The 71039-nt window shown below is 39.8% G+C and overlaps 5 protein-coding genes across 6 annotated transcripts; 3 read left to right on the top strand and 2 right to left on the bottom strand.

Annotated features, from left to right (window-relative positions):
- Positions 1-3363: 3363 nt before the first annotated feature.
- Positions 3364-23078, top strand: PRLR (prolactin receptor; the record flags this gene model as incomplete). The annotated part of the gene is made up of 12 exons (XM_084305080.1): positions 3364-3433; positions 4454-4586; positions 6718-6887; positions 10039-10208; positions 11468-11609; positions 13127-13259; positions 15339-15508; positions 16800-16969; positions 17993-18137; positions 18965-19064; positions 21347-21416; positions 22053-23078. 12 exons carry the CDS (start codon positions 3364-3366, stop codon positions 23076-23078), a joined length of 2499 nt encoding a protein of 832 aa, XP_084161206.1.
- Positions 23079-33635: 10557 nt separating this feature from the next.
- Positions 33636-44926, top strand: AGXT2 (alanine--glyoxylate aminotransferase 2; the record flags this gene model as incomplete). The annotated part of the gene is made up of 14 exons (XM_084305125.1): positions 33636-33690; positions 34831-34916; positions 35288-35472; positions 35779-35902; positions 37003-37097; positions 38213-38306; positions 38845-38938; positions 39996-40096; positions 41203-41295; positions 42123-42255; positions 42887-42975; positions 43939-44088; positions 44416-44514; positions 44816-44926. 14 exons carry the CDS (start codon positions 33636-33638, stop codon positions 44924-44926), a joined length of 1509 nt encoding a protein of 502 aa, XP_084161251.1.
- Positions 44927-46835: 1909 nt separating this feature from the next.
- DNAJC21 (DnaJ heat shock protein family (Hsp40) member C21) lies at positions 46836-59953 on the bottom strand. 2 transcript variants are annotated; one of them, XM_084305728.1, is made up of 12 exons: positions 59801-59953; positions 59413-59506; positions 56595-56718; positions 55600-55722; positions 52163-52467; positions 51466-51617; positions 51021-51108; positions 50611-50769; positions 49985-50024; positions 48535-48719; positions 48049-48124; positions 46836-47340 (listed from the first exon to the last, which is right to left on the bottom strand). In XM_084305728.1, the coding sequence occupies exons 1-12, from the start codon at positions 59895-59897 to the stop codon at positions 47176-47178; spliced, it is 1608 nt and encodes a 535-aa protein (XP_084161854.1). In that variant the 5' UTR covers positions 59898-59953; the 3' UTR covers positions 46836-47175. The 2 variants fall into 2 exon arrangements, with proteins under 2 accessions (XP_084161854.1, XP_084161855.1); XM_084305729.1 differs by having other exon boundaries at positions 48049-48121.
- Positions 59954-60860: 907 nt separating this feature from the next.
- On the bottom strand, positions 60861-65721 carry BRIX1 (biogenesis of ribosomes BRX1). The gene is made up of 10 exons (XM_084304671.1): positions 65546-65721; positions 64690-64801; positions 64263-64306; positions 63551-63621; positions 63123-63172; positions 62952-63025; positions 62805-62855; positions 62452-62553; positions 61784-61912; positions 60861-61485 (listed from the first exon to the last, which is right to left on the bottom strand). The coding sequence occupies exons 1-10, from the start codon at positions 65687-65689 to the stop codon at positions 61216-61218; spliced, it is 1047 nt and encodes a 348-aa protein (XP_084160797.1). The 5' UTR covers positions 65690-65721; the 3' UTR covers positions 60861-61215.
- Positions 65722-65727: 6 nt separating this feature from the next.
- Positions 65728-70734, top strand: RAD1 (RAD1 checkpoint DNA exonuclease). The gene is made up of 5 exons (XM_084304672.1): positions 65728-66034; positions 67486-67594; positions 69452-69710; positions 70075-70173; positions 70472-70734. The coding sequence occupies exons 1-5, from the start codon at positions 65840-65842 to the stop codon at positions 70653-70655; spliced, it is 846 nt and encodes a 281-aa protein (XP_084160798.1). The 5' UTR covers positions 65728-65839; the 3' UTR covers positions 70656-70734.
- Positions 70735-71039: the final 305 nt, after the last annotated feature.

Below are 71039 nucleotides of genomic sequence, written 5' to 3'. Positions count from 1 at the left end.
GCCTTTCATAAAGCCATGCTGACTGGGCCTGATCGCCTGCTTCCCCTGCAATTGCTGCATGATGACTCTCAGGAGGATCTGCTCCATGAGCTTTCCTGGCACTGAGGTCAAACTGACAGGCCTGTAGTTTCCCGGGTTTGCCCTCCGGCCCTTCTTGTAGATGGGCGTCACGTTTGCTAGCCGCCAGTCGATTGGAACCTCCCCTGATAGCCAGGACTGTTGATAAATGATGGACAGTGGCTTGGCCAGCTCCTCTGCCAGTTCTCTCAGTACCCTTGGGTGGATCCCATCCAGCCCCATCGACTTGTGCACATCTAAGTGCCGTAGCAGGTCACCAACCAGTTCTTCATGGATAATGAGGGCCACATCCTGCTCCCCATCCCCTTCCACCAGCTCAGGGTACTGAGTATCCAGAGAACATCCGGTATTGCCGCTAAAGACTGAGGCAAAGAAGGCATTGAGCACCTCCGCCTTTTCCTCATCTCTTGTAACTAAGTTTCCCCCCGCATCCAGTAAAGGATGGAGATTCTCCTTAGTCCTCCTTTTTGTGTTGATGTATTTATAGAAACATTTTTTGTTATCTTTAACGGCAGTAGCCAGATTGAGCTCCAGATGAGCTTTGGCCTTCCTAATTTTGTCCCTGCACAGCCTCGCTACTTCTTTAAAGTCCTCCTTAGTGGCCTGCCCACTTTTCCAAAGCTTATAAACCCTCTTTTTCCTCCTAAGATCAAGCCACAATTCTCTGTTGAGCCAGGCCGGTCTTCTTCCCCGCCAGCTCGTCTTTGGGCACGTGGGGACAGACCGTTCCTGCGCCATTAAGACTTCCCTCCTGAAGAGCGCCCAGCCTTCCTGGACCCCTCTGCCCTTCAGAACCACCTCCCAAGGGACTCCACCAACTAGTGTCCTGAGCAGCTCAAAGTCAGCCCTTCGAAAGTCCAATACAGCGGTTTTACTGGTCCCCTTCCTGGCCTCGCCAAGAATAGTGAACTCCACCATTGCGTGGTCACTCTGCCCAAGACAGCTCCCGACGATCACGTCCTCCACCAGTCCTTCTCTGTTTGTGAAGAGAAGGTCTAGCGGGGCACCACCCCTGGTAGGTTCACTAACCAGCTGCGTCAGGAAGCTATCTTCCACGCTCTCCAGAAACCTCCTAGACTGCTTTCTCAGGGCTGTGTTGTGCTTCCAGGATATGTCAGGGAAGTTGAAGTCCCCCACGAGTACAAGAGCTGATGATTTTGCAACCTCTGTCAGCTGCCTGTAGAATTCCTCATCCGTCTCCTCATCCTGGTTCGGCGGTCTATAGCAGACCCCGACCAGGACACTAGCCTTGTTGTCCCTGCCGATCCTAACCCAAAGGGACTCGACCTTGTCATTCCTAACCTCGAGTTCTACAACCTCGAAAGACTCTCTAATATAGAGAGCCACACCACCACCCCTTCTATGCTGCCTGTCCCTTCTATAGAGCTTATAGCCAGGCATTGTAGCACTCCAGTCATGAGACTGGTCCCACCACGTCTCCGTGATGGCATAATTTACCTATAGGGAAGCATAGTATTAGTCTCAGTTTGAAAGTGCTGTATTTTGCAAAGATTCAACTCTTGTTTGTTTGTTTGTTTTTACAATGATGAAATATTGTGTTATCATATGTACATGAAATGGTTATTGTTTATAGTTCAGTATTTCACCTTGAGAAGAACATGCTTCTTCCTTGCGTGAACTCAGTGGTCAGCATTCTGCATTACATAACACCAAGTTTTCAGCTCATTTCAGAAGTTAAACACTAACAGTTGGGCCTGCAGTTTGTTTACAGACATAAAATTTGCATGTGATTACACAATACTGGCGTTTATATTTAAATGGTGCGCTCCACATTGACACTCTATGCACAAATTGCTGTAAGGAAGTTTAAAATTAACACAGATTCAATTCTGCAGTGTAGCTCAGTTGCGTAAATGAAGTGTGCCTGGATATTCAGACAAAGCCTATGAAAGTGTAGCTGACTGTGGTTCTTTAGCACTTCATCCACAATAAACACATTTTAGAATCAGTTAAATTGACTGATACTTCATTTGGCTGTGCGCTTGAGAAACATTTATGTGCTGATGGGTTGTAGTTTCTTGATACAGAAAATGAATTGCATAATGAAAATTGAGTCATCTGATAAACCACAAAGAATTTTTCCTCTGCAAAGAGACAGCTTGTTCTCACGCTGTTCTACACTGAACAGGTTTCAAGCACAAAATACCTGTTGGATGTGCTTGGTAGGAGTGGAAAGATGAGGTAAGGAGTTTCCTTTTCAGACAGTAAATCGTTATTCTTTAGTTTCATAGAGTGAGGTTGGCTACAGAGAATCTGATAGCAGACTCCAGTCACCGGCTCCACGCAGGAAGTTTGTTGGTGGGACAAGCAGGAGGTTTGCTTCAAGTCATACTCTGCCTTTTCTTCAGGCTAAACAGATTCAGCAGCAGCAGGGGCTCCCGATTACCCTGAGCTGTAACCTGAATGCTGAGGACACCTAGTGGTGTCAGCCCTCTGCAGGCACTGGGGCTCCGCAGCTGGTGCCCTCCCATTGTATTTCAGCTGAGTTCTGCAACACTGCCTCGGGCCTTTACAGGCTGAAGAAAGAGGGATAATTGCATCTTGTACTGGGTTTCCACCTGGTAAATTAACTGTGAAGTTAAACTACTTTTCCCTTGGTTTCTTTTCTCTGTTCTTGGCATTTTCGCTTTCCTGCAAAATTAAATGCAGTAAGAACAATGAGCTGAATATACAGAATGAGTAGCACTCTTAAGCTCAGGTGATCTGAATTCAACATTGCCAGTCCCAAATATTCAGAAGTCATGAAATTGGCTCAAAAATCCTAAGCATATGTATAAATTGTGGATATTTTCTAGTTATCTTCTGTTTTCAGGACCTCCAGAGTTCAAAAATGTTGAGATCTTCTTTATCTTAACAGAGATAAACATATATTTTTCATTATTAAGAGTCTGATTTCTCAGGCAAATTAATAAGTCAGATGTTAAAACTTAAAGAAAATCATCCTGTGTCCCAAGATGCCAAATAAATATGCAAGATTAGTTAATGCTGTGAAAGCCTAATCCCAGCACTGCTAACCATTCAAAAACCTTAAACAAGATCTACTTACTACTCTTCAGTTCAGGTTTTCTTCTTCTGAAGTGGAAATGTAACTCATGCTGCACCTCTTTGAGAAACAACAAGAATCAATTAGCTGCAAGTCAAAAAGAACTTTGATCAAGCCAATGGATACATATTACGTTACATATTTTTATTGACTTTTGCATGATGGTATATTTTTCAGTGATCCCTTGATCTGATACTCCCACCTTGGGGGAAGTGGACACCATGAAGCAGAAATTGATGTCATCAATTCAAATTATATTGTTACTTCCTCTTACTGCAATGGGACTGACTGGTAAGTACAAAACTTCCTGAAACGCTTGTTTTTCTTAAAACACTTTCTTTAGAAGTCTGAGGCTTTACCTGATCTATCCTGACCATCACTGGAACCTGTACATATTTAAATTGAATTCTTTTAAAGTTTTGTATGGAGATTTTGAAAATGGCTTGAGTCCTCTTTTCTTTTTATAGTATTAATTTAATGATAAAGTGGTGGTGATGATGAAAGGCATTCACTCCGTCCCTGCACTCACTCCGTCCTTGTCACCTTCTTGGGAATTAGCATCATTTGAATAGTAACACAATTAGAGATATGGTATGGAACTTTAATGAAGTAAAGGTAAGCTTAGGTTGAAAAGCCACATGCTCTTCATATCAAAAAATATGTAAATTTATGGTCTATTTTCTTGTTGGAAGTTAATGACAAGTAATTTTAACAGGTATTTTAAAATGTATCTAGATTACAATGGAATATTCAAATAATTAATGAATACATACAGGTCTCCAGCACACAAAATATTCCATCCATCCCATTGATTCCTTCTTTCTCTAATTTGTCATATCTATAATCTACCCCAAATATGTGATAATTTTAGAGTTGTGCAAATAATGGAATTTTGGTTCTGTTGCAAAGTTGGAGGTGAAATTTAATTCTAAGATGACCCAAAGGTAAAGATTTGGGATATTTTAGGAAAAAAAAAAAAAAAAAAAGTCATGCATTTGACTCCATACTTTTTAATTCATTTTGGAGATTACTGAACATTTTCAAAGTTTAGGTTAAAATGACATTTTTATTTTCAAAGAGAAGTAACAAAGTATTAGAAGCTGTTTCAGAAATTTGAGATAATATATATTTACTTTTCTGAAAGTTTCAGCCCTTTTCCCAGGCAGATTTATTTACCAAATTCAGTTCATAGGTTCAAACAATATTATTTTTTTTCAAGCATTTCTTGTTGAATTTGCCGTTCAGCAGCAACTACAACAAAAAACATTGTCCAACCCTAATGTAACTAGCTGGATTTCTGCACTTCTCTAGGTCAATCATATCCTGGAAAACCTAAGATAATAAGATGTCGTTCTCTAGAAAAGGAAACCTTTTCTTGTTGGTGGAAGCCTGGTTCAGATGGAGGACTTCCTACCAATTACACCCTGTTCTACAGCAAGGACAGGTAAAAAGCGATGAATAAGTAAGTTGTCAAGTCATGATTATGACAGAATGAGGGAATGATAACATTAATTTGTGAAAGCCAGTTTTATGAATCCATGTTACACCTCAAATAGCCAACAAGGGCTATACAGTTGAATGGCTTTCCCTTGGTGGAAAAGAACATGGCTACAACCAATACCAAACTTTCAGCCTGTCCCTACTGAAACTCATCTGAGCTAATTTCCCTGCTCTAAACACATACTGGGAAAGACGTAATCTGTCCCTTTTTCAGAAGGCACACAGCTTTTATCTGAACAGCATCCTTCTCTGAGGAGGGGAGTATCAGGGCACCATGAGGGCCAGAGGCCACCTGGGGGTTGCAGGGGCTTCCCTGTGGCAGAAAAAGCAAGGCCACCAGCTAGGGCTCATCCCAACCCTGAGCAGGGTAGCCCAGGTGCAGACCCAGGCACAGGTCACCACCATGGGGACAGGGACAGGACAAGGTGGGGCTGGGCCGAGGTGTCAGCCTGCAGGCCAAGGCTGTCTTGGTGGGACCCATGGCATGGTGGGGGGGAGATGGAGACCGGCCCTAGTGCGGTGGGACGAAGTAGGGTCTTGGCCACAGGCAGGGTCAGGGGAGGCCCCAGGGGAGGCTGGACAGTGACAGTAAGGGCTGGTGGTGCCCTCAGGGCTCTGTCATGGAACTTTCCCATTAATATGCACAGCAAATCCACATCTGGACAAAATCTGAGAGACTTTACATCCCCTTCTGTATTCGTAGCCAGCCTGGTTGTTCACAAAATGGAATAAAACCAGGTGTGGGTATTGCATCTCAAAACTTGCTGTTTTGGTAAATCTGTGACTCCCTCATACTGTTTACAAATAAAATGTGTACGTGTTTATCTACTTTGCTTAGCCTGTGCTTCTTTGTATAAATGCCCATTCTTCCTGAAAAAAAAAGAGGTCTAAGAACACATCCAAGCAAGCATGGAGGCTCAGATATTGAATCTTTTTGAATAAATCCAGTGAGGTTCAGAATAGATAAGGTAAAGCCTCAGACTTCCCTGCTTAAATTAAACCAGCTCCAGATCGTATGTATTAATTGATCAAGAAAGTTACAATTTTTAATAAAGTTACCACAATCAACAGTAACCAGAAAGAGATGATGCTCCCCTCATCTGTAGTGAGCATATCTGTGGAGCTTTTATTTTATGAAAATCCATATGTTTCAGTTTCAATCAGAACAGAACTTATTTTGAGCCTCTTAAGTCACACGTCACAGCCCAGAACTGCCCCACCTGGAGATAGTGATAGATGCTTGTCAGTTTTGTTAGATCTGCTGAAAACTAGGCATTGCCATGCACTCCGGATCTGAGCCGTAGTTACCTTTATTGTCTCTCAGATATACTTACATCTTTGCTTTGTGAACCCAGACAAAACTACCTGGATACTGAAAGGCCTTGTTATTAGTGATGCATAGAGCATAACAATGGGACTAAGACCTACCTTGGAGCCATCTCAACTAGTACTTTGGGTTTGTACAGTTCTTCACACCTAGAAAATGCTGAGTACCTCACCTAGTTCAGCTTTAATTGAGTACAAAACAATCCCTCTGCTAAAAAATCTGAAGACTCAAAGGTAATGGGTAAGAGACATGATGATCATCACATTCAAAAGCAGATAGAAGAATACATTGCTGAAAGCAAAATAATCAATAAAACAGTCCTTGGCCTTAGGGCCCACCAGGTTACTTTCCAGAGAATGTAAAGGAGGTATTTAGCAACTTTTCTTCTTTAGTCAAAGTGAATGTGTTTAATTTGCCTTTTAACTTGCTTTTAAACATTTTGAAAATTGCCTTGTGCTGTCTCTGAAAATTTCACTTTCCATTCTTTTGTCAACATATTCCTATGTATAAAAAAGCAGACAAAAGCTTTCATCCTGAACAACTGAAGTAAAAATAGCTTATGATTCAAAGGAACATTTGTGGTAATAGCATTTGACACTCACTGAAATGTTTCTCAGAGGGTGGGATTATATATAAACTTAATGTTAAACATTTTAAACTTCTTCACTGAACGTAGGCCATTACTAGAAAATTATCTACTTTGATTCATTTTCTAAACTTTTGAACTTTTTAAATCATTTTATTTCAGTGAAGAAAAAATTTATGAATGCCCAGACTACAGAACGTCTGGTCCCAATTCCTGCTACTTCAATAAAAACCACACTAATCCGTGGACAACATATAATATCACTGTAACAGCAACGAATGAGATTGGAAGTAACAGCTCGGATCCTCAGTATGTGGATGTGACCTCAATAGGTAAAAAGGAAAGAATGAAATGGAAAAAAACTAGTTGGAGATGTATCTGTTCTTTAATTTCAGGACAAGTAGTGGTGAAAGTTTTCTTTCCTCATGATGTGAAGCTTGCAATGGAGAAGTGTTTATCTACAGATGATCTAAAATATGTGCCTGTAATTTATGTGGAAAATGTATTTTACTTACAAATTAAGTAACTGCATATTCTATTGTCATTTTTATCTTGTCTGAAAAATTGTCACCAGTTTCTAGTAAACTCCAGTATGTCAATTAGTCTTAATTGAGTTTAGACAGTTTTGTAGGTTCCTTGCAGAGCAGATTATAAAACTTTCAAATTAGGTCAAACTACCTGAAATGTTCCAGACTAAATTTTCCAAATATAAACATCTTTCTGGCTGCTGGCATTGCAATCTTGGGAGGGTAAAAATAACTGCCCAAGCACTTCACTTCTTTTTTTGTTTGTTTCCAAATATTTCATGTTCTTAATTCCATCTTTTTTTTTGCATACATATATTCTAGAATGTACTCCGTTTTTTACCTATGAAATATCTGACTTTTTCATTTTACAAGAGTAACCTGATGAAATTATGATACGTATTTCCTTAGCCTGACAAATTCAGAATGATGTGTAAGATCTGCTGATACTGTGGTAAATTGGTATCCACTTAAACATTAGGGAGAAAGAAAAAAAAAAATGTTATTGTACTATGCTCTCATAGAAGGGGATATTTATCTGACATTAATATAATGAAATACAAAACAAATCACAGAAATAACATATTGATTGAGGTTGGAAGGGGCCTCCGGAGGTCATCTGGACTACCCTGCTCAAGCAGGTACATCTAGAGCAAGTTGCTCATGACCACATCCAGGCAGATTTTTAACTTCGCCAGGGAGGGAGAACACCACAACCTCTCTGGGTAATCTGTCCAGTACTCCATCACCCACACAGCACAGAAGTGCTTCCCAATGTTCAGACAAAACCTGCTGTGTTCCAGTTTGTGCCCATTGCCTCTTGTCCTGGCAGTAGGAAACAGTGAAAACAGTCTGGCTCCATCCTCTTTGCACCTTCCCTGCAGGTATTTATACACACTGATGAGATCCCCCCCCAAGCTTCCTCTTCTCCAGGCTGAACAGTCCCAGCTCCCTCAGCCTCTCCTCACAGGAGAGGTTCTCCAGTCTCTTTGTCATCTTGGTGGCCCTCCATTGGACTCTTCCCAGTATGTCCATGTCTCTCTTGTACTGGGAGACGCAGAAGTAGACTCAGAACTCAAGGTGCAGCCACACCAGCACCAAGTATATCATCCCTCTTGACCTGCTGGTGATGCTTTGACTAATATAGCCAAGAATACCACTAGCCTTTTTAGTGACAAGGGCACATTGCTGACTAATATTCAACTTGGTGTCCATTAGGACCCCTAGGTCTTTTTCTACCAAGCTGCTCTACAGCCGGGTGGCCCCCAGCACATACTGGTGCCTGGGGCTGTTCCTCCCCAGGTGCAGGACTTTGTGCTTCTCCTTGATAACTCCATGAGATTCTTGTCAGCCCACCTCTCCAGCCTGTTGAGGTCCCCCTGGATGGCTGCGTGATCCTCTGGTGAGTTAGCCAATCCCCCAGTTCTGTGTCACCTGCAAATTTACTGTGAGTGCACTCTACCCCATTGTTCAGATAGTTAATGAAGAAGTTAAACTGAACTGGAGCCAGTACTGACACTTAGGATACTCCACTTGCTACTGGACTTCAATCTGACTTTGCACCATTGACCCCCTCTGGGCCCACCTGTTCAGCCTACACTTCAACAGCTTCTCTGTGAGAATCTTATTGGGGACAGAGTCAAAGGCCTTACTGAATTCAAGGAAGACAATATTCACTGCTCTCCCCTCATCCATCAGGCTGGTCATTTCATTATAGATATTTATCAGGTTGGTGAGGTGTGACTTCCCCTTGGTGAATCCATGCTGACTACCTCGGATGATTTTCTTCTCCTTTATGTGCTTGGAAATGGTTTCCAGAATTAACTGTTCTATCACCTTCTCAGGGATCAAGGTGAGGCTGACCAGCCTGGAGTTCCCTGGGCTTCTTGCCCTTCTTAGAGTTAAGAGTGCTTGCTTTCCTCCAGTATTTGGGCAGTTCTCTTGAATTTCTGGGATTGACCAAAGATGATAGAGGGTAGCCTCGCAGTCGTATCTGCTACCTCCCTCAGCACTTGTGGGTGCATCCCATCAGGGCCATGAACTTGCGCATGTCCACTTTGCTCAGAAGTTCCCTGACATGATCCTCTTCCGCTAAGGATACCTCTTCCTTGCTCTAGTCTTTCAGCCTGCACCCTGGGACCTTGGATTCCTGAATGCTGGTCTTTTTGGTAAAGACTGACTTAAAGAAGCATTCAGTACTTCAGGCTTTTCACTGTCCTGTGTAGCTAGGCCTTTAAGGGCACACATTTTCACTAGTCTTCCTTTTTTCACTGATTTATTGGTAGAAGCCCTTCTTGTTGTCTTTGTTGTCCCTGTCCAGATTAAATTCCATTTGGGTTTTAGTTTTCCTAACTCCATCCCTGGATGCTCTGACAATCTCTCTGTATTCCACCCAGGTTACCTGTCCTTGCATACGTTCACTGTAGATCACCTAGCCATGTCTTCCCATAAACTCGCTGTCAGCTCCTCATCCATCCCCAGGCACTCCAGCTGATCATTGACATAGAGAGCAATGCCCCTTCCTCATCTCCCCAGTCTGCATCTTTCCACTGCAACACTCCAGTCATGGCAGCCATACCCCCATGTCTCTGTGATTTAAATGAGAACAGAGCCATATAACCATATATATGTGTCTAACTCCTCTCTATTCCCCATACTGCATGCATTAGTGTATAGGCACTGAAGATGGAACACCCCAATATGCTGTGTTCCTATGAAGTGTTTGGGGGATTTCTCCATAATGCAGGCATTTCTTTGCTAACCTGCAAGCACTGGGGGCGACCCTGCTTAATCCTCATTTTGTGATCTTTTGTGATTTTGTGATCCCTCCCTATCACATCACCTCATGCCCTTTGCTCAGCAGCCTTGTTTGTCATTCCTTCACAGGGCTACTGTTTAAAGAAGGTAGCTTTTCTGACAGAAAATTAAATCATTAATGACAAACTTTTTATTTATACAGTTCAGCCAGGTTCTCCTGTGAATCTCACTCTAGAAGCAAAAACATCTGCTAGTATAACGTACCTTTGGGCAAAATGGTCTCCACCTCCATTAGCTGATGCCAGCTCTAATTCACACCTGTATCACTATGAACTACGACTGAAACCTGAGGAAAAGGAAGAGTGGCAAGAGGTAAGGGAAGAAAAATGTTGTATAAATGCTTTTCAATAAGTTCTCTTATCAGAATTTATTTGGTACTATAAAAATTTTAGTTTCTATAGGGATACAAAAATACTGTAACCAAACTGATTAAAAAAAAGAAGTACTGTCAGAACTTACAGAGACAGTGAAATTCATGGTATTTGTATAATGGTCCTTGATATGTAATATACTAAGAAGTAAGATAAATAGATCTATTTAGCCCACTGATGGAATATTTAATTGTACATTTTCATCAAAGTGTCTGTTGCCATCACAGTAAGACACTGCTAAGTTTGCATAGTTCAAGCCAAATCATGATCAAAGCAGTTTAATGATTCATTAAAATATAATTAATGAGCAATCAGTTAACTATGCAGTCAAAAATCAGTGTCAGCAATACAACAGATAAATCATAATATCCACACTGCCTGGAGTGCAGATACCCACAGCACCAGAGAGAGAGGCTGTGCTGCTCTGTCTGGCTCAGGCAGAGGTCATGATACTAGCAGAGCAGCTTCTGATAGCGTCACACTGAATTTCAACTACAGCTGCTGTTTCCAGTTTCCCCTCACCAAATTTCCATGCTTCTTTAGTGCTGTTTTTCAAGCTGACTGTGTTTCAGATGTCAGTAATTCCCTAGTTACTATTTAATTGGGCCGAGAGTTGTCATCCTCAACATGATTAATTGGAGCAAACCTCCATTGTCTGAAAGCTTGGGGTGTTCTACTCACACTATTTACATTGAAATTCCCAATTGTTGTCATTTTGCTAGGAGTGGGCCACAGTACTCCCACAGCTGGGATACCAGGATAAAATGTCTTTCTTAAAGTTATATTCAGATGGCCTCAATGCTACCTAAATTGCTGATTCCTTACAAATGGAGAAAGCTATGTATCTTGAAAGACTTCTGAAGAGATGTTTAAAGGGCCTAAGTAAAGCACTTAATAGTAAGACCTAAAACTAACCACTAAGAGGCATTAAACAGATTGTCTGAGTCAAACTACCTATAATGTTCCTTTCAGTGTTGATCTGATGAAGTACTTATTAGAAAGTCTACAACACTTGAGCATCAGAACCTCAATGTCACTGAAGTGGGTTTTTCTGTTCATTCAACCACTACCTTTACTACTTCGTAATTAACATCTTAAAAACTATCTGATTGAAATCCTTACCTTTCAAAAGTCAGTGACACAAGCATACTTCTTTATGTCTTATTCGTTAAAATGGACCAATTCTATGTTATTTTCCAGACAATACCTGTTGGAATGCAGACACAATATAAAGTGAGCAGGTTAAATCCTGGGATGAGGTACGTTGTTCAGGTCCGTTGCATGTTAGACCTTGGAGAACGGAGTGAATGGAGCGCTGAAAAACACATTCAGATCCCCAGTGGTGAGTTGATGATTACTGTTCTGTTAATTGTGTTTACGCTCTAGCCAGTTCAGTGTTGTGAAAGGTACCTAAAGGGCAGCCCTGAAAACCTGATTCCTTACACAGATGCTTCATAGTGTCAGAGGAACAACTTAGCACATCCTGCCATATTTTGTGTGTAATTATATGTTTAGTCTTGCTGACCCACTTAGTACTTGGCCTCTGCCAAAACTGGCTATGACAAACAGACTGGGATTTACTAGGAAGTCACTTTGGATACAAATGTGTTTGCATAATTTTTGGTCTTGTCCTGCCATTTAAAATCATGTTGATTTCACCTAACTAAAGATATCAGGTAGAAGTACTAGTGTAACAGTCACTCATCTGTTCGTTAGCAACTGGACTGAAATCACTGCCAGGAGCATAACAGAGCATAGCACTGCAGCTGCTATCACATGGGAATAATTATCCGTGTTCTGCTGGGACATTAAATATGTATGACTTCATATCTTGTTATCAGACACTTTAGCCAGGTTGTCTCAAATCTTCTTTTTCTGTCACTAACTGCATTATTCATTATTTGACATGGAGATTGCTGAATTACTGATAATAGAAAAAATATTTTGTAAATGTCCCATTTTCAGACCTGCCTGAGGCAATTATAAATTTGGAAAATCAATGGCACCATTCTAAATAGTAAAAAATATATATTATTAATATGATGAGAACATATTTTGCCACAAATACATAACTGCAAAGGTTTCAAGCACATCGTGGTTTTGACAACCATCAAAGTATTCAGAATTTAAGCATCTTCTTCACCCCAATTCTAATTGCTTTGCTTGAGTCTGTAACAACCATCAGGAATCCAGATAATTATAAATTGCTTGGCAGCAATTAGGCAAATAGAGTGAGTACTGGGCATATCACTGTAGGAGGAAATACAAAAACTACTTCTTTGTATCTTTTGAGTCAGCCCAGCATAGGCACTTCAGGAGAGAATTACTGGCAGGGACATAAAGACATGGGCAAACATGTTCTTATTCATTTTTTTCTTTTCTTGTAAAAGCCAAAGCAACTGGCAGCATATTTATTTATTTATTTATTTTGAATAATCAACTGCATCTTAAAACACATTTTTGAAGAAAAAAAAACAACCGTGTATGTAGGTAATAGATCAAATAGCAGCGTGTATTTTAAATAATCTTACAGAACCTGCTGACAGCATTTGAGCAAATTTGAGCAAATCTTTGTCAGATTTGGGAAGCTGAAAAAAGTTACAGCCAGGGAAATAAAACGTAGTTCTTCAGTGTAGCTGCAGTGGAAAAGGATTTTGAATCCAAGTCAAAGTAAAAGGCTGCTGCTCTGATCACTGAATACCCTTTCTTTCCTGTGTAAATAATGAAGCAAAACATTTTCTTTCTTTGTAGAAAAAGAAAAAAATATATTTTCCCTCCTCCACTTAAATTTGTTTTATAAATTCAGAGTTGATCTGATGCATTAAACTTACTAATTAGTTCATTTATGAACTCTTGCAGAAGAGTTACCTCCTGAAAAGCCTACAATAATAAAATGCCGTTCTCCAGAAAAGGAAACATTTACCTGTTGGTGGAAACCTGGTTCAGATGGAGGACGTCCTACCAACTACACTTTACTTTACAGCAAAGAAGGGTAATAAGTTGTATACAATTATTCAGTATTGTATCAGAAGGAAATGGAAAATCAAGATTAAGTTTTGCATTTAGGAGATTTTTTTCTATAGTTTACTATAGGGTTTTGTGCAAATGACATATTCTGGAATAGCACTAGTAATGACATATTTAAGGTTAAAAAAGGATCTTTTTATAATGTTGGGTTTTTAAAATTACTGTGAATTCTACTGGCATGGATAGATTGCCTTGATTGTTGCCATGGTGCTGCAACAGCATAATAGTGTTCACAATAAAAAGGCATGGTCCTGTAACTCCTGTAGCTCCTTGGCACCATAGACAGAAGCTTTCCCAAATGACCAGAATTATCCACTTGAGGGGTAACTAAAAGTTAAAGCACATTATTGAGGGCATTATCCAAATGCATTTTCAACAATGACAGGCACGGGGCATCAACCACCTCGCTAGGAAGCCCATTCCAGTGGTTGACCACCCACATGGTAAAGAAATTGCTCCTAATGTGCAGTCTGAACCTCCCCTGGTGCAGCTTTTTGCCATTCCCACACACCCTGTGATCAGTTTCAAGGAAGCAGAGACCAGCACTTCCATCTCCTTTTCCCCTGCTCAGGAAGATGCAGACAGCAATGAGGCCACCTCTGAGCCTCCTTTACTCCAATTAGACAACCCAAGTGTCCTCAGCCTCTCTTCACTCACAGGACATGCTTTCCAACCCTTTCACCAGCTTTGGTGCCCTCCTCTGGATTCTTTCTTAAATGCTTTATATATACATATATATATATATATATATATATATGTATATATATATTGGACCTTAACATTCTCTTTATATTGTGGAGCCCAGAACTGCACCTGATATTCAAGGTGAGACCGCACCAGTGCGAAGTACAGTGGGAGAATCACCTCTTTTGTCTGGCTACCCATGCTGTGTTTAATGCACCCCAAAATGCTCTTTGCCCTCTTGGCTGCCAGGGCATGCTGCTGGCTCACGTTGAGCCTGCTGTGGAGCAGCACCCCCAGACCCCATCCTGCGGCTCCCCAGCCACTCATCTCCCAGGTTGTACTTGTGTTTGGCATTGCTTCATCTCCAGTCAGCTGGCATTTTCCTTGGCTGAACTTCATGCCATTGATCTCCCAATATTTCAGTCTATGCAGATCCCTCTGCAAGGCCTCACATCCCTCCAGGCCATCAGCAGCAGCTCCCAGTTTAGTACCACTGGCAAACTTGCTGTAAATGCGTTCCACCTGGGCATCCAATCACTGATAAAAATGTGGAACAGGACTGGCCCTGGAACTGAGCCCTGGTGAACACCACTAGTGATCAGCCACCAGCCAGACGTAGCCCCATTCCCTTTTTTCCCTGCAACTCATTGAGCTCTGCTGTTGAGCCAGTCCATTAGCCAGCATAGCATCAACCTGTTCATCTCACAGTTGGACGGTCTGTCCAGAAGGGTGCCATGAGGGACGGTATCAAAGGCCTTACTTTAGTCATACTGTGTCTCAGAGGATCCTGAAAACAAGTGCTACATATTCTTCATCAACTTTGTCTGCTATACCTGCTCACTTTGGGAAGTTTGTGAATGGATTTGGAGGACATGTACAAATTTTATTTTATTTTTTTTTTTTTTGTAGGAACATTTGGTAAAAGACCAAATAGATTCTGAAAGCATATGATGTGGGCAAAAATTCATGTAAATGTGAAATGAACATTGAAAATACTCATTTTTTAACAGATAGGTTAGAAGACTGTAGCAATTATGTCTACTGGTGCTCTGAAACCTGTGGAGGCTAGGTAGTAGACAAGGGTGTTCAGAAAATATTTGTACTCTACTAGCCACAACAACATGTACCACAGCCTAAACTCTTCAGGCTTTTTAGTCTTTGTTTTGCAAGGGAAAAGCTTAATACAGTCCCTGAAATTGTTCAATTACTCTTTAGTCTGAAAGCAATATTCTGATTTTCCTCACATTGCCAGGCATAAAGATTCTGATCCAGCTCTAAATGTGCAGGATCCAAATGCAACTACTAGTTATCAAAGTCAGGTGTTTCAGTCTGTGTAATCACTATGATTCTTTCATTTCAGAGAAGAACAAGTTTATGAATGTCCAGATTACAGAACTGCAGGCCCTAATTCCTGCTACTTTGATAAAAAACACACCTCTTTCTGGACCATATACAATATTACTGTCAGGGCAACTAATGAAATAGGAAGTAACAGCTCTGATCCTCATTATGTGGATGTGACTTACATAGGTAAGAGATAATAAGTGTTTTCTGTGGAAACAAATAATTCAAAATTATGGGTTTTGACACAATAATTTTCATTGCAGCTCTTCTCATATATAGTAGTATATCCAAGTTAAAAATATGTGAGAACAAAAAAGATCTTCTCTGGTATAATAATAAGTCAGTATTCATCCTTTTAGCATTTTATTTTTAAAGGAATCATTAAAATGCTGAAAGCTTTAAAACTGTATTCAGAAAATCATTTATTGACTTTACGTATTTCCTTCAGTCAAGCCCTAAGAAACACCAGCCAGCTAAAATCCTTTTCTACTCTACCACCAGCTGAATTCAGATTGATCTTTTAACTAAAAATACTTGAATTTGACTACCTATAAGTCTGAAATTTGCTTTTTTCTCAGATTCAAGAGAAGTTGAATCAGTGCTTTTTATGGCAATGTGCTGATACTCTCTTCTCTCAGACTTTTTACACAGAGTAACTGTGCACAAGTATGTAGGTTATTTTCTAAGGGAAAGGAACATTATCACCAATAATTACTTTGCTATCAAGGATGTGGCTGCCGGGAGCTTGATATCTGGAAAAGGGCTCATGGAGAAAAGGCTTTACATTTTACCTCTAGGCCCTGACTACTTACCTGGTGAAGCTTTGCATCATACAGTGGTAAAAATCATGCACTATATGTGGGAGCTCTACCTTTGAACTGAGGTAGCTGCAAGCCTGACTATGGCAGAAACCTACATTCCATTTTGTTTTATTTTTGTTATAGACGTGTCTGTCTATAAATATCTGTTTTGCTTTGCTGTTAAGTATTTCTATCTATGCATGTTGGGATTATACTGCTGTGTTTTCTGAATGTTAAAGATTGAAGGGGGCAATTTTTATCAGTTAAATCTGTTTGTACAGCATTTCTAATGGTATATGCCAACTTTGATAAGTTTATGATATACCACAACTTCTATAACACAGCGTTAAAGATGTTAACTGGTTCTGTTAACTTTGAAACATAGCTGTGGGGAACAGCAACAATAAATAGTAATGTAAGAAAAAAATATTTCAGGTAATAAATGATTAAGGCAAATCTCAATATGAACTCCACATATCTGATGTTCTCCAGTTTCTCCAAATTCATAAATCCATGCTTACTTTATCAGGAAATCTTGGTCCCTGTATTTCAGCACCCATTCCAATTTAATGATATAATGGAGATGGCAACTCACCACTCACAACATTTCATATCTTCTTCTAAGATGCAAAGAAAAATCATTCAGACTCTTACTGTCAGTTCTTTTATTTTACCAGTCCAGCCTGATCCTCCTGTGAATGTAACTCTAGAATTAAAAAAGCCAATGAATAGAAAACCATATCTGGTCTTGACATGGTCTCCACCCCCACTGGCTGATGTTAGATCTGGATGGCTTACCCTTGAATACGAGTTGCGACTAAAGCCTGAAGAAGGAGAGGAATGGGAGGTAAGAATGTCACAAATTTTTGCTAGATGATCAATTACTGTTTGTCAGTCAGGTCCCATGCCTGACTGTAATGAAGCAGGCACACAGGATTAAATATATCCTTTTTCAAAAGTAGTGCTTGTGTGATCTACAGATTCCTACTGACAAATTAGTATCTCAGATGCTGCTGTGTGATAGCAGGTGATGAAGTACTTATTTTTAATTGTGACCGTATATTAACCGTATTGGCATTTTAGTTTAAATTGTTAGTTCTCATTTAGTCGGGTTTCTTTTCTGATCATTTGTTCTCAACCACAAGCACTTCTTAGGTAACAGAAAGCTCAATGGCATTATGTAAAATCATTTAAATTTGTACAAATGACCATTAGATACTAGTTGTCATGGTCACCTAGTAATTATTGACCATATCCAGGATGTGCAACTCAAACAACTGGGGGACAAATAAAGACTTTAGCTATCAGTATATGGTTGCATTACCTCCTTGTCTTCTGTAATACTTCCCAGTATTACAGTATTCTCTGTATTGCTTTCTGCCTTCCCTCACCACTGTACTTTCCAGCTCCCTGGTCATTGCATGATCCACTCTTTACTACTTTACTCTTTACTTTACTAGAACTATGCAGTTCTACCAGCTCCACATTCCTTCTTTCCTCTTAGCATTTTTCTTCCCCAGTCACTATTTCTTGCATCAGTCTTCTCTTCTCACCACTGCAGTTCCCACCATTACTACAGTTCCTTCATACCTGCCATACCTGCCACATTATGTGTCCTTGCAGTAGTTTAATTTGCACAGTATAGCAGGGCCAGATATCATTCCTACTGCACTGTTAGATGAATTTAAAAATAAAATAAATGTACTATTACTTCAATGACTTGCATAACGATTATTAGGAAGCGATCCAGGTTATTTCTATATTCCCAACTTGGTTATCAAGACTAAACTAGCTATGATTTTCCTAGGGGAAAAAAAAAAAAAAAAGTCTTAATTATATATGGATTTTATGATTTTTAATTCATTTCCAGACTATTTTTGTTGGACAGCAAACACAATATAAAATGTTTAGTTTAAATCCAGGAAAGAAGTACATTGTACAGATTCACTGCAAACCAGATCACCATGGATCATGGAGTGAATGGAGCTCAGAAAACTATATTCAGATCCCTAATGGTGAGTGGCCAGGCATCCTTTCAGTAATTGTTATTAAGTGCAAGTTTGTGTAATACTTCTGTTAGCTGTCAGTTGCACTCGTGCTGATTGACACCCCATTGTTTCCCTAGGACGGGTAGCAACATCATTGCTAAGGTAATTTATTTCTCAGCTTCTCTGCACTATACTGACAGCTATTTCATTAGTTACTTTTAGGAGTTAAGCAAGTGAATGAATTTCCTTACTTATTTAAACAACATCCTTTCTGTTTATTGCCTCATCTGTTCTCATGATGGTAGTTTCTAATTAGGAGAGTTCTGGTAGCTACATTAGAACTGCTATCAGAACAACAAAGGATCACTGCCTTCAGACAGTAACATCTCTTCATTACACATTATCTCGAATGAATTCAAAATAAACATCTCAATGTAAAAAGTGTCATGTTACAATTGAAATCATCAGAAATCATCATCCTAAATTATTTTACCCACCATTTAATTAATTATATGATATCCATTTGATAATGAAATAACTATGTTGGTATAAGTGGATTTGAAATGTTACTATAACAGACATTGGCAAAAATTTCCTTCTTCATACATTTTTCTGTATTTTTTTCCTGCATAGTGCTATTAATACTAAGTATATTAATTACCACATATTGCAATGAATATTGAGATCTGTGTGTGCTAGTAGAGGCCTCCAGATTCAGTACTAAATTTGGCAGCTTAGAACAGTTTTTCAAATAAAAGTCATTTGAGATTTTTTTTCTTTTCTTTTTTTTTTTTTTATCATTCTGATTGTATATATGCTAGGTGAATCCTCAAATAATTACATTTCTTTCATAGATTTCAGAGTAAAAGATATGATTGTGTGGATCATCGTGGGTGTCTTGTCATCTCTTATATGTTTAATCATGAGCTGGACAATGATTTTAAAAGGGTACAGGTAAGTCACAAATTTCACAATCCTATGGAGTTAAAAATCTCAGTAGACTTTTCCAAAACTATGTTATTAACATTTGATTTAATTTCATATAGGTTTTGTGTTTTCTTGTAAAAGTGTTATGTAGTATAAATTGCAGGTATTTGATTTTAAATTCACAAATGATAAAGAGGTACTTCTGTTCTTTAGAGAAAACAGACTAAAAATGAAAAACTAAATTCTTAATTGGTAAAGACATGTCTCTATTATATCTGGCAATCTTGGTTAGCCATTAAGTATTCAGCAAATATCATTTGGAGTATCCCTGCTGCTATTGAAGACACATGTTTTGGGTTTGGACTAATTTTCTAAATGAAACAAGGTTATGTTATGAAGTTATCTTTCTACATACCTGTCAGTCAATTTCCCAAATAATTTATTAATTTTTTGTCTGATTTCACTCAAAGATGAAGGTGTTGCAAAGTTTATCTCTTCTGTGGAAGTATTGCAAAAAATAGTGTATGAGTAGAGGAAACAGAGAAACTGCTGATGGAAAAGCATTCAGAAGTCATTCATCGTAAATCCTGTTTAGTATCAGTCAAATAACAGTCAAGTATGCACACAGAGGCCCACTAGTCCTCCAGGACTGTGCCCTACATCACTGTGTCCTGGTCAGTGATGAAGTTACAGTGGTTTGAGAGAGCTGGAGTTTAAGGGACAAAGAATAATGAAAGGACATTAGTAGTATTACATTTCCAGTTCAATAACTTTTATGCTGTTCTGTTTCTTATGAATATATCTAAGGACAATTTATGAACTATACCTGGCTTAGTAAACTACCTGGCTACAGAAGGCAGGCAGGAGACAGATATCCAACAGGGAGGCAAAAGACAGGGGAGGAGTATTTAAAATTTCAGTAACTTTTGGAGGAAATGGGAGAACAAATACAGAGAGAGAACACAGAATTTAGAATAGCCCAGTTTCAAGGGTCTTACAAAGGCTGTTGAGTCCAACTGCCTGACCACTTCAGGGCTAACCAAACATTAAAGCATATTATTGAGGGCATTATCCAAATGCCTCTTCAACACTGACAGAAATGGTGCATCAACCACCCTGCTAGGAAGCCTCTTCTAGTGGTTGGCTACCCCCACGGTAAAGAAATTGCTCCTAATGTCCAGTCTGAACCTCCCCTGGTGCAGCTTTGTGCCATTCCCACACAGCCTCTCATCAGCTCCCAGGGAGCAGAGACCGGCACCCACCTCTCCTTTTCCCCTGCTCAGGAAGATGCAGACAGCAATGAGGCCACCTCTGAGCCTCCTTTACTCCAAGTAGACAAGCCGAGTGTCCTCAGCCTCTCCTCATAGGACATGCCTTCCAGCCATTTACCAACTTTGGTGTGATCCTCTGGCTTCTTTTTATTATTATTATTATTAATTATTATTATTATTATTATGTATTGTGGACCTTAACATGCAGCATTAATACAGTGGTAGACTCACCTCTTTTGGCTGGCTACCCATGCTGTGTTTAATGCACCCCAAAATGTTCTTTGCCCTCTTGGCTGCCAGGGAACACTGCTGGATCACATTGAGCCTGCTCTGGACCAGCACCCCCGATACCGTTCTTGCCTGCTGCTGGTCTTTTAAAAGGTGGTTCTTGAACAGTGACTGGCTCTCATGTACCCTAAACCCTCTAGAGTCAATTCCCAGGGGATGCTGCTAGCTAACGGCCTGAGAAGCTTAAAGTTTGCTCTCTCAGGTCCAGATTGGCAACTCCGCTGACCTTTTTGCTCCCTACACCAAAAATGTTGAACTATTTCCACAAAATGTTCCACTATTTCATCAGTATCACTGTGGCCAAGACAGCCACCTGCCATCACCTCTCCCTGAAGGCCTTCCCTACTCTCAAACAACAGATCCAGGAGAGCTGGCTGGCTCACTCGGTGCATGTGACAGAAAGTTATCTTCAACATGCTGTAGGGATTTCCCAGGCTTGCTTGTCCTGTCAATATGATATTCCCAGTGTGTGCCTGGGAAGTTTAAGTCTCCCAGATGGATTGGAGACTTCAACTTTTCTTCAGTCATCTCCTTCCTTTACTTGTCTTCCTGGGGCCCAGAAACCTCTTTTGATAGCACTCAAACTTCCTGTTGCTACACCATTGGCACCCACATGAAAGAGTGGGAGGGGGTAAGAGAGGGCCCATATTTATATCATTTGTATTTGTTCTGTTGTTTTTTTTTGTCCGTTTGTTTGTTTTCTTTGCTTTCTGTTTGTTTTGTTAATTTCTGTTTGTTTGTTTGTTTTAGAATGATAGCCTTTATCTTACCACCAGTTCCGGGACCGAAAATAAAAGGCATTGATACACATCTGTTAGAGGTGAGTACTGCTGATAACAGCATAAGAATTTGCCATTACTTACTTTTTTAAATTCAGTACTATCAAAAACAACTACCATAATTAAGTATAAAACATATTTAATTAATGTAATCAATGTTAAAAATAAGCAAAACTTTCAGGTTGATCATGTGGAACGTATGTATGAGACACAGTTTTGACTGGCACTAATAGGAGGGCATATATCTACAGGGTTTGTAACTTCAGTTGCTACCTGGGACACAGTAAGAGCTTAATTCCTAGGTGTTCTAAGTTGTTCTTAGATAAGTCACTCTCCACAGTTTCTTGCCGTGTTGAGGAGACAAGGACATGGCTGTTCTGTCAATTCTCCTCCATTACGTTCTTGCCAAACCCTTGAGACTGTTATCTGCCAGAAGCTCTCTAGCCCTTCCATTTTAGAAACATGAACTGTGGGATCTCCCCACTAATGGAACTCAGAGGAAGTTCTACTGTTATTACACTATTTTTTGCAGTAGTAGAAATCCAGGTTACATCTAGAGATGTAGCTATTATAGTATTTGCCTAATAAATATGTAGACTGTTCACAATTGTTCTAGTTATATAAGCCCTAATGTTAACAGTGGAAAAATATCAATGTCTTATTTGTTATGCCTTCAGACAGGGAAATCTGAAGAATTATTGAGTGCTCTTGGTTGCCATGGTTTTCCTCCAACATCAGACTGTGAGGAACTACTGATAGAATACCTAGAGGTAGAGGACAGCGAGGATCAGCAACTCATGCCAAGTCACAGCAATGGTAACCCAAGTAAAAAGGGAAAAACAACACCCAAGGAAACAGACAGTGATTCAGGACGAGGAAGCTGCGATAGCCCTTCACTGCTTTCTGAAAAGTGCAGGGAGTCCCGTGCCCTTCCATCAACGCTTCAAACACAAGATGTAAGAGATGTTCAAGAAAATAAAGCTGTGAAAAGGAGCTGGGAAACTCAGTGTGTAGCCTCAGAACGGAAAACACTCCTTTCTAACAGTGAGAGCACAAAATCATCCACGTGGCCTGCAGCTCAATTACCTGATAATCAACCTCCTATGTTTGCCTACCACAGCACTGTAGATGCACGTAAAATAACACTGATTACCACAAATGTGAATGTTGCCCCAGTTTTAGTGGAAAATGAAGAAAAGCATCAGTCACGATATTCTGTTACTGAAACAGTCCCTGGAGACATGGAAGAACAAGGAGAGATGGAGAATTTGCATTCCAAAACTGAGGAAACTGCAGTGCAGGTCAAACAAAACAGACCTAATGAAAAGTCACCTTTTTTGAATGGTACACTAATGGACTACGTAGAAGTCCACAAAGTCAAGCAGGATGAGGAGCCAGCAGTATTACTGAAACATAAAGAAAATAGTGGGAAGACTGAAAATTACACTATTCCAGGAACCAGCAAAGAATATACAAAGGTCTCAACTGTTGTGGACCATAATATTCTAGTATTAATGCCAGATTCACGAGTCCAGCACACACCTATGTCTCAAGAACCTGCAAAGGAAGCATCTCAGAACCTTCAGCAAGGTCAAGCTGAGAAAAACATGAGCTACTGTCTGACAGCTCCAAGTGACTGCAAAAGAGAGACTAGTGGATCAGAGTATATGGACCCATCCTCCTTTATGCCCTCTTTTAAATAACTAAAAGTTTGATCACTCTTCATCAGGTAATGCTACAGAATGAGTCAAATACAATCAGTATAATAATGCTGTGGTTTAAGATTATGCTACTATGTCACAATTGTAGCTTACACCATTTTCTAGCTGACAAGTCTGTGATTTACATATCAATTTTGTTAATAGTTATGTACAGTAAAATAAAACCACACAGCAAATAGTTCCCTAAATACAAACAAAAAAAACTAACAACAACAACAAAAAATAGCCTCCTTTGTGTATTATACAGAGAATAAAATAAACTGTGGTTTGATATAACAATCATAGAAGTAAACCCTGGATCGTTAACACATTTCTCAGAGAGCGAAATGAGGAAATGGATACTATGTGCCATGAAAAATACATTGCAAACTAATTCTTCAATTCTGCAGATCTTCTGTTATTTGATTCAACCTAAGGGAATACTGCAGTTTCAACAAAGACTAAGAATGTTATGGGTCAGTACACCACAATTGTCTGAGCAGTTTCTAAATCAGATAAATCATTACACAATGACATTCTGATCTACAACATATTTTTTTCTGAGTGTATTCTGACAGTAGATTAAGATTTCCCTATACTTTTTCTCAACCCTTAAGAAAATTGAAGCTCTTATATATGGAAAAAACATATATAAAAGAGAATATATTCAACTAATTACAGTAAAAAAAATCCTCTAAATATATCTTGCTTTATTTCAATATGACAGAAAACTCTGCATCCCATTCATAGCCTATTCCAGTCAAATCAAACATGAAAAAAAATAGCAGGACACTATTTGATATACTGCCTTACTGTACATAATATACAATTCTACTTTAGTACAGTCCCATACATTTAACAATGTATTTTTAAAGGCTATTTTTCTATTACCAAAAAAAAAGCAAAATAAAATATTTTTTAATTTCCCAATGTTGTTTAGCTATTTAGCAACTTTTCTGTTCCCTTCTGCTGAAACAGAGGTAACAAGTAAAGCTGCTATTTCTATACAAAGCATAAAATTAAACTTTATACTAAGTAAGGATATGAAGTCATTTTTAAACTATATTTCTAATATATTGCAAATGTATTACTATTTGAATTGTAAATTATTTATTTCTGATGTTTTTTACCAGCTGTTATTATAAAATTAAAATAGAATCTAGGTTTTGAGAGCAAGCTTCTTTCCCACTTAATTCGTACTCTCATGCCACTCATGAATGGAATGATGGTTGCCTGCATCCTTAGCCATCATGTACACTTTTCTCTTAGCCTGGAAAGAAAGTTTGAAAATTTTCAGATATTTCATAATGAACTTATCAAAATTAGTTTTGGAATCCAGCCTCAACAGCCAGGGATACGCAGCATAAAGTCAGTTAGTGCTCTGCTGAAATAGCAACAGGAGTGAGAAAAGGGGTCCATGTAGTTGGAAAGCAACTGTGGAAAGAGTCAGGATTCCTCTTACCACATGTAACTGAAGGCAAAATCAAAATGATAGTGGAATGGCTGTGTACTTATGGCTCTTCCTTCCTGAAGCAAAAGTTTAATTTACTCCATCGAAGTATGAACAAGTAAGTCATGGCTAATTAAAGCTAGGTCAAGTATTTAGCCAACACCACTAGCTTCAGTGGGAATTGGAAGCATAAGGTAAGGGAAATTGTACTGCACATGTGATGGAAAGTATATTTACCATAGATGAGCTCTCTTCTTTTGTCCTTTCTGAACAGTGTCATATTTCTCAGCTTTTTCTGATTTTATGCACTGAGCCAGCCTTCCTGCAGTATCAGGTAAGCAGCTGCAGAGCCAGCCAAAACAGACCCTCTGATTTTGAAGGTCCGCAAAAAAAAAACAAAAACATCTTAGTTGGCAAATCAAATTCTCATACGATACTTCCATGCAATGGAACTGCTCAAGTACAGATTGGTCAAGCTGTCTAGCCTGTTCACTGGCTGGACTTTAGAATTTAACTATCTGTGTGTATATGAACATGTATGCTAGTGGATACTGTAACATTTACTTTAGGCATCAAATTTGAAGTCTGTGACCTCTATACCTGCAATTTACTTCCCCTTTCTAGAGGCTGATTGGAGCAGTCTGGATGCTCTGCTGAATGCACAGAGAGGGATCTTAGATTCTTAATTCAGCCACTCAGTTCATTGCTTGAAGACATGAAGTGGCTACTTCAGAGAGCAGCCAAGCATAAAATTTTGTTTAATTACAGGTAACAGGACAATTTTACTGTAGGATTTGTGGTATATCTTACAGATTTTCTAGATACTAAAAGTACTGCAAAGAAACTATTAAGTTATCAGTCAAAACTGGAATGTTTTACAGGACAGCAATCTGTGTGTCCATGTATGTAAGCTGATAGTATACTGTCTGACAATGCTTAATTCTTCTGACTGAATGCTTCACTTTTCTGACTGAATCAGACAAGACCAATCTGAATCAGACATGTTCTTTCTTTACACAGACAGACATATCTGAGCCAAGCAGTTGTTTTCTACTCCTAACAGCATGCATAAGGACATGCTGCTGCCGGCCTTTAGCATCCCTCTGGTGTTGTATAGAGGCTATAGAATCTTATCAAGCTACATCCTAAAGATTTTCTTTACAGAGTGGATTACTTATGGTAACTTACAAGTGGCTACAGAGATGCTACAAACCAAAGCAAGGGTGGGATAACGTGTCAGCAGCAGACTGTTGCTGTCACAGTTTATTTTGGACCAGAGGAAGACAGGCACAACTTTGAGCAGATTTTAAGTGTATTATTGATCCCAACTAAATGGAAGTATCTATACATGTACCTGGTTGCTAAGTTTTTATTGTAGATCATGGAGTCTAGAGCATGATTTGCCTGTCAGAATACAAGTGTGTGCTTTAGGAAGAGATGACTCATACTCTAAACTCTATTGACTGTTACTAAGTTTGTCTATCCTAGCTTGCTCTAATAGAGAAGTATGACCCTCTAGTCCAAAAATGAGAATTTAAATAATGTTTATTCAAATATTTCCTATGTTGACATTGCTTAAATTGAAAAATATGGGCTGTATTAATATTGTGGGTTATGTCCAATTCTGTGGCAGCTGATAGGTCCCAGGAACATCAGTAACTTTTACACCTTGAGTTCATAAAACCCAAAAGATCAGCTTTTCAGAGGACCTTTAATTTATATGCACATGCAAACTGCAAGTTGCCAGAAAGAAAGAAATAAGAAAAAATCAGTATTATTGCATGAAAAAACGGGATTGCAAGAAATCAAAAAGAAGGTAAATCCACAAATTCTCCCTCAGAAAGAGAACGGAGTGAAAGCGTTTCTATATGCCTAGCCATAAACTGGTACTGAAACTGCAAAATACCTGCAGGCATAAATTATATTATGAGGCATAGATTCTTTCCCAACTTTGCCAATGACAGTCTCATGATGCCAAATCATCATGGCTTTCTGTGAAAACAGAAATTCAGCCCAAGTAGAAAAGGTGTATTTTTTGGTTGCTTGGATGTAGCTTAGCTTTTTGAGGGATTTGCTAGCTAAATAGAATTTTAAAACATTTTTCATAAATGTGTTTCATCCTTTAAGCTGAACAAATGTGCAGTTTGATTATTTTCCATTTTTATGCACTTTTATTTTCCAAAACACCCTGTTACTTCCTAGGTGGGAGTGATACCTTCTGAAAGTGGCCTTTAACATCTAAACTGTACTTTTGCACATCAAAAGAGAATAAACTAGTATCTTGTGAAATCAGGATAACCATCAGCTAAGTTTGAGGGCCTTTGGATGTTCAAATACTTCATTGTCTTGTTTGCAACTTTAGTTTTTATTACAGCTCTTAGCTTTCAAGTAGGAAATAGATGAGATTTTGTAGCAATTGTACTCAGTGGATTCTTGTAAAGTTATGATACATCAGTGGGGATAACAAGCACATGACACCTCTTTTGATATACAGTGATGAAGTATGTAACATAATTTACCCCAGGAACAGGGATTGTCTCGCTAGGTCTCATACCATTAGTTAAACTTCTCACATGGATTTATGTTTGAATGATGCTTTCAAAGTTAGATCTATATATGTGTCTCTTACAGCGTGAACTACCTATTAGTAACATAAAAGTCCTAAAAGGCTCTTCAGAAGTAATTCATTTTATAAATTCATAAAATTTAATATATATATATTTCAATTAAATACCTTTCCTTTGGACTCAGAATTATTTTATGTACAGTTTTTCTTCAGTTTTTAGAAATAGAACTCATTATTTTAAATTTTCTAATTAAACTTTTTCCTTTAGCAAAGACATATTTAATGTATATTTTTAGTATTTCAATATAATGTTCCTGACTCTTAAAGAAATATGATTTACTGAGGTGGGGCATGTGCTGCCAAAACTTACTTTCACATAAAATACAGGTTTGAAGAATGGTCTTAATGACACTATGTAACTACAAAGGATTATTTAAAAAAAAATGCAGTAAACAGACCTTATAGAATACTAATAAGAGGATGTACATGTTTATGGAACAAACTGAAACACAAATATGTAGTGATAAGTGGTTTATGTTAAAGCAGTGAACTCTGTGGTATATCTGTTTATGTGTATATGTTTAGATGGCTGGAAAATCTATAGTTGCTTTAAATGTCATTTAAGTATTTAAAGTGTAGTAACAGTAGATGTTAAAAATGAGTAAGAACCATTTTATTTGTGATCTATGGAGCACTGTATATGTGCAGCTCACATACAAGCCTGTAAATGTGTTTGATAATTTCTCATTAACCGTAAACAATTTGAAAGTGTTGTGCAAGGAAACCAAAGTCATCTAAGCCAGTTAATGAATATTAGACATCTTCTAAAAGCCATAAAGACAAATGAAATGAAAGCGTCATGAGATCAGGCACCATATTCTTAAAGAATCGCTACCTCAGATGTTGTTTATTTTTGCTCCCTTTAAAAAGGCAGAAAAAAAGCATTTTACTTTGTGTGTCAAAATGCAGATTCTTTTCTAAAAATGTATTTGTAATTTTCAAATTGTTTCTCTTAACTAACAGCTTGTCATGGAATCATCACTTGTATTGCTCTAGTAGTACTAGGATGGGATATTAGACATTTGTATCCAAATATGTTTTTATGTGAAAAAATAACAAAGAAGTTTCCATCTTTTAGGGAAAGCCATACTGACCAGCTTGGCAGTTGCTATTTTCCTAAAGCATCAGTCCCTTTTCTGCTTTTTGCTACTGCCTGCGTGCCCAGCTTGCTAGGACTGAATGAGCTGAGTTCTCAGAGGTGGTCTGATTTTGGATCTCACCAGAGGGAACTAAGCATTTATCAGTACTTACTACTTAGAAAGACCTGTTTTCAGTTGCTTCTGAGAAGTTAATCTTCAAACGCTGCTCCTAAATGAGTGAAAATGGAGATACACAGAGAAAATGGAGAAATACCCCTATTCTCAACTATCTCAAACCCTCATACAGTGTCACTGACTTCCTTCAGACTCTAGTGCCTATGGGTGTGGACAGATGGACTGAATTACACTGAGCTGGAACAATCTTTTGTCTCTGCCTTGAAAACCCTTTTGAAATAAATGAAAAATTATTTTCATCTTTCCAGTGTACGTCAAGCAGGAGATTAAAGATAAACTGCATGTGGCAGAATGGAAGAGGAGCACAGTCACAGTGAACCCTACAGGAAGGTGCACAGGTAGTTGAGAAATCAGAGTGGGCAAACATGCATATTGACCGTGGTTGAGAAAAAAAGGAGGGAGAACAGAAAATGAAAGCAAAAGAATCAAATGTAAGAGTAGATAGGAAAAAATCAGAAATGGTAGAGTAATAAATGAGTTTTTAAGAAAAAAAAAAAAAAATATATATATATATATTTATATCAAAAGTGGGAATACGTACAGTTGCTTGAGATAGTCCACAAAAAATGTAATGCCTTATTAAGTACTAACCGGTCGTCAAGATGCTGAAATTGGCTACTACAGATCAGCTGTTAGATAAAAGCTGAAAAATACTTATACATGAGAGTTCATTCCATTTATATTAATTACAGGATTTTCTTACAAGTATCTGATATTGGCCCCTGGCAAACAATGCTTGAGCAGCTAGACCCCTCATCTAATCTGCTGTTCATTTCCTACAGCCCTAAGGAAAAAATCAACAAAAATACCACACGTACCACATGGTTTTTAAAAGCTACATTCAATTCATTTTTTTTCGGACAGATTTATGAATGAGATTTTTTTATCCTTTTACATTGTCTCACACATACATCTGTCATTCTTAAGCATTTTTCTATCTTCTATTTATTAAAGGCAATGCAATGACCTAGAAACCCCAAGAGACAATGTTTTGTGGATAGTAGTAAATGGTCTCTTGACATTTCTGGCCATTGTATAGTTCGTACCTGTGACAATATTAACAGATATGACAATGCATGACAATATATCAGTTGACATTTTCCTTAATTACAAAGTCCATGTCTTGGTGATAAATTCTAGAATTTCCAATACAGACTTAAAATACATTTCTCCCATTTAAGCTAAGTTTTTAAGAGAAACTACTGCATCTATCAAAAGTAATTCAAGCTGTCTTGCAGTGCTGATAGTCTTTTAGCTGGATTTATACTCAAGACATCAGTACACAGAGAAGTTAGAAATAAGGAAGTCTTTTTTCACATCTTTCTCTTTTATTTTCAGAAGAGTTAACATTCTGTTCTGTTCTGTTCTGTGATGGTGCTGGTCTTGGACTTTATTTGACAATCTTATTTTTGGACAACACCACTTCTATTTTAGTGAGCTGCTGAGTACATTCACCTCATTTTGACATCAATAAAAATGTACAGATTTTACTTTACTTCCTACAAAGATTGTAATGGTCAGTTTTATAGATATAGCACTGAATAGAATTTTTAGTGGATGCTGGAAATCTTTATAGATGTCAGTAGCAGAAAATATCCCTTGAGTAGAACAGAAAACTATACATGTCTAAGAATATGCAGATTTTTCTATAGAATACAGGTGGAAGTATAATGATGTCAAACCACGTTTTAATATTCATAATGCTGTAGATAGAGTACTCTGAATTCTCATCCCCATGTCCTTCATTCCAAAAAGAAGAGGAAACTACTGCTCAGATATACTGAGAAGGGACCTCCTGGGCTGCTATACTGTTGCTCATTTTTCATCTCAGAAAGTAATTTTTTATTCTGACATCAAATACCATTCTTCATCTGGAATAACACAACCATCAGTTTCACATATGCTATATTCATTTATATTGCTCATAGATACTCAGCAACATTTGACCTTCTCAAATCTTTATATTGTGCTCCACATATTTTATTTTTTTAGTCTGTGTATAACAGAAATACTGGGGATGCTGCTCTGAAAAAGTACTGCCAAGGGAAGAAAAAAAAAAAAAAAAAAAAGAACTAAAAAGCCACTAATAATTTGTATTTGTTCAAATTTCTGGCAGGCTGTTAAACACAGGAGAGAGTCTCTAGAATTTCCTTGCCTTTGATAATGCCAGCAGATCTCTCAAAGAAACTTATTTATAATTTGAATTGCACGTTCTGAATAGTATGCACAACAAACAAGATAATTCCCAATCAAGAAAGAGACCATCCATATTTAAAGCATTTTTTTTCCATTTGCATAAACCAATTCATTGCTAGCCTTGCAATAAAAGCTAGGCATTTCCATTACATTTTCAGAATTTGTATGCAATCTGGAACATCCAAGTTATTGTAGTGTCATTACTTTAGCAACAGAATGACTTGAAGCACAATTATTCTATGAACCAGATCCAAATGTTTTGTAAATTTCTAAAATTTAAGAAATTATAGAAAGTAGATTTCATATTAATATGTACATTGGTTGGAGCGTACTGGTACAAAAATAGTTGCTCAGGAATTCTTCATTGTTTCTAAGTGTATTTGAAGGAAAATGCTTTAAAGGTATGTATTTTTTAAGTTCTTAATATTGAAACTGCTGGCTTTAATAAAATCTGTTAGCAATTTCACTTGTAAGATCAATATTGTTACTGAAGTCTGTAGCTTTCTGGTGGACTTTTCTATATTTTGTCATTGTAAAATCTCTCTGCAATGATGTTCGCATTTCAATTTAATAAAAGTTCTTGAATAATATTCTCAGAATCTTCTAGCTTTCCTCATAAAATTGAGCAATTCCATTATATATAATAATGAAAAAGAAAAGTCAGACATCCAGGACAGTTTGTGGGATGGGCTCCCACTGTTCTGCAAGTGGAAGGCCCACTGATAAATGTGTTTAACCCACTTTGTGTGCACTGGACAGCTGATTTAGCATTCAGGAAGCTCCATCCTGCATGTAGTGAAAATGCAATATACAGCCATCAATTCATAAAATCTTGGGTATAAGAGAAACTCCTGTGTGAAGAAGGACTTCTGACTTCTTGGAGAAGCTGTTTAGAAAGGTTGGTTTACTCATGCTTATTTTCATTCCTACAACATGCTTTTTGGAGCACAAAACTAGCAATATATTCACCTGCTCCAAACTGGGGAACACAAGGCAGAACTGGAGAGAAGTGTGATGTTTAGTACCACCTACAATCCATCTTCTAGGTTTCATGGAAACCACAGTGTTAACACAAATGGCTCCTTTTCAAGGTCACAACTTTTAGACTCTTGCTACTTTATCTTTCTTTCTTTCTTTCTTTCTTTCTTTCTTTCTTTCTTTCTTTCTTTCTTTCTTGAAAATTGTCATTATCACTGAAATTCAGGCATTGCGAGTTTTTGAATGTAAAGTTTGATTGAAGAAGACTAAGTATTTTAGAATCTTGCACTTCTTATTTTCCCTCAGAAGATTCACCATCCTTGCTGGTCATGACAGTATTCTTTAAGGAAGAAGTTAAAAAAAGGGGGGAAGGGAGGAGGAGGAATAATCATAGAACCATTAAGGTTGAAAAGACATCCAAGATCACCTTGTCCAACCATCCCCCAACCACCAATGTCACCCACTAAACCATGTCCCTAAGCACCACACCCAACCTTTCCCTGAACACCCCAGGGATGGTGATGCCACCACCTCTCTGGGCAACCCATTCCAATGCCTGACCACTCATTCTGAGAAGAAAGTTCTCCTAATTTCCAACCTGAACCTCCCCTGGCTCAACTAGAGGCCACAGTCACCTGTGAGAAGAGGCTGAACCCCAGCTCCTCACAACTTCCTTTAATGGAGTTGTAGAGAGCAAAGAAATTGGTCTTCGGTCAGTTATCCCTCTCCTTCCAACAATATATTTCAATATCTCTTTATTACCCAGATAATATTTTACAGATAAATTCTCTTTATCACCCAGATTACAGATAATATCTCATTCTGGTTCATATTTTTCCCTAATTACACCTGTTCTGATTTTTCCCCATACTCATTTTTGCCTAGGTCAAGTGCAATTTGACATGGAATGGGATGGGAAGGAGAAGGGAAGGGAAGGGAAGGGAAGGGAAGGGAAGGGAAGGGAAGGGAAGGGAAGGGAAGGGAAGGGAAGGGAAGGGAAGGGAAGGGAAGGGAAGGGAAGGGAAGGGAAGGGAAGGGAAGGGAAGGGAAGGGAAGGGAAGGGAAGGGAAGGGAAGGGAAGGGAAGGGAAGGGAAGGGAAGGGAAGGGAAGGGAAGGGAAGGGAAGGGAAGGGAAGGGAAGGGAAGGGAAGGGAAGGGAAGGGAAGACCCACTGCACAGCAGCAGCGGGAAGAGAGGAGTGAGACTCAGCCCTGCAGCCCCCCAGGTGAGTGCAGCGGGAGCGCAGGAGGTGCTCCAGGCACACAGCAGCAGATCCCCTGCGGCCTGTGGAGAGGCCCCTGGTGGAGCAGGCTGTCCCCCTGCAGCCCATGGGTCCCACATGGAGCAGACCTCCACGCTGCAGCCCGTGGAGAGGAGCCCACACAGGAGCAAGGGTCTGGGGGGAGCTGCCGCCCACCTGTGGGGGACCTGTGCTGGAGCAGTTTGCTCCTGGGGGATGGACCCCGTGGGATGGAGCTGTGTGGGAGCAGGTCTTGGAGAGCTGCTGGCTGAGGGACCCCACGTGGAGCAGGGGCAGAGAGTGACCGTGAAGGAGTGGCGGAGACGAAGCGTCAGGGACTGACAGCAGCCCCCATTCCCCATTCCTCTGTGCCACTCGGGGGGGGGAAGGTGGAAGACAATTAATGAGGGAAGGTGTTTTTGTTGTGTTTTTAGTTTCTCACTGCTCTACCTTGTTAGTGATAGGCAATAAATTACATTAATCTTCCTATGCTGAGTCTGTTTTGCCTGTGATGATCACTGTTGAGTGATTTCCCTGTTCTAATCTCAACCCTTGAGCCCTTTCCATTCATTGTATTTCCTCCCCCCTTTCCCTTTGAGGATGGGGAGCGAGAGAGCGCTTGTGGTGGCGCTCAGCTGCCCCAAACCACCACACAAACAAACAAAAAAACACCTTTATTGTCCCTCGGGAGCCGCCTGGCCCCGCTGTCCCTCCCCACAGCTGCGGGACGAGCCCTCGGGGGCCGGGGCGGAGCGAGGGCAGCGGCCCCACTGCCCGGGGCCCCTCAGGCCGGTGCATGGCGGGCGGCATGGCGGCGCTGAGGCAGGGGGGCGGCCACCGGCTCGGCAGCGGTAAGGGCAGCGCCGGGAGCCGAGGCAGAGCGCAGCGAGCCCCCGAGGGACAGGGACAGGGACAGGGACAGGGACAGGGACAGAGTCAGGGACAGGGACAGGGACAGGGACAGGGAACAGGGACAGGGACAGGGACAGGGTGGCGGCATTAAGCCGGGGCAGCGAAGGGCTGAGGCGGTTCTTCCCCTGCCCTAGGGGTCGCCTCGCCGGGGGCTGCCCGCAGAAAGGCGTTTTTGCAGCGGAGCCCCGCGAGCCCTGGGCCGGCCGGGACACTTAGGGGCTGGGGGCAGCGATTCTCCCCGAAACGCCCGGATTTATCCTCGTAGAGCCGTGTTTGCGGGTGGGAGATGTGGACAGATCCCCTTGGAGGAGATCGACAGGCAGAGCTGGGTCCAAGACCCTAGGGCTTTAATTCACGTTTGTTGAGTCTGGACACTCGTGGGTCTTTAATTCGTTCAAGGCAGTGGCAGTGTGTCTGGTCTGTTTTGGGAAACTTGATTTTTCATTCATCTGATGTGTTTTAGGAAGCGTGTGAAACCTAAAGCACTGAAAAATAAAGGACATAGTTCTCCTCTGATGACATTAGTGATGCAGAAGGAGAACGACTGTTAGGGATGTGGAAGAATTATAATGTTCTCTGATTCCAGCTTAATTATACTTTGAGTTAAGCTGAAGATAGGACGGCACGGTGACTTGAGGATTTTGAAGTGAGGGTGGAAGGTGGGGACGAGAGCTGTAGGGGCCCTGAGCACCCCTGAGCAGCCCCGAGCCCCCCAGGACCTCCACCCATGTCCGTGTCCCTGCCTCAGCCATGCCACAGGGGTGTGCAGCCTCGCCACCAGTCCTGTCCCTGTCCCCATCTCCTGCATGGACCTTGGACCTGTGTCATTGCCTTGTCTCCAGCCTTGTCTCTGGTCTTGTGTCAGAAAATGATTTTTCTAAGATTTTCTCTGTCAAAACAAAGCAACATGTGTTTTGCCTTTCTGCAAACAGTTCTTAAGTATTTTGTTTTCCCCAAAGGAAAGCCCTCAAAGTATTTTCCTTGTCTGTAGCTTTTATTTCCTGTGAACAAGCTTATTGCGAAATGCTTTCAGATGTGCACTTTGGTACACGTTTGATAGTTCTGTTTCTATTTTGTAGTTGCCTTTAGGCAGCAGAAATGGAAAAGCACTGTCTCTGTACAAGCAAAAATGCCTCCTTGCAACTTTGTACCTGAAAAATACCAAGTAAGTAATATATCCTCCACCTGAATTTAAGTAAGACTCCACTATGAGATCTGAGTGATAGGCTCATCGGCTCATCTGCTGTGAAGTTTGTCCATTGAATAGGACTTCTGCTATTTGCTTGTTTGTTAGAACCACAGTATAACCTATAGATGCATTTGTGTGGCATTTCTGTAATTAAGGCTAAATTGTTGATTTGGAAGACTTCCAGGAAAAAATAAATGCAGAACAGCAGTCTTGTTTCAAAAGGTTGTTTTGCAGAGCGCTCTATGTGCCAGAATTTGTTAAAACCTGTGTTCTGTGAACTAGAGCTGTTCCATTAGTCTGGATCTTTAGAAAGCATGAACAGATACTGACTTTTTTATTCCCGCCAGTCCTATTCATATGAACGTATGTTGAAGATTCGTGAACAAAATGTTTCTCCGGCACTGAGAACATTTTACAAGAAGCCTTTGTTGCTGCATCAAGGATATATGCAGTGGTTGTTTGATTATGAAGGACGAAGATATCTTGATCTCTTTGCTGGAATCGTTACTGTCAGTGTTGGTCACTGTCATCCGTAAGTGTGTTTGATTTACACTACAAAATACAAGAAGAGATGCTGCTGATAGTTTTGTTCTTTCTTAATCTGTGACACAGTTAGCCAAAAAAACAGAACGTAATTCACTGGATTTTCATGCCTTATATATTAAGGTCATTTCCCACTATGTTTTGAAGAATTCATTCATTTGACCTATTTGCTCATCCATTGGGCAAATGGAGCAGTGTCTGTATTTTCAGCATTAGTAACAGAGGCGGGGGGTTGCGTGGATTTATACGCATACACTGAATGAAGTCCCTGTGTCTCTCCTTGTTCTACCTGCAGGAAGGTTACTATGGCTATCCAGAAACAGCTTGCTCGCCTTTGGCATACTACTAATATTTACATGCACCCATCAATCCAGGAATATGCTGAGAAGCTAACTTTGCTTCTTCCAGATCCACTTAAGGTACTTCACTTCTGACAGGAGCAGGGATGGGGAAAGCTTGTGTCTGTTTATTGAATGAAAATATTTATTACATACATAAATGAGAGCCACAACATCTGCAGCAAGAAAAACCTCTCCAGAGACTGTCAGCTAAAGAGAGCGTGATGACCCTCAAGGCCTTTTCTTTGATTTGGGTACAGACGAGCATAATAACACAGGCTCCTCTTCTGCTTGGCTCTCTCTCTTCAGTCAACACTGTTAAGGAGTGTTGACTGGAGAAAAATGACTGAAGGAACTGAGACGTTTTTAACTACTCTTATATGTAGTCAGCCCTAACTTTCTTGATCTCACAAAAATTAAGAGTGAAAAGTATTTGACAGTATTTTATGTAGTGAGCTTTACTGACATTTAAGTAAGTAAACCATATAAATGTCAAAATGTCATGTGCCGTATGCACAGAAACAGTAAGAAAAGTACTGTGTTTCTTCAGGTAAAAGAAAGTGGTCATAAAAAGAGACCTGGTTACCAGAAGTGTGTGAAGCTATTGCAGTCTTAAAAAAATGGAAGAAATTTCAAAAATAAATGTAAATGTAAGGCATCTGCATAGCTTAAGCAGGGGAGTGACTGTCTCAGTCACTTCTGAAAATTAAATTTAAAAGCAGTGACGGTAGGATTTGAGCTGTTTTCAAATCTTAGATTGGTGAATATCCCCCTTAATTCTCAGTGGAACCCAATAAGCAATGTCTTGTTTTCCACTGTTATTTCTCTGCGTTGCGCTCCTTGTAACTAACACAGAAGGGTATTTTGCAGCCAATTTTACTGGTCTGAAGGTTATTCAGTTAGTCATGCTCAGTTTGACCCAAACACTTCTATTTTTCTTTGAATCATTGTTCCATCTTAGAAGTGAGACGGAAAACCTGCAGATTGCATGTCTTAAAAATCTTCTGTACTATCTGGTGTCATCATGATCTTTGTTCCCATCCGTAGTCTATGGATACCACTAAATTTACTGCAGAAAGGTCACTTAGTGGCAGTGAAAAGTGATTCCTCATACTGTTATAAAGTGACATATAAATAGGTGGTGGCCGTGCACTGTACTAATCCTAAGTGTTCTTCCACAGGTGGTTTATCTAACCAACAGTGGGTCAGAAGCCAATGACTTGGCGATGTTCATGGCAAGGCTATATACTCGTAACTTCGACATCATCTCTTTCAGGTAATGGTGGTATGGTCGATATCAAACCCACTGTGTGTGTGATGAGTCTCTATATGCCTAAAACAAGAAGTAACTGCAGACCTGCTGAGGACACCCTGTTGAACAAAGAAAATTAAAACAGGAGTTCAAAATTTGATGCAGTGTGCTAGGACTTTTCTGCAGAGAAGGCACAATCTGTAATTTCTGCTTTTCTGACTTAGTAAAAAGATCTAGTCTTTATGTTCAGGCTGTGCTTCAGTGGACCTTCATTCAGGGTCAGAGCAGGCTTCAGCAACTACTGCTCTCTACCTTTGTTCCACCCCTGCAGTGCTCCACTTCATGGGAGCACCTCCGGAACAGCGGTGCAGTGAACCACAGCAGGGAACTGGTCTGGCTGAAAATTATCCGGAGGAAAGGTTTTTTGGTTTTGTTTGTTTTGCTGCCGTATTTTTCTGCCAGATCCCTGAACCACAGTTCACTGCACAGCTACACTAACAGCCCTTCTGGCTTAACTACAGAGGTGGTGCAGGGGTGAGAGCTATGTAAGAACCAGTGTAAGCAATTCTTCTCTTTACTTTGCATCCAAGGCAGCCACAGATATTAGAATAAAAGACCTTGTTATATGGAACTGTATTTTTCTGCCATTCTGTTCAATGGAACATTGGGCATCCACCTAGCTTTTATATTCTCCTTAACAAACTTCTGGTTTGCTTATAAAACTATCAACAAACCACCACGTAGTTTAATGATTGGCAGCATCTGTTTGAGAGAGCAGCAGTTCCCATGATTCAAAGAAGAGAGATGTTCGTTCTGTGGGGCTCAGGTGCTACAGCAGAACTTTGTGAAGCGCTTGCATAAAACCTGTCTGAATTGCTGTCAATTCCAGTCCTCATTCGCTTCTCCTTGTGAACAATTACAGCATATGAAATCACAGGAAACCAATGCAGATGGACAGTCATGGACCTTCCAAGACCAAAGCAAAAAAAAAAAAAGGCAGTAGGAATATTGTTTTGAGCGTAGCAGCACACGCTTTTCCCAATAATTTATATCTCAGAGGCATGCCTTCTCAGAACTAATACTGCCACAGTCTCTTTTTGGAAATGAGTGATGTGCTTGTGCTTTGTCTGTTTGCACAGAGGAGCATACCATGGAGGAAGCCCTTACGCACTGGGATTGACATCTATTGGTCCTTATAAGCATGGTGTTGCCAATGGCTTTGGCTGTTCAACAGTGAGATTTTAATTTATTTTTTTAACAATCTAATGAACTAGCACTTTATTTGAACGTTTTGATGGTTAGCAAATTTCTATCTTCAAAGTTCTTTATAGTTACTAACCAAACTGCAGTGTAGCTATTCCTGCAGTGTAGCTACTACTCTGCTGTGATATCTGCCTGCCTTCCTGTATTTTGCAGGTTTTAACATGCTTTGCATTATTGAAGCACTACCAGCAACTCTGAAAATGTTGCCATTAATCTTAGATAACCTTAACTGCTGACTAACTTCAAAACTTAAATATCAGAAGAAAGGAAGTCATCAATTGAGTCGCTACTACAGGGATATCCTTGTGGGAGAAGCCTGCTATTATTCCACAAGTGTTCTTTGGAAAAGTCACTGGAACTAGATTTGCCCTTTGTCTCTAACCGCCTTTCTCTCTCTTTTTTTTTCTTTTTTTTTTTTTTTTTTAATTAGAGTCATTACTGGGTATGATTAACACATCTCCTAGAACGATGTTACCAAATCTGTAGCTATTTCTCTTATGCTTGACAGACAATGTTACCAGATGTTTTTCGTGGTCCATGGGGAGGCAGCAATTGTAGAGATTCTCCAGTACAAACTGTTCGAAAATGCAGCTGTTCTGAAGGTTGGTCAATGAGAAAAGTTATTTGGTTTTTAGATTAGAGAGTAATAGGAGGCTGTAGAAGGCAAAGTATATGCTCAGGTTATTTCTACCTCCTCAAGAAAGGTAAGCATTCCTCAGTAGACCTCTAGTTAGGGTTTGCAAGGGCAACTAATGAAAATATTGCAGAAATCATGGGTATCTGCTTCTCACAGAAAAAAATATGGGCAGGCAACATGCCATATTCTTTTTTTCTTTTTTTTTTCTTTTTTCCCTGAAAATCCTAGCCTTCATTTCAAGCATTTGTCAAGATCAGCTCTGGTATTCAAAAAGCTGTGGTTCTCAAACCTTAGTGCATCTGGAAGTACTATTTGTTGATTGATATTTTCTGCTGTTTTGGAGTAATATAAATAGTAAGGACAAAGTGAAGCCAGTGATATGAAAAAGTCTTTATGAGGCAGAACATCCATTCACATACAGTGTGAAAGCTCCTCTACTGCTCTCCAATTAACAAAAGTGATGGTATTTTTCCCCACTGTTTCAAGAGGCACTCTGTTGTTTTAATTCACATGCATAAAAAAATACTTCCTTCTTATCTTTGCCCTCCCCATTGAATGGATTAGCTATACTAACTTCTTTGTTCTTTATTTGTATACACTTATATGCAGCTGTATCCTCCAGAAGCCTTGTATCTGCACTAACATAATGTTCCTTATGTCTTATTCTGATGTTAATTGAACCCTGAAAAAGTTATCTGCTTATTCCTTTTGTTGATGTAGGTGTTTCACACTCTCTAACCTACAGCTTATTGTTACATCGTGTACAATTGCAGCCTGTATAATTTGTAACATCTCATTGTCTGGCAGCTTTGTCTTGCTGTTTTAGAACTGTTAGTCTTTATGGTATAAATAGTTTACGAGAAAATAAGGGACTCTCTCATGATATTTAGACACTTTTATGTATTTGAGAGGTGATATTTACCATATAGTCGGATAATACGTGTAGATGTGCACTTTCATATTTTGAAGTTGCTATTGTCATTTTAATTAAATTGTATTTAAAGTATTTTCCCTGTAAACAGGTGTATGTCATGCAAATGACCAGTACATTGAACAGTTCAAAGATACTCTGAACACTTGTGTGCCAAAGACAATAGCTGGATTTATCAGTGAACCAATTCAGGTAGGTAGTTTCGCATTTCTCAGTTGTGATATCACAAATATTATGAAATATTCAAATCTGGTGCTCTTTAGCTGCACCCTAAATATGGATGTCCATTGATTTTATGACTTAAACACCTTAAACATTTGGAAGAATGAATGCGCTCTCTTAAAGGTTCAGCTTTTGTCACTGATTTTGGCAGAGCTAGAATGTTACTCATAAAGATAAACGAAGAATCATAATTAAGTGTACCTGCTTTTTCTGTATTTAGATAGCATGTATGGCATGCACTATTGTTTTGTATCTCAGTACCTTCTTCCAAATCTCATAGTGCTTTTCTATTTACTATTTCTGTAAACTTTAGCACAATTTCCTTTCCACCTCTTCCCAGACATGTTCTCCACTGTGTTTTTAGGAGCTCTCTAGCTGGCCACAGTATTCATTCTCTTGGTGTTTCACCCCAGTTACAGAACTGCTGTATATGTATGTGGTTGTTAAATAGGAGGAATGGAGAATATATCTCAAGACCAGGAAAGGCAAGAAAAAAAATGTGAGAACTGTGACCAGAGAAAACTGGAGCTGCTCTGTTTTTGCTTTTTCCTAAGCCTTCACATGTTTTAGTCTAAGAAGCCATTGCAATCAAGGTATAGAGTAGAATTTCTGGAAACATGAACAGAAACTGAGGAAACGGTATTCAAACCAAATTTACTAAAGGAGGGATGTGAATTCTCTGTTTACGTTTATCATGAAACACAGTTTATGGATTTCTCAGTGTGCAGGTTTTCAAGGTACTTGTTTTGGCAGTTTATCTTTAATCCACTCTATCTTACAGTGGTCCAGTTTACAGTATGGCCTCACAGACATTTGTATGAACACAGCTAATGGAACAGCAGACTGCCCTGTGGGATGGGAACGTGTGACCTGAGCAGAAACTATCAGAAGCAGTTTCACTGCTGAAGACTGAAATTTAAGACAACTGTTTTGCTATTACCTGAGAGCTGCTGGTATTTTTTTCTTACTGTAGAAAGATAGTCACCCAGTAAAACCACTCTTTCATTTTCTGTTCCTAAAGAAATTTTATTTTTATTTTATTATTTATTTGTTTGTTTGTTTATTTCTCTTGGCAGGGTGTTAATGGAGCTGTTCAGTATCCAAAAGGTTTCTTAAAGGAAGCATACGAGCTAGTACGGGAAAGAGGAGGTGTTTGTATTTCAGATGAAGTAAGCTTTTTCACAAAAAACTCTAGAATTTGGGGTACCTCTGAAAATCTTTTTGAAAGAATCCACATGAAGGCAAACTTGAAGCCCTGGAAATAAAATAAGCTGTGAAATACATAGCATTTCACTTAAGGCTAACATGGTGCCTCTTTCCAAGCTTAGGTGCCTCACAGTTTTTACTGCCTTTATTCTGCAGCATGGTATACTAATTTTAGACATAGGTAAGGCTTGTACCAGGCTTGAGTCCTCCAGTTTTGGAAGAAGTCTAGAGTAAATTTACAAAAATACGCAACTAATAAATGCCAGCTGTGATGTGGTATTGTCACAATAACACTTACGGTTACAAGTGTTGTTTGCATACATTGGCAACTCTAGAACGGGGTTCTTTTGCTGTCCCTCTGCAAATACATTTCATAAATAAAATTTGCTTGCCTAAGGCCATTTTGAAATATTAATGAACTCTTCAAAGTGACTGTGACTGTCAAGCATTGTAGTGGTAGAAATCAGCAATTCTGGGACTGCAATTTTGAAATGTGGTAAACAGCTGCATTTCCTCTCCATTTTGAAATGGAAGCTGCAGCATATTTGTGCATTTCACCATGCCTAAGACATGGTGTGATGTTGGCTGTGTAACATGCAAAAGAAGAACCCAATTATAATAAATAATATTTTGTACAAAGCCACTTGAGTAAGGATCTTTCTACAATAGTTGATTCAAGGTATGGTTGCAGTGTAATGAAAATCAGCAAAAATTGAATGAAAAGAGAAAGAAGCCATATTGTAAAATGTGAGAAAGTGATGGGGGTTTTTCTGGATTTTTCCTTTGAAAGGTACAGACAGGATTTGGACGAACAGGCAGCCATTTCTGGGGATTTCAAACGCATGGTGTAGTCCCTGACATTGTTACTTTGGCAAAAGGAATTGGTAATGGCTTTCCCATGGCAGCTGTTGTTACAACAAAAGGTATAAGTGTTCTGTCCTGATAAGAATTAAAGTAGAGCAAATACAAAATGTACTATACCATAGTTACTTACTGGAGAGATGTGTATTCAAACAGCTGAGCTTTATTAATGATCTTGGTTTCAAGCTGTCTTTTGAGGTAAATGAATTGGTTTCTCATTACTGACTGGTTTTACTTAGAGCTCTGCTTGTACTAGTGCAAAGCTTTATTTAGATGGGGTAATTGCATAACTGAAACAGAGATGACCTTGTCACAGAAATCCTGAAAAGAAATACCTTGTAAGAAATCCTGAAAATCTTTGAATTTTCTGTTTTAATAACCAGTGCACTAAGAGAAGACAATACATTAGCCAGCTACTTGATTCGTATGAATGACTCACTGAGTCTGGTTAAGAAAATTTGTAGATGTTGGCCCAAGGAGACAACTGACTAGATTATTTTAAGGTGTGACCATTTTAAAGTCTGTCTTTAGCATCTGTTCAACTGTAGTTTTGGCAATATTATGGTCTGTCACTTTGGAGAATCAGGGTAGAAGCACAGCAATATTTTAAGTTAACACAGGTAAGTACTGTTACCAAATGTAAAACAACTGTAAGACTAATTAATGGTTTTTGGTTTTGTTTTTCTCTTCTAGAGATTGCAAATTCTTTGGCTCAAAACCTTCATTTCAATACATTTGGAGGAAACCCTTTAGCCTGCGTAGTTGGAGCTGCAGTTCTTGATGTAGGGAGAACATTATGAATTGATGTATTCCAAGCTTTTTCTGGATAAAAACTGCTTGCATTTGTTCTTATTATAAAGTTATGTGTGGACAATTTTGTAACTGTATAAACACATAAAGTATTATTTATGTATAGGCAGGGCACTTTATGTGTAGGAAAAAATACAAGTTCCTGATTAGTTCTACTGCAAAATTTTCATCCCTTTAGCAGGAGTAGGAGTCATTTGTAGTCTTCATCTTGGACATTACTTTGAACCTATCTGAAGCAAGTCTGAAGGGGTTGTCAGTTAGGAAAAAAATAAAATGGAGTTGAAAGAAAATGAGTTAAGGAAAAAAAAAAAAGGAAAAGTATCACTTTAACTTTTGTAATTCTTTTTCTTATGTGCATTTTATTAAAGTACACTTTAAGTTTGTAAATTAAGTTGTGCACATCAGTGCTGATAGCTGGTTGCATGTCAGAACTTTGATGAATAGAGCCGAGTATGAAAAATTGCATTTAAAAAGCATTGATGAGTGTTGATGAATCTAATTAAAGCACTCAAGCTGTTTCCTAAAAGGCTACCTAGTACCAATAGGTATGCCTTGTCAAGTTATATACTTACGGTGCTGGAGAAAGTTTTAAAATATTTTGGGTAAGATTTTGAAAATAATCCTGATGGTCAGGTATTTTTCATCTATGACTGTGAGCATGAATTACTGCAATATGATTATGGAATAACAAGTAAAATGTGCAAAAGGATGGAGCAGCATCAAAATATTATGTTCAGTTTTAATCTGATGCTATTAGTGGATTGGAAAAAATGAAATACCACAGTAGTGAAGGTTTTTAAATACCACAGTAGTGAAGGAACATAGTATCTGTGAGCGTGAGAGGATGATGTGTCATTGATCTTACAGGGTATTAAACAAACAGATGTGTTAGAAGCTTGTCCTGCAACATTGTCATTGTGCATCATTTTACCCAGGCTATTGAAGAAGATCATCTACAAAAAAACAGCGAGGATGTGGGAACGTATATGCTGCTGGAGCTTGCTAAACTACGGGATAAATTTGAGATTGTTGGAGATGTCCGTGGCAAGGGACTTATGATTGGGATAGAGATGGTGACAGATAAGGTTGATCATTTACTTTATTCCTTAATTCCTTTCAATACCACTGAGTGTTTTACTTAAAAAAGTGGAGTGAGAAAGCATTGCTCTGGCTAAAAATAAGCCAGAACATGCCAGCATTTCAAATATCTCACAAGCTTTGTGTAAACAGTGACTTGTGCACTTTAATTGCATAAAGCCATCTTAGAAAGCAGATTAAATTATGCAACTGATGTTTTCAGACAGAGATAGGAGTGGGATATATTGGAATAACTGGAATATGCATCTTTTTCTTAGAATTTATAAATCTAGAATTTTATAAATTTATCTAAGTTTAATGTTCACTTTCCATAGGACAGTCGCCACCCTCTTCCAACTGAAGAAATCAGTGAGATCTGGGAAGATTGTAAAGATATGGGTGTTCTGATTGGAAGAGGAGGACTCTACAATCAGGTATAGAACTTCTGGTTAAATTAACTATACTGATTTTGCCTGGTTTACAAACCAAGCAGGAGCTATTTGATTCTTTTCTGAAATTAGTGCTAGAACTAGTTAGAAACTAGTGCTCAACTAGTTCGGGGCACACTTACCAAAGAGGCCTTGGTCCCAGCTCTGCAGTTCTATTATTTTTCCATACCTATGGTTAGATTGTGTGGCAAAGTGTGAGCACTGACCTAGAAGGGCTGCTATAACCTGTGTTCTTTCCCTACAAGTATAATGATGTCTTTTTTTTTTTTTTCTTTTTCCTTCTCAGACATTTAGAATTAAACCTCCTATGTGCATCACTAAAAAGGATGCTGACTTCGCTGTTGAAGTAATTCATACTGCATTAGAGAGACACATGGAAAGAGTAGCTGCAAAGTAGACTCAACTTGTTTCTGTACATGAGATGCAATTGAATGAATCCATGATACTTGCCATCCAGACTCTGCACTAATCTACACAGGACAAGAAGAATCATAGTTTGAAGATAAAATGTGTCAGCATCATAAGACTACTCTTACAGAGCCAGACTTCAAATAATGCCTCTCATCTGTTTTGTAAAAATACTGTTCAGTACTACAGTTGTCTTTAACAATGCAACAGGTGACACTAGGACAGAGTGGTTTCATTCTGCTGCTCTTTGTTCCTTACTCTTTTCTTCTGCTGTTCTTTCTATCTCACTTGTTTCCTATGCACCAGCACACGTCCTCCACCAGGCTACTGTCACTCTGGAGGTGTTACAGGTACCACCATGGAGTGCCTCTTGCTCCTATGGCCTTGTTCCTGTGTCTCACAGCATTTGTTGTTTTCACAGAGGCAACACAAACGCCTTCTTAACTGAGCTTTGGCATGTGGTGGGACTGTTGCAGAGCCAGCTGTGACCAGTGCAGGGTAGTCCCTGACCACCTTCCACTGTGGTCACACCCACAGCCACCACAACCTTCCCTCTTACACTCAATACTCAGGAGCATTTGTAAAGACAGACAGTGATGAAGTATTTGACTTTATTTAAATAAGAAAAATAATTAACTCAAAGGTAACAATGCAGGGTTTAAGTCTCACCCTCAGTCCCACGATGTGAGATTTCACACAGTTATTTGGGCTAGGAACCACTCTGAGGAGAACATAAGTGCAGGTTTCAATCAGTGCTAAAGGTGTTTACCCTTACTACAAGGAAGCACTGTAATTTGTGCACACTAAAAGCACACACAAAAAAAAAATCTGTGCACACTAATTGTAAAGGGTCTAATTACACTCATTATTTTTTATATGGGGCTCTAATCCAGTCATCATCCTCTCCAAAAATGCTTTTATTTTCCTCCTGCTGCTTTTAGGATTGCACAGCACACCAATTAGTCATTTAGCAAGATGCAAAATCTGGCTGGGGAAATAAGGTGCAGCATTTCTTACATAACCACTTTTGGGGAAAAAAAAGAAGTTCATTACCTCCCTCACTCTCAAAAAAAAAAAATATATATATAATTGCTGGCTGTTAGCAAGAACTGTACATTAGTCATTTTACTTTGGTTCAAATTGTAACATTTGAATAATTTCTTACCACAACAATGGTACTGTGTTCTGCAATTTTGTCTGATGAGCTGAAATGTTACAGCAACTTGGATAAGGCAAGATCATTGCTTTTATCAGCTCTCAGGGTTTACTATCAGACTAGAGCCCCAACCCTCCCTGAGCATTGCATTCTCTAACTGCATTCACAATTTGATTTGTAAAGTTCTTTCCTACACTTACACTCCAAAATCAGGTGTTTGTCTCACTTTTTTTTTTTTTTTTAAGTGCTATTCAAGTTGAAGCAGATTATGCATTTAAACAGAGGCATAATACCAGCTCCCATTTTGTTTTTCATTAGAAATCAAAAGAATAAATGTAGACAGGTGTCTCTAATTCACACCATTCCCCAGTCAAATGGGAATATGTAAGTTAAACGTGCTGAGGGACAGACTTCCCACATGCAGCTCACCTCACATACATTAACACCAACTTCTCAGTTTTCATCCCCCTCCTCCCTACTTATTCCAACAAGGTTTTTTGTCCCTCTCACACACACCTGGCATGCAGGTGCACATACAGAACTAATAGGGACTGCCAAAGCTGTGATTAACCAGCTTTGTCATCCTACTCTTTTCTCTTTTGTCTGCTAATTAGTTTGAAAAGGCCACTGAGGATGGCAGAAAAGCCTGTTTTTTCCCCTTGTCCTGGATCATATTTCATCTTTAACAGATGATCTAAGCAGCAGAGTCCATTCTTAAATCAGTTTTCTCTCAAAAAAAATAGCAACGTGTTAAAATAATTTATTCCTTCTGCATAGGTTGCATCCATGCAAGTTTCAACAAGAATGCAAAGCAACTAGCTTTAAATCACTATTTTTTCCCCTTCAGCATGAAATCTGCTGGAAGGGTAAGCCAAATTCAGTCAGTAAAGAACGGCTGGTAAAAACAAACGAAAGCACAGGTTGCTTCACAAGGTAACGTTCCTTTTGTTACATTTTTTTCCTTCCTCCTTCCAAAGTTGGAGTTGCCTGCTCTGTTTACCTCAAAATACAGGCAATACACACTTCTCCATTTTGGGAGATTTTTTATGTATGGTTCCAGAGACTGTCACTGTATCTAAGTTCTATCTGTTTTTACGTTTCTCTTTTTTGCTTCTGGTGTGTACAGCTCCATTTACAGTTGGTGCTTGTGTTGCTTTTGCATGTCCTGTCAATTTTAGATGTTCAAACAGTTTATTTCGGGATGGAAATGCACAGTTGCAGGTTACACAGTGAATGGGAACTTCATTCTACAAGGGAAAAAAAGAAAGATTAACTTTTTTACAGAATGCATAATAAATAGAATGCACCAACTGGTTACACGTAGCTTTTCTTAAACAATGAAATGTGATTAAGTTGTTTGTTTCTATAATTAAAATCCAATTACTGATTAACAATAAAAAAACAAACATTACAAATATGGCCTCTTAGAATTTTAAGGAATGCTAAGTAAAGCCTAGAACAAAACAAAAGCTTTGCAAATCCCATTTATGATACATTAGATTACATTTGATCTCACCTGACTAAAGAAGACTATACACATACTACTTTCATTTCTGAAATTTACTGAATTCAGTATGTCTTAGCTCTAGTTAATATAAGAGTTCACTCTTACTGGGAATCATCAATATTGGGAAAGATGCAAACGGTACTGACTAATGACAACAGCTGTCTTGTCTACTTTTTGTTTGTTTAAACTGCTTTGAATACTGAGATCTTGCCACTCTCTTAGAAGTGAAATTTAGTCCTACTTTTCTCTGCAAAGACAAGATCCGATGTTCCAATATCCCAGATTCTAATAAAAATTACAGGAAGAGAAGTCACCTGTTTAAATTACCAAAAAAACAAGCAGTAAATTGGAATAGAATATTTGTCTAGAATTCAAACCAACAATCCTGTTTGTAATTACATGTTTGTAATTAAATTACATGATTAGTAGCATTACTAATTTGACATACCGTTGTTGGGTGTTCTGAAGATGCCTTGGCAGACTTTTTTGCATCCTTGGCTTTTTTACCTTTAGGCTTAGCACTGCTGATAGACAAAGAGAAAGCAAGATCAGTGCACAAGATATTCAAATTAACACTAAAGAGTAGTCTTTCAAAGCAAAGTTTCTCCTAATTTCCCCAGTTCTTCCTTCACACAACACAAGTGTGTTCAGAAAAAAAGAACTGTCATTTATATGATCAACTGTCAGTCTCAAGATTCAGCTAGATGATGGATCAGATGCTGGTAAATGTGTGGCACTGATTTGCAGTCTAATACCTTTTCCAGAGTAAATCCTAACACTCCTTGGTTTGTACCATTTTTATTCAACTCTGATTTAGTGGAGTAGACCTCCCAATTTACTTGGCGTGAAAAATCTAGACTTAAATCTAGACTTGTTTAACAGTATCAGACATGACATAGAATGTCAATCACTGCTATATAGCAAGTCAGCACACCTTTTCACTTCACTTTGTGCTTCATTTACTTGGCTGCTATCTTCTGTAGCACTTCTTTCCTCTGACACAGCACATCTTTGGCCATCATTTACCAATTCCTCTGCTGTGTCCTTGTCCACACATGGCACCTCCTTTTGCTCAGCTGTTTCCTCATCAGCACTTTTATCAAAAGAGTCCTCATAAATCTGTCCAAAGAGAATAAATGCAAGTAAGCATCTTTAAGTTCATTAGTGATTATGTTTATACTGTTATACTCATTTACCTCAAAACATGGGTGTAACACACAAAGCCATCAACCCTCTGAATTTTACACTGTGTTTTCAGTGAGACTGTAACAGCTAAAATCTTAGTTCCCTTTTCGAAAGATGAGACCACCTGTGACAAAGGGAAGAAACACCAATAAAACAGCCTCAAAAGCTACAGAACATAAGAACAAAGGTAGCTTTTAATTACTTACAGAGTTAATCACAGGGCTCCCATTTCACATTATAAGATAGTGGTTTTGTTTACAACTTTGCCAAATGGTAATTGTTTAGGCTAAAGTTTTTTGTGCCAGATGTGTGCATTAGGACACTTGGGCCAAAATTACTCTACTGATAGAAGCTAAACACACTATTTTCCTCCCTTAACTTTTGAAAACACTGCTAAACTTCTCCAAGTACCAGAACACAAAATTTGAGTCAAGACTAAGTTTGGCAAAGGTCTATGTCTGAGCATGTCTGAAACAAAATTGCTAAAGTCACAAAAGCAAGGTATTTAGGTTTGACCTAACACTATGTTATTGCATATACCACCTCTAGTATGCAATATAAAACTTAACTTGTGGACTTAAAACTACCTGAAAAAAAACTTGGCTAAGCTATTTATTTACCTCTAGGAAAACAAAACAAAAACCATAGTGATTCCTGCACTCAGTAAAACTTCACAGAGGATGGAAGTTACATTTCCAGAAGAATCTCTCTGCACAAGAAGGTTCTAGCTCACCTATGCAAGAGTGCCACCCATGTTCTGGTGGGTGGCATTACTGGTTGTTTGCAATGCAAGCAAAAGGTGGAATGGATGTGTTCACTCCAACAACCACACAGTGTCAGTAAGATGCCAAAAAAATTAATTTACCAACAGTACATTTTACCAGGTCTAGCAGCCAAAGCAGAAAACTATTACCAAACAATTAAGTTGCTACTGCACTAGGGCCACTGCTCGTCTTTCTTATCAATTCCTTGTGTTCACTCTTTATCTGCGTGTTTCCCTGTATTTCCTGTATCCTTTTTCTTGAAACTTTTTCTATCTCTTTTCCTTACACTTCAGCCCACAAGCTTTTTGGAACCAGCACTACATTTAGTAGGACCTGTACAAACAGAATAAAGTTATGTTTATGAAACATATTATCATATGATGTGATAAAAAGGATTGTAAAGTTCCCTGAATTTCATTAAGTCTGACTCCCTACCGTCATTGTTTTCTGTTTCTTCTTCTGCTTCTTGGAGAGCCTGTAAAGATAAGAATGCAAAATGAACTCTTTGAAAGAAAGTGAAAATGAATACAATTTCTAGAAAGTTATGAAGTTATATTTTTGTTTAACATCATAACATGGTATTAGAATAATGGCCACAACTAGGAAACGATTCATATCTGTAGTGAAAATAACAGTTCTCCTAACTATTCATTGAATTTAGAAAAACACTTATTCTGTTCAGACTGAACAGAAAGGTAGTAATGAGCTAGTTGGTTTTATGTTTTTCCAGTCAAAAAATGAAGTTGTACAACTTATTAAATAAATTCAATTTGATTTCAAGTACACTCATTTTCTGCGTGTGCCAGCACCCAACTGACAAAGAGTCCCATAACTAAATCAAAAAACACTGGGCCTGTAGGATGTTCCCATCTGAAAAATCTGACAGCTGAACTCAGCCATACTAATGCATGCATTCTATTGATACTCTTACACAATGAAATATTTTGAATTTCACGATATGAGTTCCAACATGATAATAAATTAAGTCAGAAGCTCTCTTTAGCCCTTCAAGTTTTAATTAAATCATTAATCATAACATAACTAAAAATAATTTTAAGTACTTTTGTTTGGGCATCTCTTCTGTTTCTTCATCCTCTTTAGTATCTATTCCATTTGCATCATCCAAAGATGCAGGAAATTTCCCTTCTTCTTCTTCCAGTTGCTGTCGTAACAGTGCTACCATCTCTCGATGTTTCTTTGATTTTTCATGGTTCTTCATGCTGTGAAGACCAGCAAATAGTTACTACAGGTAGCTGAGCAGATATTGTTGCATTTGCAAATAAATTAATAACTGGCCCATTATCCATCCTGCTAAGAATGGAAAATTACACCCTGACAATGTCTCTACTGGAAAGAAGACAATGATCATGATGTGAAGTTCGAGTCCTTAAAAGGCTTTTTTAAAAGTTAAAAAGCAACAATCCCTGCCCCTAGCATGAAGAAATTCCCAACCATACACACACACACTTACGCTTTCTCAGTTTTGAATGATTTGTCACAAGCAGGGCAGTAGAGATCATCAGCAAATTCACTTTCTTCGGCCTCGTCACTCAGTTTGTCTGAAGAAACAAATGGGGATTGGAGAGACAAAGTCAGAGGACCAATTTTTGAGTAAGTTACTCTTAAAACCCCAAGAAAGTCACAATACTAACATTCAGCTTCTTCAGTATTGCTGATGTGCAGAGAAATCAAGACCATATCAGCAAATCATACATTAGCATAAATGAACAGCTGTAGCTTGATGTCTTCTCATGTTCCATGGAAAACATCAGAAAGCCAGCCTCTAACCTGGCACACCTCAGTTGGAGGCACAGCACAGGACTTGCACCAGAGCTGCGAAGCTGTGGCTTGAGGTGCAGTGAGCCAATATTGACACAGCAACAACCCGCCACAGCTCATACCACCACACCCCATACCTTCGATGCCTTCTTTTGTCTCCTGTTCTTCTAGTTCATCATCATCTGATCCATCTCCAAATTCCTTTTCATATTGTGCCTCCATCTCTTGCAGTTCCCTCTCCAGATCTGACATAGTTATCCAGCTCTGCTCTTTATACTGCTCAGCAAGCCTGTAAGTAGAATAATACAGTAACTTCTACTTCACATTTATGAGCTGGGAAATACAGAAACTGTATTATTTAAAAGATAAGTTGCTCTTCTCCAGTATTTCAGGAGGGCCTGGAAATCTAAGCAAGTACTTGGTTATGTCAGTGGGCATACTGACACTGCAAGTAAGGAGGTATCAGCATAAGCAGATCCTGCTCAAATGTCAGGCAGGAAAAGTACTGCAGCATGGTAAATATCAAGCTCACAGCGGAAAAAGTGTGCTCGATCCTAAAAGAAGTATAGCTGCTTTTACCTGCTACACGATCCCATGTACATTACAGCAATGCAAAACCCACTAGCACATTGCTACTTGACTCTGTGCAAAAGCGTGCTTGGTATACTACAATACAATTTTTTAAAAGGTTACACTTGAGACCAACACTAATAAAGAATTTTCAAGGATTTTTGAAAGAACAACTGCAGCTATCATTAGAAACTAACGCTACATGGCACCCACATGGATAGTTGTCCAAGTTTAAAATAAACAATTTGTTCCACATTTACATACTTGGCTTGTTTGAGTTTCTGCTGCCTCCGCAATTCCTCTGCTTTCCTAAGTTTTTCTGCATTCTGCTCTTCTACAAGTTTTCTATGAGCCTGTACTCTTTTATCCCTTTTACGAATAAAGGCTACCAGCTGACGGACCAGTTCATTCCTCTCTTTCCTTGCTTTATCTCTAGTTTTCTTGTTCTCTTTTTCCATAGCTCGTTTCTCCCAGCGGTTTGATGCTTGTCGTGTGTCATATTCTTCTTTCCATGCAAAGGTTTTCTGAGTACAGAAGCTCTGCCAATATGCATAGAAAGGGTGGACTACCTGTTAAAATTAAAAAAGAACAAAGCACTTTATTAGGGAGGGGGCTAAGAACTCACCAAGGTCTTTTGTAGCAGTTTTGCATAGAGATTTCTATACAGGCCACTGTTTCTTCCCCAGAGTATAATATAAATAAATCACAGGAAGGTTTAGAGAAACCTGTAGTATCATCTTTAAAATTTCACAACACAGCAAGCCAACAACCTGTCTATTAAACTATTCTAAACTCCAGTTTCTAGAATTATCCCCTTTTAGGAATGGACCATGCTAACGCTAGTGCTCAGTCACTTATCTTTGCTGTATTTTTCCTTTCAAATGGGAAAGCAAAACCAGAATCAGACATTCTGTACATAAGCAGACACGTGTATTGTGTAACAGCCACTGTATCACATTACACCAAAGGTCATCCGTACATTTCTATCAGTGGCCAACAACCAGCACAAAAAGACCGAAAAAACATATGGCAAATACAAAATATTGATTCTCCCCACTATATTCTCTCTGCTTCCAGAACAAGAGAGAAACTGTTTAATAGCCCTCAATCCATTTTTCTTTTGTGAATGTTTAATATTTATTTTCCTAATTTATGTAAATTTTTGGCAATATAGAGCCACAGAGCTCACACAAGAGCTGTGACTTGTGCAGTTCAACGAGGATTTATGTGAAGATGCACTTACTCCTGTTTTGTTGTGTTATATAACTGCAGGTTAAAATGATGCCCTCCAGCTCTCACATTAGAAGAAACAGCAAATCATCTTTCCTTATTCTCCTTTCTTCTACTACTCACGAGCAAAGACTGAATTAGTAAGGTTGCATAACGATTTTTTGTTTTATTCTCTATATTCCTCTCCAAATAATTACTAACCTTCTGCATTTTGTACATTTGGGAAACAAAAAATGTCTGAATTTTTTAAAAAACTATTTGCCCATTAAACTGACTTTTTACTACTTATTCCTGCTCACTACTGTTCTGTATTTTGGAGCACTTCACAGCATTAAGTCCTGTTCTTCAATTTAACAGTTTCACATCTCTTCTGCCAGTATTTCTTCTTCTCCTTATGTCACTGGTATTCATTGGGCTACAGCTATTATCTCCTCAACACTAATTTCTAACAGCTTATCTATATGTGAATGTTCACGGCTGTGGGCTCTGGCAGGTAAGTAGCTATGAAGTTTTTCTCTGCTGCCACTAAAATCCAGCTATATATATCTATGACATATATACATATTGGACATTTTGTCCAATAATCTAAGTGATGATAGACTATCAGCTCAAATTTGTGCTCTAGAAGGAGGAATTTTCTGTGTAGAAAGATGCAAGGCCATCAGCTGATGACAGGAACCACCTGTCCCTTCACCAGCTGTATGAGCTGTGAGATTTTCCTCCTCCTCTGCGGCTACCTGAAATACAAATCCACCTCAGTCCTCACTCCAAAAGACTACAAACCAGCTCTTGCTGAACTCTCAGGTGGATTTTGCTTTGCTTACTACATATAATTGGAGCTGATTGCTTCTGTTTCTGCATCTAACTGACCTAAAATTATTCTCTTCTCATGAAGTCTTGTTAAGTCACAGACATAAGAATATCTTCCCTGACTGCCTCACGTTTTTTGAGTCACCTCTCAAACTTTCTGGGAGTTAACTCTGTAGGCTGAATCAGAGAACATTCACATCAAAGATTTTAAAGCCTCTGTACAGTTTTTGTAGCTTCCTTCTAAATCTCTTTTCCCACCATACTCCCACTGAGCAGAAATTTGGCCGCAGCAATTCTTCTGACTGTCTCTTTGAATATAAGCAAAGGAGGATTAATAAGTTTCCCGTTTAAATAAGTTTACCTTCCATTAAATAATTCCAAAAATCACTAGATCCCATTAAAAAAAAAAAAAAAGCATTCAGCTTCCAAAACAGAGTGAACAAGGCACATGTATAATGATGCTGCTTCTAGAACTACAGCCATTTTGGCAGTTACTAGTTGATAGCATTAAAAACAATTTTTGGTCTATAATCATATTTATTCCATGGTTTCAACACAAGGAGCTCCCAAATGATGTTTCAAGCTTTTTCTAGCAACAGATAGATTTCAACAATTTCATAGACACTAAATATGCTCTCCCAAGGAAATATTTCAATTTTTAAGCCATCCTGTAATGTTACCTCAAATTCAAACACCCATTCTGGCACTTTTTAGTCTGATTTGTAACAGTATTTCTAACTCCAGCCTAGTTTTGTAATGTCAGAGTTTCTCTTTTTTAAGGTATGTATCATTTTATATTTCATAAATAATTCAGCACACAGTACAATGCTACTAAAAGTGACAGAGAGAAGTAGCAAATTAGGAGGAATATTTGTGAATACAAGGAAAACAAATATTACTTTACTATTTCAATGCAGAAGAACTAGCAACCTTTAAAAAACAGAAGTCTGATAGAATACAACAAATGCTTGATAAACCAGATGGGAAGAATTCAAGTGTCCTCTACGCATTATTTTCTCCAGATAAGGCAGGCATGCAATATTCTGCAAGTTGAATCCTACTATAGAATAATTGTAGATGACAGGAATATCATAGCTGGAGCTTGCACGGCAGGTCAACCAAATATCTCATTGCCTACAGGCTATGTTATGCAGTGAATGAGTTTTATTTTTCCTAAATAAGGCACAATACTGTATGCTAATAAGAAGTAATACATTTCTCTATTTCTCTATCTCTTGCTATAATGTATATTTATTTGTATTGTATATTGCAATAGAATACTGGTGAACTACTCTCATCAAGATGTAAAGAGAAAATCCTTTTGTGTTTTTTTTAAGGCCTTGTTCCAGCAAAGCTTAACATCGCACTTAATTTTCATTGGCATAATTGATGGTTAGCCCTGTGACATGTTTGTTTGCCAACCTACCACTACCACTAAAAGCCTGACTACTAATACAGTCCAACAGGAAATGACACTTTTGATTCACCTAAGTATTATGAATCATACTGCAAGCACTTCCTTTATAGTAATGGTCTAAGAGACAGTAGATATTTGTTTTTAATATTCACCTCAGAGATCAGGAGCCTTTCCTTTGATTTCAGTGTGGCACAAAGTAATTACAACTGTGTTATTTTTAGTTTATTTTTACAGTTGTTCTTACCGTATCATAGTCACTTTGGGAATATCCAAATGTAGGGAATTCTTCAATATCTTCCTGGGTCATATACTCCATTTCTTCTCTTACAATCTGTTCAAAAACTCGTCGATAGACTGTAAAGAATCCCTGAAATTAATTAAAAAAAAAAGTCTATGATTCATTCTACGTTACTCAATAATAAATGCACAGATGTTCAGCTACATTAAGTAGCATATTTCAGAAAAAATTACAATTCAGAGAAAATTACAGTTTCCAAGAGCAACTTGCAATCAAGTAAAGGCCTTGTAAGCATTTTCTCAGCAAGACCCTTCTGTTTAACAAAGTTCCCATCCTCTCATTCCTCAGCGTCTGTCTCTCTCAAACTTCAAACACCTGTATTAAACTTTGAACAAACAAACGAACAAAAAAGCTACATCATGCAGGAGATGTTGATAAGTTTCTAGGTACACAGGACCATGCTTTGAGGAAGTTCCAAATACAAAATTTGCTAAGAATGTATCCCAATTGTATCTTTATTTTTTTAAATTAAGATGTTGCTAACTCACTCCTACTGTAGTAATGCAAAGACGTAAGGACTTTCTCTGAGAGGAGTTATTCTAATCACCTAGAGCTTTTTAAATTATGATTATCTTAAAATCCAACAGGGAATTCAATTATTGGAAGAACACTTCACCTAAGCACTCTTTCCTTAGCTTGAAGCATTCTAGTTTGTTAAAGACATTACTGAACAAACTGATGCTATGGAATGCCTCACTATACAGTGTATGTAAGTAACATAGACAAACCCTGTAGTTGTACAGTTCAGTTAGGAATCCTGACTAAGTAATTTTTAATAAGCAGGAATCAAAGCTCGCCTAGATAACCAGTGTGGATTAATACAAACACTTGTTATACCACCTGTGCTCAATAACTCCATGCATAGCTTGTCAACACTAAGCAAATGCTGACATTTTTCTTGAAAATTAAATTGATTCATTGAAGATGAACTAATTCATCACCTTTTCGTCATCTCCGTATCCAGAGTAACAGCTGACAGTGAAGTAGCGCAGCAGATCCAGACTATCATCTTGATAGTCTCCATCAACCCCTCCTTTCAGCAGGGCCTCCCTGTGGTTATCATACCTAACAAAAATTCATAGCATCAGTAACGTAAGGAAACAGATCCCAGTATGAGACAGGTAACAGCACAATCTCTCGATCAGTAACCCTTATCTTTATGGGAAACTTCAGCTTCCCAGGCACACACTGGGAATATCATACTGACAGAACAAGTAAGCCTGGGAAACTCCTACAGCATGCTGAAGATTAACTTTTTGTCACACGCACCGAGTGAGCCAGCCAGGAAGGGTGCTCTCCTGGATCTGTTGTTTGAGAGTAGGGAAGGCCTTGAAGGAGAGGTGATGGCAGGTGTCTTGGCCATAGTGAACATGATGAAATAACGGAGTCATTTTTGGTGTGGGGAGAAAAAAGGTCAGTGGAGTTACCAACCTAGACCTGAGAGAGCAAACTTTAAACTTCTCAGGCAGCTAGCTAGCGGCGTCCCCTGGGAATCTACTCTAGAGGGTTTAGGGTCCATGAGAGCTGGTCACTGTTCAAGAACCACCTTTTAAAAGTCCATCAGCAGGAAGTCCCACTGTGCCACAAGTCAAGCAAGTGGAGAAGAAGCCTGGACTGACTGAACAGGGAGCTCCTCCTGGGACGAAGGCAGATGGAGAAAATTTATGACCTCTGGAAGCCAGGTCAGGCTTCACAAGCAGATGAGAGAGCTGCGGTTTGCAAGCATGGGAAGAAAACAAGAACAGCCAAAGCCCACCTTGAGTTGACACCGGTCACCGTGGTGTCAGACAACAAAAAGGCTTTTTCAATTACGTCAACAGCAAGAGGAGGTCTAAGGAAAACACTAATACTTGGCAAAGGTGGCAGAGCCTTTTAAGGCCTTTTTTGCCTCAGTTTTTAAGAGTAATGACAAATCTCAGGCTGCCTGATCCTCTGAATTAGAGGACCATGACTGTGGGAGCATTGACTTTCCAGATGAGGTCACCAAAATTGAAACAGCTCTACCATCAAAACATTCATAAGTCCATGGGGCCTGACAGGATTCACCCTGAGTGCTGAAAGAGTTAGAGATGTTACAGCTGGACCCTTCTCAACAATTTACCAGAGGTTGTGGGAGTCTGGGAAGATCCCTGCTGGCTGGAAGCTAGCCGATACTCTACTTTTCTACAAAAAAAGCTTGAGAGAGAACCCAGAAAACTGTTGACCTTAGATTAACCTCAAACCCTTGAGGAGTTATGGAGAAGGTTGTCCTGGATGCTACTGAAAGTCAGTTAACGAACAAAGAAATTATCAGGCATAGTCAAACACGGGTTCAAGAAGGTGAAGTCCAGCCTTAGTACTTTGATCTCCTTTTGTGATAAGGTCACCCACTTGGTGGACGAAGGGAAGGTGGAAGACTTAATCTTTCTGGATTTTAGGAGGCATTTGATACTGTCCCTCACAGCATCATTCTAGACAAATTGTCCAACCGTGACATGAACAGGTTCACACTATGCTGGGTGCTCAGTGGCAGAGCTCAGAGGGTTGTGTAGTGCGTGGGGCTGTGTCTGGGTGGTGGCTGGTCACTAGCAGTGCTCTCCAGGGCTAAATTCTAGGGCCAGTCCTGTTCCACATATTTATCAATGATCTGCATGCAGGAGCGAAACACATCCAGCAGGTCTGCCAGTGATAGTAAACTGGGAGGTGCTGCTGACAGCCTGGAAGGATGAGAGGCCTTGCAGAGGGGTCTAGATACCTTAAAATATTGGGTGATCATCAACGACATGAAGTTCAACAAAGGAAAATGATGAATGCTGCACCTGGGACAGAGCAATGGGACACAGCTACAACCTGGGAGATAAGTGGCTGGGGAGCAGGCCAGCAGGATGGGATCTGGGGGTGCTGGTCCACAGCAGGCTCAATGTGAACCAGCAGTGTGCCCTGGCAGCCAAGAGGGCACTTTTTTCCCTCTTTTTAGAGAGAAAAAACCCTGGGTCCTACCTCTTGATATATCTCTTAAATATCTCTTGACCTTTAGTTTACCTACTACGACTTTACCTGCAATAACTATAGTAACAATTTCCCAACAGAAACCTAGCACTAGCATTTGAGCAAGCTGTTTCAGTGAGCTTTCAGAAACGAGGAGAACATCTAAATCACCCAAAAATCGCACGCACACACACACAAAAAAACACCATAAATTAGCATATTTCAAGTGAAAAACACTACTTTAAGGAAGGACAAACTTAGTACCTATGTGTTCTTGACTGCATAAGATAGATGGACCGATGCTTCAGCCCATTTGAAAAATGTTATGCGGAGCATTTAACTTAGCAACCTCTTAAAAGGAGACGCATGTGCATATCTCAAATTAGGGCTGTTATAGAAACATAGGTAGGAAAGACTAGGGTTATACCACGTGAGCAGAGGGATACCTACGTTAACATGCAAACTGCTTCCCACCCTAGGAGGAGGAAACTGAGGCCAGCACTAACACGTCCCCAGGGAACGTCCTCAGTGTCCAAGCCCTACACCACCTCGCAAAAACACAGCGAGAAAGGTGTGGGTCTGCAGCTACGCCTCCTCAGGAAGCTTCAGGCCTCTCAACTACTGGTTTGCTGGAGCAAAGCACCACGAAGGCTGACTCCAGCTGCTACAGAGGCCCCACTCTCACCACCAGCAAGGCCAGGAGGTGAATTCAAAGAAGAGGGGGGAAAAAACGCACACGGGGGGGTGAAAAACGCACATTTTGCAGTCTGCCAGCAGGTAAATACGACTCACCAGGCTCTCTCCTGCGGGTCACTGAGCACATCATACGCCGCCTGGATTAACTTGAACTGTTCTGCGGCTTCCTCGGCGTTCTCTAGGTTCTTATCTGTGAAGTAATTTATTGAGTTTTACACAGAGCCTAGCAGCAGCCCCCATCACGAGCGCTGAAGGAACCAGGGCCGAGCGCTGGGCGCCACAGGTGCGGTGCCCACCCTCCCCCGCGCCGCCACCCGGCTCCGGAGGCACCTCGGAGGCTTCCCCGGAGCCTCCCTTCCCCTCCCTTTGCCCCTTCTCGCCCCACCGCACACCCCACACGGCCGGGGAGGCCGAGACCGGGGCCGGGGCCGCCTGGCTGGGGCCTGCGGCCGGGCCGCGCCTCGCCTGAGCCCGGCGTCCGTACCCGGGTGCCAGCGGAGCGCCAGCCGCCGGTACGCCCGCTTCAGCTCCTCCTCGGCGGCGTCGCGCCGGACACCCAGCACCTCGTAGTGGCACCGCATGGCGGAGGGGACGCGGGGCGGGCAGGGGATGGCTGCGGGGAGAGCCGGCCGGCCGGCAGAACGGGCGGAGCAGGAGGAGGAGCCGGTGGAGCCATAAGGAGCCCGAGCAGCGAGGAGGAGGAGGAGCCCCGCAGAGCTCCTCGCATCGCCCTGCCCAGCCGTGCTGCGGGGCGGTGCGAGATGGGCGCGGAAGGGGTGGGAGGCTGCGGTGGCTGGGTTTGGTCAGCCCCGAGCAGAGCAGGCTGAGGGGAGGCCTCATGGCAGCGCGCAGCTCCCTCGCGAGGAGCTCCCTGCCAAACAGGCAGGCTCACTGATAGCTCCCCGAAAGCTTTAGGGAAGTACAACCCCAAATCAAAAGGTGCTTCAAAGCTGCAGTGTGAGGTTAACAACTTTTAAGCACTACTGGAAACGTATTTAAAGCTTTTATATGGAAAAATCTCTATGGCTAACTTTGAGAAACAAAACCTAAGTAGTATATACAACTGAACCAAGTGAACAGCAATTTTTGTACCAAAAAACTTGTCTCTGTGTACAACTGCGTAACAGAATTGTGCATTCTTATGCATAATCAGTGCTTAAAAGCACTGTTCCTATAATAATAACAGGTAGTTAGATATATTTCAGGCTAATGTAGGCACATGTTTTTGGTACTCAGTCCAGCTACTGCCTCTTACCTATAGGGAACTTGCAATTAATTTGGCATAAAAAACTAGAATCTTATGTTTGCCTGTTTCTCCCCAGCAGGATAGTTCAGGTCATAAGAATGTTATACAGGAGTTACCACAGGCACAAGAAGTAAGGTTTTTGTTTTGTTTTCATTTGGCTTTTTTTCATGTTTATTTTTTTTCATTCTCCAATGAGACGATTCCTGTAGAATTAAAACTTTACAAAAGGATTATCTGCTGCTGTGCAGGACTAGCAAAGCTATCTTTCAAATTCCCATTAAGGATAACCAGAAGTGACAACCCGGTTACTTTTATTCCTTGTATGTGTTACAAGTTGTTTCCCAGAGGTATTTGAATGTAAGACCAATTACCAAAAGCAGAAATATTTGGAGTTCCTTATTTTCCCTTGCCCATTGCCATGTTTTTCAAAATCCAGAGTCAGCTCAAAGAAAAGACAGAAAAAAAAGTGAAAACTGAACCCCAATAAAGAAACTGGTATTTTGTTTAATTAAAACTGAAGTCTAATTAGCTTTACTTGTAAAAAAAAACAAGTATTTACAATATTATGTCAATATAGCTAAGAAATATACATAATATAGCTATACCAGACTAAAAGATGACTTAAGTCTGTTTAGTTTCTTTATTTGTAACTTTTAGGCTTTTGCTTCGGTTCTGAAAAGCTTTTTTTGCCTCTTCCTCTCAATTTTGCGTGGTTTCCTCTTATCTTTTACAATTGCCTTCGACTCCGGTTTCACATGCTGTATTTCCACTGGTTTTTCCTCAGCTGGAGTTTCAAAGACCATTTCAGTGGGATCTTCTTCAATAAGCATCTTACTCTCCTTTTTCTTAAGCTTTTGTACTTCCTTCACTTGATTTTTCTCTCTAAATTTAGCAGCCATTGACATCCTTATCAACCGTCGATGCTATTAAAAATGAGAATTTTAATTAAAACAGGTGTCAAACAAGCAAGATGGAAGAAATCATAAGGTATTATAACAACAGGTGGGGATTTCTCTGCTTAATTGCAAAAATCCACAATATGTCATCTTTCCACTGACAAAAATTTTGCATTCAATTTTTGCACAATTACTCTGTTCTCAAACTATGATTAGTTAGGGCACTCTTTCCTACAAAGAGGTCCAGGGCGTATGTGGCTTGAGATAGAGGGATTGCAATCTTCAAATTAACTGCTAAAGAGAAAATAAAGACAAGGCTGCTTACCATATTTGGGGACTGATAATAGGGATTTTCATATAAAGTTGGTCCTCCAAAGCTACCCTGGAAGATTTTTATGAGGTTCAGGACAAAACGAGGCCCAATTTCTACTAGAGATGCATCCTCTTCAATTATCTGCAGTAGAAGAATATTCTCTTTATTTCTCATAGATTAAGTCAATGTATACAAACAACATATACGCACTTCACACATGGTGATGCGTAACAATTTAAATCCAAGATATGATGCCACTGAATTTGGTAAGCTAGACTTCTACAAGCAAAGTTCTTTACATGCAGAAGTTCTTACACGTTCAAGCAAGCACTTCAGAATACTACGCATTTGTGAATTCTTCCTTTAGAAAAGAAGTGCCAGCATACTTCAGGCCGAAGTGTGAATTCAAGTTAAAAGACAAGCGAAGCCATGGCTTTGGCTACCTACTACCTCCTCTTACCAAAACACCCATCAAAAAAACACAACTAAGAGAACATAAGCTTAACTTGACAAAAGTGAAATTATCTCCACATGTACAGAAGGTTTGAAGTTATTTTATCAAAATATGCCAATGCCCATTGCTTGCACAATTAATGTAAATAATTAATTATAATTAATTATTGTAATTGACATGAAGTTACTCCACTAAGCACCAGTGAAAGAGCTCAGAGACCACTAACCTGGTAATTCCGAAACCAGATCCTATTGTCTGTAATGGTGAATGTGAAAACATGATCTACAAAAGGCTGGCTTTTCGGGTGATACTGTGGCGTACTAAATATCTGTAATAAAAGACAGTACTTCTAAATATCTAATTGTAAGAGGCCAAACATAAATAGCTTTATTTCTTTTTACGTTTTTAAGATTCCAATCCCAGGTTACATAAAAGAAACTTAAGAAAAAGAATGCCAGGGACTGAGAGTGACTCTTAAGATTTTCTGCAAATTCAGAAGTGTAAAATTAATGTGGAAAAAAAAAAAAAAAAAGATTTTAAAGTAAGTTGCCAAAGACGATTTCTAAGCTAAAGACTGACCTGAATAAACAATTCTTTTAGCAGGGCATAGTGTGGCTCCTTGTCAAATGTCTAAAAAGGAAAAGAGTAATTTTATGTACATGATTAAATCCAACAGTCATGTAAAGAAAATGAACACAACCAATTAAATATAAAACTTGTACTTACCGGATCAAAAGACAAAAGGGGCCGTGAGCCTCTCAAGCAGTTTCCTGTCATCTTCAATTCAGCCAGTGTGTGAACTACAGTGATTTTTTTAAAAAGATCATTTTAGTACTTAAAGAAAGCCGTGCAGGCAAGAAAGTAAGAGTCTAAAAACAGTAATAGCAACCAACTTACTGTTCTGCACTAAGAATTTAGCTGATGGTCCCTGTGGTGTATTTGAAAGCCTGCACAGGAAAGGCGGTGGGAAAGAAAAAAGCAAGATGTTAGTAGGAGACAGAAAGATACACTGGATTTCTACAGTACACTCCAACAAATTATTTCTGCATTGAAGTAATTTCAATCACTTTTATAGCAGTCGCAAGTTCCTTCAAGATATTTGTGCATACTTGCTTTCTGAACAATTTCGTAAAAACGCTTCCATAAGCAGTACGAAAACCAGTCATGTGTTTTAAACTTGCACTACCTACAGCAGAAACATAAGATTATTTCAAATTTAACTAAGCAACACTATTTCATGTATCCACACTATTACGGTAACAAACTACAGACAGAAACATCACCAATTATATATAGAAACATGAGGAAAACATAGAATTACTTACCACACATAGAGATCTTGTTTCTTTTTGGCTTCAAAGAAGATGCACTTATTGCAGTTTTTCATTTCACACACCTAGACAAGATACATCAAATCAGTTATTTACAATGCAGTGAAGACATTTTCAAGAGCTTTCTAGGTTTCCATATCCATTTCCAACATCTTTCCTCCTCCCAAAATAAAAGTTAAAAAGCTCATTATTTGTCTCATTTTAACAAATTACACTTACTGACCCCCAAATCAAGTTTCAAGCACTTGTTTTGTTAAAAAATATCAAATCCTTATTACCAGAAGTAATAACTCTCCTACAACTAAAAGCAACCTGATATGCTCTCCAGCACATGAACATTAGAGCAGGAGTTGTAACATTAGGTTCTAGTTTCAGCATTACCAGTATCTTACTAAGCCATTTGGCCTGCTTGGGTTTTTGTACCTTGATTTCTTAAAATATAAACTGTAATACATCCATCACCTATATAAAACAGAATATGCCGTTCTATATCTCCATGGCAAAAAGACTGTGTTTAAATGTTTTATTAATCACAAGTCAACTTCCCATTTTATCAGTAGCACTTTTTCAGTATAAACAGTTTTCACTTTTGCAGTTACACAACTCCCTTAACTAGTACAAGATCCTTTGATCTTGGCTGCCTTTTTCTCGTGTGTTAAATTTCTACAGAAAATTAAAAGGAAGCACTACTTAAATCCTGAATTACCTCATTAATTACAAACAACTTGTCTTTGCGATCCATTTTAGTATCTGGAAGACAAAAACAACAATGAGAAGGCTTGTACACTGATTTAACACAAGTAATTTTTTTTATCAGTCTGCATGATTTTTTACTAGCTCTAAATGAAAAACGCATAACTATCAAGTTTTTCCAGCCATGTTCTACAATAGATTGGTAAAGCAAAAAAGTATCCTTGCAAGACAGAAACCATAGGTGTTGTTTCCCAGAGTACTATGATACAACATTTGCTGTATTTGTTTGCTCAAATTTGTTTGTTGTTTTTTTTTTTTTTTAGAATAAGAGGCCACAGTTCCATCAGAATAGCTGCATACATCTTAAAAAGAACAGGATATTGGAAGTGCTTGGTTTAAAACAACTCTGAATATGCACTAGGAATGATGCCTAGCCCTACCTGCTTTAGAGTGAGGCATCAGCGTTCTCAAGTCTTGCATTAGGTGCCTTGTTCTGAAATTAATTCCACGAGAGGAGAAAATAAGCACCCGTTCCTTGTTCTTCCATTTGCCCTATGGAAAAAAAAAAATATTAATCACAAGAAGTGAGCTTCTTAAAGCTACAACCACAGAGCAAATGTTTGAACTGTAGTAACAGAAAAGCAGAGTAAGAGCATATGTTACCATCTTGACTCATGCACAGAACCTTTCGCTCTGCAAGAGTTCTGAAACATGTTTTCACATGAACAACTGCTATCTTTAACACTTCACAAAGTCCCTATGGTAAGATCTTTTACTACAAATCATGTAAGTATTAACAAAGCCCTGTGCAATACTTAGCCTGAAAGCATTAATCTGAAGCACCTCCTCCTCTAGGAAATGAGCTGAGCTACAGCCTGGGCACAAGAAAGCTCAGCCACGAGGACGAGAGGAGGTCTCGGGCACCCACATGCTTCTTGGCTTTCTTTTAAGCCAACCACAAGGCTGTTTTTGAAGCCTGCTCGGGATGATCCCGACATGAAACACGCATGATATTTATCTGGCCCTTCGTATATAACAGAATTACAGAAGATATATGCTACATATATGTCATATAATTTGAAATCCTTGCTTTTGTGCGTGCAAGGATTATAAAGCCAGGAACACGCCTTTCCCCCCTCACACACCAGCCGGGTCCCCGTCCCTCCAACCCCCCCGACCCCAACCACCACACCACTCGGTCTCCGGCACCACGTTGCTCCGCAGAGCGCGGAGCCGCCTCCTCCCAGCCGTGTGCCACGCCGACCCCGACTCCAACCCCAACCCCAACCACCACACCTGAGACACCGGGGCCGGGATGCTGTACTCCTGCGGGCCGGGCTTGGCGTCGGCAGCCGCCTCAGGCTCGCCGGGGCTCCCCTTGGCTCGCTTCTTGGGCCGGGCGCCCGCCGCCGCGCCACCTTTCCTCTTGGCCGCCGCCATCTTAGGAGCCACCACGGCGCTGCCCGCCCGCCCTTCCGCCAGCCCCGGAACCGCTCCCGCTGCCTCATGCCGCGGTCGCCCCGCCCCGGTAGATCGCGATAGATCCCGATAGATCGCGATAGAGCCCGGTGAGCCCTGCCGGGCCTCGCCATGCCGCTCTCCACGCAGCCGCTCGGCAGCGGGGAGCCGTACGTGCTGACTGCCAGCTTGGACAATGCCCGCAACCTGTCCAGCCTCCTGAGGGCCGTGCAGTTCCAGGACCACGCCACCTGCTTCGCCACGGCCAACGGGCTGCGGGTGACGGTGGAGGATGCCAAATGCATCCAGGCCAACGCCTTCATACAGGTAGGGGACGAGCTGCTAACGGTGGGACCCCCGTTAAGGGGTGAGGAAGGGGCTGGTGGCGGTGACAGAGACCCTAGGAAAGCCCAGAGTGCGTGGTGGGGGTGTACGGGATTTTACCTGCGGGGGAAGGGGAATCTTTGGGAAAACCATGGAATAGTGTCAGAAGCTGATGTGAGGGAGGTACACTGGATAGGCTGTCTATGAATAGGCCACATGTGTATAGATAAATCTATTTTATAAGGTAGTAGAATCGTTTAGGTTGGAAACAACCTTGCAAGTCATCAAGCCCAACCATCAGACTGACCTGTTGAGTCCCATCCCTAAGCCTGAGCCCTGTCCCTAAGCCATGCCCCTTGCTGCCACAGCCACACGTCTTTTACATACCTCCAGGGATGAAAATTCCACTACTTCCCTGGGCAGCCCATTCCAGTGCTTGACCACCCTCTCCATGAAGAAATTCTTCCTGATATACAGTCTAAATTTACTTTGGTGCAACTTGAGTCTGTTTCCTCATGTCCAGTCACTTGTTTATTTGAGAAAAGAGACTGACAGTCCTCCTTGCTACAGCTTCTTTTCAGGAAGTTGTAGAGAACAACGAGGTCTCCCCTCAGCCTCCTCCAAACTAAACAGCCCCAGCTCCCTCAGGTGATGCTCATACGTCTTGTTTTCTACACCCTTCACCAACTTTGTTGGTCTTCTCTGCACAGGCTCGAGATGACACAGTACTGATAGGCTGAACTCAGCACCTAGTTCATTCATGCATGCCTGCTTGTATCCTTTCATGGGCTGGCACCTGCTAAGCCTATGGCTCCTTCTGGCAGTACCATGCCTAGATTTGTGAGCAGGTTCCTGTGAGAATGTTGAGCTGTCAGGTGAGTTCACTACATGTGCTGAAGCGTGCCCGTGACTAGGCTTGGTACTGGGTAAACTCCTAACTACCTCTTGTTAGTCACTGGGCATCAGCTACTTTGTGGCAGCCACCGGAACAGAATATCTCAGATAAAAAGCAGGGTGATTGGGGCTGCTTTTGAAAAAGCAGTTACACATTCCTATTTTTTGAAATGTTTCTTCATTCTTCTTGCTAAAAATCAAGTCTTGTTTTTGGAGAAGTGGGGCATTTACATTGCATAGTTTCCTGAATGTTTCCAGCCCCAGAACTAGGCAACTGTAGGCTTTAACATTTGTAGCTTGTATTAAGCTATAAAAGAAAACTGTGTAGGTTTCCATGCATATGCTGTACTATTTTGTTTCAACCGTGACCTGATTTATTTTATTAGTTTTTGAGGATGATGACCTATTTTTCTTTAATGGATATTGTGTTACATGTAGCAATTGCTTTGTATTACACTGGTCTCTGAAAGCAAAAGCATTCAATTTAAGAAGATAAGATTAAAATGTAAAAAAATTACAAAAGCTTCCCTCTTTTCATCTCTCTACTTTTTCTCTCATAGGCAGACATTTTTCAGGAATTTTCTGTTCAGGAGGAATCAGTGACATTCCGGATCAATTTGGCTGTTCTTCTGGACTGCTTGACTATTTTTGGTGCCAGTTCTACTCCAGGTATGGTGCATATTTACCTTAACCTTTATGTGTATCACCTGTAATTACATAGTGAAATCTGTGCACAACCATAGGGAGCTTTTCAATCTTGGCAAAACTTCTGACTTCCTCACCTGAAGTCCATCTGAGGATGGCAGCTCTCACTGCTAAGCAGAGTCCACCCCATTTGCCTAACGTAGTGCAAGTGTATGCAGTCACAACAGTCAATGCGGAGGTGGATAGGCTGCACCGATGGGCTGAGGCCAACTGCATGAAGTTCAACAAGGCCAAGTGCCGGGTCCTGCACCTGGGGCGCAATAACCCCAAGCAGAGCTACAGGCTGGGAGAGGAATGGTTGGAGAGCTGCCAGGCAGAGAAGGACCTGGGAGTGATGGTGGATAGTCGGCTGAATATGAGCCAGCAGTGTGCTCAGGTGGCCAAGACGGCCAACGGCATCCTGGCTTGTATCAGGAACAGTGTGACCAGCAGGGCTAGGGAGGTGATTGTACCCCTGTACTCGGCTCTGGTGAGGCCGCACCTCGAGTACTGTGTTCAGTTTTGGGCCCCTCGCTACAAGAAGGACATGGAGGTGCTTGAGCGGGTGCAGAGAAGGGCGACAAAGCTGGTGAGGGGCCTGGAGAACAAGTCCTACGAGGAGCGGCTGAGGGAGCTGGGCTTGTTCAGCCTGGAGAAGAGGAGGCTCAGGGGTGACCTTATCGCTCTCTATAGGTACCTCAAGGGAGGCTGTAGCGAGGTGGGGGTTGGCCTGTTCTCCCACGTGCCTGGTGACAGGACGAGGGGGAATGGGCTTAAGTTGAGCCAGGGGAGTTTTAGGTTAGATGTTAGGAAGAACTTCTTCACTGAAAGGGTTGTGAGGCATTGGAACAGGCTGCCCAGGGAAGTGGTGGAGTCACCATCCCTGGAAGTCTTCAAAAGATGTTTAGATGTAGAGCTTAGGGATATGGTTTAGTGGGGACTGCTAGCGTTAGGTCAGAGGTTGGACTCGATGATCTTGAGGTCTCTTCCAACCTAGAAATTCTGTGATTCTGTGATTCTGTGTGAAAAGGGGATGATGGGTGTGTGTCAGGGACTGTTGCAGAATGAGATGGTAAGAGAGGCTGACTCAGCTTGGAAGATGGAATTAAAAATGCATGTGTGTGTGACATGTTTGGGGTAACTGAGAAACAGAAGGGTCTTCTTGTGAAGATAATGTTTCTTGCATCTATGTAAGACACAAAACAGCCACTTGTTTTGGGAGAGAACCCTTCTGTGGCACGAGGTGCAGTGAACAACCCCAGTTCACATGCTTGCTGTGGTTTGGGGCTGAAAATCTCAAAAGGCTTTGTAATCTCGATAAGAAGACATGTCAAGTAATTTGGACAAGAAAGTCGTGTGACTTGCTTGATTAGAACTCAGACTGCAGTTCTAATGCTTAAGCCCATACTGTCCCCCAGGACTGATAAACACCACGAGCACCTTTTTGTTTTCGGTCCAGAGCCAGATCACCAACATCATACAAATGCTAACTTCACTTAAGGGTAAAAAACTTATGCACAGCTGGCAGAGCTATTAACACTGAACTATTTATAGCACATCCAGCTTCATTACCACAGCTACCGTTACCCATTTGGTACATGGCACAAGTTGCATGTGAACTGTTTTATGTGTACACATCATTTCATTTTACTGCATAAGATAACACTTGAAAGGGTGTATAGGAGGCTACACTGAACACACAACGTTAGCATACTGGAGGATGGACTAAACATGCTAAATTAAAATGATTTGTGCCCCATTTGACAGTAAAATCTGAATTTCCTAGTGATCAAATACACTAATTGTTTTTTTGAAGAATGTGTATTTTGTTCTCTTTTTCAGGAACACCAACAGCTCTCAAGATGTGTTATCGTGGCTATGGCTATCCCTTGATGCTGTTCTTAGAAGAAGGAGGAGTAGTGACAGTGTGCAGAATTAACACTCAGGAACCTGAGGACTTGTTAGACTTTGATTTCTGCAGTACCAATGTTGTCAACAAAATTATCCTGCAGTCAGAGGGACTACGAGAAGCATTTGCTGAACTAGATATGACAAGTGAAGTTCTGCAGATCACCATGTCTCCAGATAAACCATATTTCAGGTACTGGAAATGAGACTTTCAACTCAAATGTTCATGCCTTGCCTTTTTGCTTTTCAGCAGGTAAAGACTGGAATTTTCCAGGGTGAAGAGGGGGAACTGTTTTAGAATATTGGTTTATTTCAAGGACAATTGCAATGAATATAGCAAATCACAGTATGTAATTTCATTAACGTAGAAATTAATATATGGACTACCTGATAAATGTGACTCTAGTGCACACAGTTTAGCATGTATAGATAAATAAAGCAGAACAAACAATAGTGTTTTGTGAAATAGCCATAGGGATGTACAGGCCTACTGCTTCTGACAAATTTTCTGTAGAGCTTCTGTCAGGTGTTTTGAGATGGTGCCTTTTTTCTTCCAGGTTATCCACTTTTGGAAATGCAGGAAGTGCACATCTGGACTATCCCAAGGACTCCGATTTGGTGGAAGCATTCCACTGCAACCAAACCCAGACAAACAGGTGAGTAAATCTGTAACCAGAGCACTCTGTGGCAGGCCATCAATTCTGGATGGAAAGTATAAGAAACTGCTTTTGTGCTGTCATAACATTTACTTCATTAGTACAGGTGAAAAAAAATAATTTCCATCTGATCAAAAGCTAAGCCATAACAACATCTGTCTAATGACGTTGCCAGGAAAAGATCAAATTAACATATTGCTAATTGATTTTTAGTCATTATAATGGCTTTTATTCGGAGTAGTGTTTCAGCTAAACTCTGCATAACATTTTTTTCAAATGGTATTTTTCTCCCCTACAGGTACAAGATTTCTTTGATTAAACCATCTACAAAGGCACTGGCTTTATCTTGTAAAGTCTCCATTCGAACAGATAATCGAGGATTTCTTTCACTGCAGTATATGATTAGGAATGAAGACGGACAGATCTGTTTTGTGGAATACTACTGTTGCCCTGATGAAGATATTGCTGAAGCAGAGCTGTAGATGTACGTTCTGGTATCTGCATTATATTTATGAATATATAAAATGCTATATTTTTTTTTTAATAAAAATGAACAAAAGCTATAAAGATTGATAGTCTTGGTAACTGTCTTCTATTTTTTAAACTGTGGAACTGGAAATATGAAGACTTCTTTCATATTCCCCTGCCAACATTTCTTAGCCTTGACCCAAAAAGCTTCAGCTCAAAGAACAGAAAGGGGAATTAGTCCCTAGTAGTTATTGGTGTTAAAAGTGGTGTTCTTGTAATACACTGCTTCACTTATGGTGCTCTCCAAGTATTTTGGTATGTGTTTTGTTTTTTGTCATTTTTTGTGTTCCAAGAAATTACTAGGGAAAGTCTGAGTACTAGCTGTATGTTAGACAGCC

Source organism: Netta rufina (assembly GCF_964035555.1).
Source record: "Netta rufina genome assembly, chromosome: Z".
Classification (NCBI taxonomy): domain Eukaryota; kingdom Metazoa; phylum Chordata; class Aves; order Anseriformes; family Anatidae; genus Netta; species Netta rufina.
This window is presented reverse-complemented; position numbering and strand designations above follow the sequence as displayed.

What these genes read in the sequence shown, in the direction of transcription:
- DNAJC21 (XM_084305728.1), bottom strand. Translation starts at nt 59,897, where the DNA reads ATGCGGTGCCACTACGAGGTGCTGGGTGTCCGGCGCGACGCCGCCGAG. An exon ending in CAGAAACTCAAACAAGCCAA is followed by an intron (nt 51,618 to 52,162) that starts GTATGTAAATGT and finishes TTCTACTTACAG; the next exon opens with GCTTGCTGAGCAGTATAAAG. An exon ending in GAAGAGATGCCCAAACAAAA is followed by an intron (nt 50,025 to 50,610) that starts GTACTTAAAATT and finishes TTATCTTTACAG; the next exon opens with GCTCTCCAAGAAGCAGAAGA.
- BRIX1 (XM_084304671.1), bottom strand. Translation starts at nt 65,689, where the DNA reads ATGGCGGCGGCCAAGAGGAAAGGTGGCGCGGCGGCGGGCGCCCGGCCC. An exon ending in TAAATTCTTAGTGCAGAACA is followed by an intron (nt 63,026 to 63,122) that starts GTAAGTTGGTTG and finishes AAATCACTGTAG; the next exon opens with TTCACACACTGGCTGAATTG. An exon ending in TAAAAGAATTGTTTATTCAG is followed by an intron (nt 62,554 to 62,804) that starts GTCAGTCTTTAG and finishes CTTTTATTACAG; the next exon opens with ATATTTAGTACGCCACAGTA.
- RAD1 (XM_084304672.1), top strand. Translation starts at nt 65,840, where the DNA reads ATGCCGCTCTCCACGCAGCCGCTCGGCAGCGGGGAGCCGTACGTGCTG. An exon ending in AGGCCAACGCCTTCATACAG is followed by an intron (nt 66,035 to 67,485) that starts GTAGGGGACGAG and finishes TTTCTCTCATAG; the next exon opens with GCAGACATTTTTCAGGAATT. An exon ending in AACCAAACCCAGACAAACAG is followed by an intron (nt 70,174 to 70,471) that starts GTGAGTAAATCT and finishes TCTCCCCTACAG; the next exon opens with GTACAAGATTTCTTTGATTA.